Below are 72089 nucleotides of genomic sequence, written 5' to 3'. Positions count from 1 at the left end.
TAAGAAGCACAAGATCAGGACTTTAGATCAGTTATTTGTAGAGGTTATTGTGGCAAACAAAGAAAGGCATAGACAGTTGCAAAGGCTGGCATGTCAGTTGCTTATAACACTAATGAGTTGTTTACAATTGTAAGCTGGAAGAGGTGGCAACAACTGCAGCAAACTTATCTTTTTGCACAGTTGTACTAGCTGGAAAAATTGGGTGGTAGTATCCATATATTACAATTAGCTCCAGGCATTGGAAGTTTTTATTTTGTATATTTGCACAATTGATAGTGATGCAGAATAGGCACCAAGGTTACTTGCATTGTTTATTATGTATTTTTGGGGCAGAAAAGGACAGTAGACAGAAAATCCAGCTGAGATGACAACAGCTTCGGTCTCTTTCCCCATCAGCTGGATGTCACCCCATGGCTCATTTACCATTACCCAGTCAACACATTCATTCTTGTTTTGAGGATGAGAGGCAGGGCCTTCTAGTCTAGGTGATACCAATATGCTTATCCTGACTACGGGGCTTAATCTGCTCATTTATTATTTGGAGAAGGGCAAGAATGAGGCAGTTGTGAGAGTGCCAGTCTGTGGGATCCTGTGGTCTCTCCCTCATTCCCTTGGAGCCTTATTCCCTTGGTAGCTCATTTGAGCTCCAATAATACTGCTTCCAGTGGGAGCATGTGTGCTACTGCACATGACTTCCCTGGCTAAGTGGCATGAAACTATGCAGCATGTGCTGAGTAGGCTCAAGCTCCATGGGTGCAACAACCAGTGCTTCCTCTGGGTGTCACCAAAGTAAAAGGCTGGATCTACATCCTCCTCTGGGATGAGTGAGCTGGCATCAACTACTCACATCCTTTCTCCCTGTCCAAGTCCTTGAGCGCATGTCCAGCTAATCAAATATGGTTCAATTGGGTCGCAGTCAGGGCTTCCTCCCTCTATGCTACAGGTCTAGGTCAAAAGCCTCAGTTTGTTGCTTAAACTGGGCTATGGGCCTAACTTAAAATGTAGAAGAAAGTTTGATCATAAAATAGCCAACAAACCAGTTGAGGAAAAAAACAATTAAATACAATTAGTTGGAAGAGAAAACAATGTAGATAGTGAAATAGGCACCATCAGTGGCGTAATGAAATAAACTTCTTACATAGTTCATAGGTAAGGGAGCAGAGATCAGAGCAAAATAATTCCCTTTATATCAGCTTGAGTTAACACTAGGGTGAGATTAGTTGAGAGACTGTATCACTAACTTGTATAGCTGATGACAGTACACCATGCATAAAGTTATACATATTATGAATTAGGCAGTCAGATTTATTGACAGAGATGGGCATTTTACATATGGACCACACAATGATATGCTGATAAAAGAATACTGATAAATCAGTAATGTTTTTGTATCTGAATACATAAATGAATGCTCAACAATTATGGATGTTAATTTATGGACTATAAATACTATGAAGCTAATTATCTTGGAAAGGATACAATGGAAAATGTTTGCAGTAAAGACAACGAACTTGAAGCTTGTGTGATTATTGAGTTTGCACGTCTAGGAAGTCATGAAAAAAGAAGGAAAAATAACTAATGTAAGTATAACATGTTTTGACAAGCAAAATTAACTATTTAAAATAAGTTTAACCAAGCCACTAGAGGGAATACTAGCTCATTATTTCAAGTAAAAATGTAGAAAATTGTGAAGAATTTTTGTCAGATTTTTATTTTATTTTTACAGATAACTATCTTATTTCGGAATATAAAATTATTTCCAAAACAGATATCAAGAGTAACACTACCTAGATGGAATCTAATATTGTAACTTATAGCATGATAAACTACATAAAATTACACAGACATTTGCTTATTTCTACTTTCATATCTGCTGTATAAACAAAACTTGAATATATCTTAGTTGATTTGTTATTTCTAGTTATGCTAAATTAATGCCAGGTGAAGAAGAAAATGTTATTATGTATGGTATACAGCTATGCAAATTGACTTTACTGCAACTGATAAAATGGTTCATATTTGGCAGAATTCCAAACAAAAGCTCTTTAATTTAAATTCTGAAATTATGTGACACAGTAACATGATTTACGATACCAGTAAAATCAAGGATGTTCTAATTACTTCAACAGAGTGACTTACTTTAGTCTGTGATAGTTTAAACTGACTTCCTACTGCAGTCTCTGTAAATCATCAGCTATTGAAGTAGGTGCTGATGTTACTGTTTTAGTGAGCATGCATTTACTTCGCCACATTTCTGCAACTTATTGTAGCTGCTTTGTCATTATTAGACATGGATGACAGGCATTAACTAATTTTGGTAGTACTCAGATTAGAAGCAGGTTGGGCCACTTTGGAGTAGTATCTTATAGTTTGTCATATATTTAAGCAATAACCGATGACATGGTGTGGTATATTGAAGATTTACCCATGGTTGGCATGGTTTAATCATGAGGGCGAAGCCCGAGTGAAATAAAGCCAACCGTGGGTAAATTTCAATATACCACAACCACGGAGTCAGTTATTGCTATTATACAATGCTATACTTACTTTTCTTAAATAATGTTTTTGTATAATGGCGCATTACTGTTCTCTCGATGGCAGTGGTATACTGCTTCCTTGTGCTGATGCACTGCACATGCATATAGGACTTGCGTTCCTACGCATACCCAGTACATTATTGCTTTGAAACAGAAGCAACAGAGAAAAGAAAGTCTCTGTTGCTCCGTTTTTTCTTTTTATTTATTTATTTAAAAAAAAGGTTTTGGACACTTTATACCAACAGAAAAAAGTCTGGGCGACCGGACCTTTTTCCGTTGGTATATTGTGGCACTTACAACTGGCCAGCATGCACATTTTGGAATATTAATGGGGAGGGGGGTCATTGTATAATTATATATTTTGTTGTTCTCCAAGAAAACAACTCCTACACTGACATTTTCATTTTTTTTCAAAATAGTAATCATGAAAAAAGGTATGGCTTGAACATTTTCCTTATCTAATATGACAACTGTTCCACTCAGTTTGTAACATTTATTTTTAGACAAGGAAGTTTCAATGTTTGTGCAGTGTACTTGTTAGAAAATAGATTGTCTTTTAATTAGATGTTTACAGCTTTCAGTCTTGAGACTAAATGGAACTGTGTCTCTTAAAGCAGAGAAGGAGAGAGAGAGAGAGAGAGAGAGAGAGAGAGAGAGAAATAACAGATCAATGCATGCTCTTGACTGGAGACAATACATTTATTTAAAAGCAAAACAATGTGCAAAAGTTTTACTCTATGTATTCAAAGGAAACAGTACATTTGAATGTTTTGCTCTACATATTTAACAGGAGTTAATATGAGACTTGACTCTCAAATGTATTCAGACTGAATATGTAATTTTGAGTTGTGGATATGTTTCAAGCTTCAGATGAAAACATTGGAAATGACTGATGTAATGAAACCACATTTCTTTTTAATTAAGAATAACATCAAAATTAGTAGTGATTATTAATGTTTTCCCTAGATTTCTAATGTGACATTCTTATCATGCAGTCTTATCAGTGGAAATACTGAAATTCTTCAAGGTTCTATAATGAATAGAAAATCTACTTTTGGATGGTAAATAATTACTTCTAAAACATAACAGCTACTATATTTTTAAAACAGTTTAAGGAATGGTAGTACTAAAAGTATGAAGTTACATATAAAACCACCAGAGTTGCCAGACAAAACTTGGGAAATTAAACATTTATAAATTAAACAATTTCTGTATTTCCCCAAATTTTCTTTACATTCATTCTAGAGTCCTATTGTATGAATTATGATAGCATGTAAATCCATAAGAAAGATTGTGTGCTTACAGAATCACCTATTAATATAGAATTTTAAAAGAAGAATTTTATAGCTCTTACAGTACAGACTCAGATAATAATGTGAAAATCTGAAATACTAAGAAACAGACATATATGATCATTTGCTAAGATATATATTAAACTAAGCTGAGCTAGTAAAATGCACAGTGATATATAGAAAAGGCTCCCCTTTAGTTGTGGTTGGCTTCCCTAAGAAAAGATGAAGCACATAGAGCAAACCAAGGAAAGGATGGGACCAGGGTAGGGTAAGGCCTAACTGCAAAACATGTGCAAATTTAAGAGATTATTGATATTTTGTCAACATCATCTTAAATTTGTATATATGCATGTCATCAGTTTAGGGAAATTGTTATCTTGAGGGTCTGTATGGTAAACATTGGCTTGTGGGTTTTTTGTGAGAGAAATAATCTGTGGTGTGTATTGTGATGGTGGATTGTTTATTACGTGGGACAAAGAAAATAAAGGAGCCCTAATCTTCATTTCAGGAGTTGATAAAGAAAGATTACATATAATCTGCCATTGAATATTTTGACGGATATACATTGAGGTTCATACTTCATCAGTGTCATTGATGGAGACTGATGATGGATTTTTTTTATATTTCTGGAAACAAACTGAAAACAAGGTAATTGCTTTTCTTTATTACCACCATTGTACATGGTGAGATTGCATACCATTTATATATGTTGGATTAATATGTAGGGCATGTTGACACAGTAGAAGGATGAAAAGGAAATGATATATTAAAATACGAATAAAAATGCAGATGTGGCTTCTGCATGCAGTTACAAATGTTCATCTTAAGGATCCAGCCTGCAAATTGTTCTTCATATTGATCACTGCTGCAGTAGCTTAAGATATATGGGTTTTATCCTGCATAGAACGTAACAGCCAATCAGTTCCCAAAGCTTCAGGGCACCTTCCAAACACCCAAACAATTAGTCAGCTTGAAGTGAGAGGACTAAAAAGACATTTTTGGGTGGCAAGCCCTTCAGAGCTTTCCTACCACCAAGAAGAGCATTCCTCTGCAGGCTTTCAATGTTCAATGGTTGGCTAAGCCTGTTTCGCTGCTGGGAAGATACATTTTCTTCTGGGGAAAAAAAACTTCCACATTTCCTTTTTTGTTGTTCAAACAATCTTTTGTGAAAATAACTATTTTAAGATAAAAAAGTAATTTCCTTGACTGTTTCATGTCTTTTACGTACATTCAAAAGGGAGTGCACTTTTATACTTTTGTGGTAAAAAGTTGTTAAAAGTTGTTTAAAACTACTTTTTCTGTGGAAAAAAATGTGTTTATTTTATTTTAATTTTTGGGAGTGTGGAAAGTTGTTAAAGGACATTTTACTATGATTTTTGTGAAAAACAATTACTTGTTTTGCTATTTTGCTGTTTTACTGACTATTGCTGCTAAGCTTTCCCAGGAAAAAAGCATCTTTTTCATCTTGACCATGGAACAATCTACCAGTCCCTTAGTCAGACCTTCTTCCAGCCACAAAAATAAAAAGTTAACTAAGCAGTCTTTGCCATCACAGCGGGCTGGTAATTTGCCAGAGCTGTAGGTAGATGACTCTGCTGTGACCAAAGCTAGGTCTGTAGATCACTCTTTTTTTTTTCTTTGGATCCCTCTGGTGTTGTCCATACCACCGCCATGGACCAGGGGTAGCCACGCCCACTTCAGCTTTTGGATTCCCCTCAGTGGGCAAGGGAGAGTCACTCTTGTGGGTCTTGGGAGAAGGGGCAGGGAATGTCCCTTGATTAGCCAGAATGTTGTACTCATCCCTAGGGGATTCTTGCTGGCAATAATAGGTCTGTTTACTATAATTTCCTGTCAAAAGGATGCAGAAAACTAAATGTTTAGCTTCTCCTGTGTCATTTTCTCTAGACAGGAGTAATTTTTTGGGTTTGACGCAAGGGGTTGTGCAGTTTATTTACTCTTCTTGTAAGGTGGTTTCTGGTAAAAGAAAAAGGGATTCCTCATTGCCTGAAGAGGTTCAAGATTTGGAATATATCAAGGAATGTGAAGGGAAAGATGTAGTCTTTTCTCCTCAGGTTTCTAATTCATATTTTTAGGAAAGTGTGGTATCTGAAAGTTCCTGTGAGTTATTCTCTTTCTGTGAGACAATTTTCCATAAATAATCATGGTTTTCACTTGGAGAACACATGTTTTGCGATCCCTTAGACAATATAATGATTTGTTGCAACTGGAATTTCCAGAACCTTCACCCATCCCTCCAGTGCTGTCAACATTAGAAAATGTGTTTGTCAGTATATGACTTCCCTAACAGCCAACCTGCTGTCCCTAAGAAAGCATACAGAGTGCGCAAAGTTCCTCAGTCTTTCAAGTTTTCATACACTAATCTCAGACTGGACCCAGCAGCTATAGTTTTAGATCCAGTGTTGTTTATTTTTGTCCAATTCAACCATGTGTTGTTGGATCCAATCAGATCTAACCTTGCCACCGACTCTGAACCTCTTCAGTTCCAGGGTTCTAACTCCACCCTTACCCTCTACTCCACCTCAGTACCCTAGATCTTGTTTGCCACCTAAGAATTAAGTTGTGTCGATGAGGGCTTGTATCCTTTTTAGCAGATATCGCTGTTTATATTTCACTCTTCCCTCTGCCAAGATACTTTTCTGTTCAGTTTTAGGTGTCTACTTAAGATTAGAGTTTGATTAGAAGTTTGAGTTAGCTTAGTTAGTTGTTAGACTTGTGGTTGCAAACTTCAGTGTGTGTTCCTTTTTCATAGTTGTAGAACTCTAAAGTATTTTACAGTACTCTACAGGATTTTTATATAGTAATTAGGATAGTGTATTATATATAGATATTTATAATTGCTTAGTGTGAGCGTGTTAGTTCGGTAATAGTAGACATTATGGCTGATGGCCAAGGATTTAAAAAGTGCTCCAAACGTGGACATACGCTCTCCCCAGGATCCACATTTGCTTTGTGTTTATTGTTTGGGTGCTGCCCATCTTGACACTCTGTGTCAGGTTTGTGCTTCATTTAGCTCCAGGGCTCTCCAGATCAGCCAGGTGAGAGAAACTTATTATCAAGGGTCTTCTCCCTTCTCAGACAGAGCCTGTAGTATCTTCCTCTTCATCTGCAGCTTTCTCTCAAGTGAAGGAGGAAAACAGGGCAAAAGGCAAGCAGAAAGAAAAGAAGAAAGAGAAAGAGAAGGAAAAGATGAGAGAGAGGGAAAATGAGACTTCAGAAAGGTCTAGGAAGCATTCCACAGATCTGACATTGTTGTCTGGGTTGGATGCCAAAGTTCCTTTATGGTTGGTTCCTACAGTCTCTTAGATCTGTCCATCATCTTCTCAATCCTGGTTCACCCTACACGTGGTGAGTCCAAGACTGCACTCACCCATCCTCCAGGAGCATAGGTACTTGAAACCATGTTTGGTGGCTTCTTCTACTCAGTCATCCAGAAGCCTGACAGAGCAAGATGTTGACAGGATGATGAAGAAGTTTCTTAGAATGCACATCCTCCTTGGGTTTCTCTCAGTACCATCTTCTGGCAATGTGCTGAGTCTTGGACCAACTACCTCTCCTCTTCCTTCTTTAATCTAGGTCTGCCCCCTGGACCTATCTGTCTTGGATCCAGTCTGTCCCAGCGCACCTTTGTTGGAGCCAAAAGTCTGAGTTACTTCAAATCTGACAGGCTTCAGTTTTCTGTTTACTCTGATGTGTTTGGATCCAGAAGAGACTCAGAGCTGCAGCTTTGGGGCTGGGGCTCGAGGGGATGGGTTGACATCAACGTTGTCAGAGCTGTTCATTCCTCTCTGTGCTTCAGCAATCAATAGATCTAGTCAGATCAATTTCAAGGTCTGACCACTCAGTTCTGAGGGCTTTCCTTCTGAAGATAAGAGGAAACTTGTGGAGTCAATGTCATCCTTGGCCTTTCAAGGCTTTTTAGAAGGTCCTTTCAGTGCTGAGAAAGAAGGCGCCTCCACTCAGTTAAATTCCATCAAAATCCCGGCAGAAACTGGCTTCTACTTCTCGTCTCCCTGTCAGATATGAATAGTCAGTCCCACAGTCTTACCATGCTACACACTACATTAGCTCCCAGTCTACTTTGAAACCTTTTGATCCCCCACTGGAATTGGTTCATAAGAAACAGACATGCAAGCGGAAGCACGCAGACTTTTACAAGTATTTTACTGAAGACACAGACTTTGATGAAGGTGAGGGCTCCTCTAGAACCCTTTCAGAAGATTTCACCTTCAGTGAGATCCTCAAATTAATGAAGTGGAGGGGGCTGGTCCACTGCTAACCCTTCTCCAGATGATTCTTTGTTCCTGGAAACCTTTGGCCCCGGCTCAACCTTGTTCTGGGTGGTACCACCCATTAACACATTTGTTGCTCTTATGACTAAATGAACATGGAAGAACCTATTCCAAAGAATTAGTGTAATACTGTGACCATGAAACAGTGGTAGACCACTTTGCAATTAAGCCGTGATAAAGGACAACTTATTATTCCAGGGATAAAAATCCAAAGGGGGATATTCCGGGGTGACTCTTTATCATTGCTGCTATTCTGCCTTGCCCTTAATCCATTAAGCTGTCTACTTAACAGCTTAGGTCATGGCTATAATTTGCCTCCTAGAAAACAACAAATTGCAAAGACTTCTCATCTTCTCTTTGTCGATAATTTGAAACTGTATAGCTCATCAGATGAGGAACTGAAAGCACAACTGCAAGTTGTCAAAACTTTTTCAGATGATAGAAGAATGTCATTTGGTCTTGATAAATGTGCAAAAGCAACCTTTAAAGCAGGAAAACTGCAGGACCAAGAAAACATCAGTTTGGTAAAAAATGTGATATAAAAGAACTTGAACAAGAGGGAGTTCATAAAAATTTGGGAACTGATGAAGGATCAACAATAAAACATGAACAAATGCAAATAAAACTTAGTAAGGAGTACTTCACAAGACTTAAATTAATCCTGAAAACAGCGTTGACATCTAGAAACAAAATACAAGCTATAAACCAATTTGGTCTTCCTGCCCTAACTTACAGTTTTGGAGTGATTGACTGGCCCCAAAATGTGCTGGATAGATTAGATAGGAAAACAAGAAGGATGCTTCATGCTCACCAAATGATTTATAAAAATCAATGCATACCAATATTATATATTCCCTGTTCTGCAGGAGGGATGGGTCTCCTTGAAACTGATTACATGTATAGATCTGCAATCGTGGGACTGCACACATATCTGCTGACCTCACAAGACCTAAATGTAGTGAAATTTTTGAAACATGAGGAGAATAAATCTAAGATGACTTCCCTGCTTAGGCTAGCAGAAGCAGATCAGTGTCAAGCAGGAATGGAAATCAGATCAGAAGTAGATAAAAATCAGGCACCAACTGAATGTGCCAAAAAGCAAACTAAAGAATATAACTAAAGAATATAAGGTGAAGGACCAGATGAGAAGGCAAGAAATGTGGAAAAAGCATAAATATAGTTGCAAATATCGAAAACTTCTGGAAGAACCTCATGTTGATCAGGAATGAATGCTGGAATGGTTAAGGAGAGGTGAATTTAAACCAAGAGATGAAAGGTTAATATTGGTGGCCCAAGATATTCCATTGAACATGTGGGAGTAACAGACAAATGTAGGTTTTGTAAAACAGAATTGGAAACAGTTGCACACCTTGATGCTGTTTGCAACATACTAATGGTAGAAGGACTGTATACTGAAAGGCATAATACTGTGGTGAGACTGCTGCACTGGGGATTGTGCAAATGTTATGGTATTGAAGTGGCTGAAAAACACTGGAAATATGAGTCACAAAGAATCATAGAAAATGATGAAGTCTACATCACATGGGATCACCCATTACCAAAAGGTAGATGCTAGAAAACCAGATATAGTGGTCCAGGAAAAGAAGACAAAAGTAGCATTGATCATTGAAATCACCACACCCAGTGACTACAGTGTCCTGTGTACAGAGAGATACAAAGTCATAAAATATCAGAATTTGCAAGCAGAAACAAGAGCAATGTGGAAGGAAGATACCCAGATAGTTCTAATAGTAGTAGGAACAACGGGTCTTGCAAAAAAAGAGTCTAGAATCCTATTTAAATATGCTACTAATACATGTAACTCCATACGAATTGCAGAAGGAGTCATTACTGGGCACATTGCGGGTGCTGCAAAGAGTAGTTTTGGTTGACATCAAAGAAACAATACTAATTTCATGAACTTTACTTGTACTTTGACTTAGGAATGGGGTCCATTCCTGTCATTGTATTAGAAACCCAAAAGATTTGGATAAATTAAAAAAAGGAGAAAACAAAAGAAACAAAAGAAAGAATATAAGGTGAAAGACCAGATGAGAAGGCAAGAAATGTGGAAAATGCATAAACATAGTTGGAAATATAGAAAACTTCTGGAAGAACCTCATGTTGATCAGGAACGATAGCAGGAATGGTTAAGATGAGGCGAATTCAAACCAAGAGATGAAAGGTTAATATTAGCAGCCCAAGATAGTGGACTATGTACATATTAGTTCACAAAGTCCATTGAACATGTGAGAGAAACAGACAAATGTAGATTTTGTAAAACAGAATTGGAAACAATTGCACACTTCATTGCTGGTTAGGCATAATAATTTGGGAAGACTCGTGCACTGGGGACTATGTAAACATTATGGTACTAAAGTGGCTGTAAAACACTGGAAGCATGAGCCACAAAGCATCATAGAAAATTAGGTCTATATCACATTGGCTCACCAATTACCAACAGTTCAAAAGATAGATGCTAGAAAACTGGATATAGTGGTCCATGAAAAGAAGACAAAAGTAGCATTGATCATTGAAATCGCTACACCCAGTGACTACTGTGTCTTGCATACAGAGAGAAGCAAAGCCATAAAATATCAGGATTTGCAGGCAGAAACAAGAGCAATGTGGACAAAAGATACCCAGGCAGTTCCAATAGTAGTAGAAGCAATGGGTTTTATTAAAAAAGAATCTACAATTGTATTTAGCTATGTTACCAATACATGTAACCCTGTACAAATTGCAGTTACTATTGGGCACATTGTGAATGCTGAGAAGAGCACTTCTGGCTGACATCAAAGATTGAAATGATACTAATTTCATGAATTTTAATCGTACTTTGACTTAGGAATTAGGTCCATTCCCATCATGGTATTAGAAACCCAAAAGATTTGAAGAAATTAAAGAAGGAAGACGCCTGACAGGATTTTGGCAGCACCAAAAGAGAAAAAGCATTGGAGCAAAGGTCCACCAATGGATGCAATGGTGATAGCAGCAGCCACAAAAAAGGAACTATCAAAGGAAAGTTCCTTGTTCCATCCAGGAAGTATAGGACAATGGACCAGTTTGGTAACTAGATGTATGCTTCAGTGACTTTGCACTTAAAGCAATTAAAGCACTGAATTATTTAACCCATGTCACCAGATTTCAGAGAGACCTTACCAAGGATATTTCCAAGTCTCTCTCAGGTAAACTGCCTGCAGATGTTCAGAAGACTGTTGACTCCCACCTTTCTCCCCTTCAGTCTATCAAAGTAGACATATAACTGTTTTCTAACACAGCTGATGGCATGGCCAGAGCACTGTGAACTGGCATCACCATCTGCTGTCACACCTGGATGATTCTTTGTGATTTTGCAGAAAGCTTTAAGACATCTGTCATTAATACCCCTTTCATGATTGCCACTCTGTTTGAACCAAAAGTCAAAGGTATGCTAACCAAGAGTCAAACTCTCTTTCTGCAATGGGAATCTATTTTTTGACCACTCAGAGTACCTATTTTAGGAATTAGTGGGCTGGAAAGAAGATGTGGCGCTATAAATCACAAGACTCTTTTCAGGACAGTACTGGTGATAGATCTTCTTGTTGCAGAGCAGTAGGCAACAACAATGGACATCACCCTAGAGGCAGAGGTGGACCACATATCCAGGGTCCATTTATTAAAAAGCCCTTTCAGTACCCCTGAAAATTTGCCTGACTGTTGCAGTCTGGAGGCAGTTGTGGGACACTTGCATTTGCACCCACAAGCCTGGCAAAACATAACTACAGATTCTTGAGTGCTCTGCCAAATGGTCCTGAAGACCAATTAGAGTCTACAGTCAACTCAAGGTTCTTTTTGGTACACAAGAAAATGGGATATCAGACCCATCTTGGACCTGAGTCACTTAAACCAATATGTCACATAAGCAAAATCCCAGATGGTCACAATTCAGTTCATTTTGCCTCTTACGAGGAAGGATAATTGGATGTGATCTATACATCTCAAGGATGCTTATTATCACGTCAAGACAGAGAAGCATTCTAGGATATGCCTTCATTTTTGGCTCGGGGCAATCATCAGTTCAGAACCCTGACATTCGGTCTCACCACAGGTGTTCATCATTATGATGGCAGTGGTGGCAGCATATCCTCACGTGCTAGGGATCCATGTCTCCCTGTACCTCAGTGCTTTCCCACACTGCTCTTAGAGAGCATATTCATCCAGAAAGCAAAAATGTGCAAAGCCAGAGTGATCCTCTTTGCTCCCTTCTGGCCATGACGATCATGGTTTCCTTTCCTGTGGCGGCTGCTAGTACATCCTGTATGGATGCTGTATTATTGTCCAAACCTATTAACACACCTATCTGGACTGCCTCCTGTGACCCAGAAATCCATGAAGTTAACCTCTTGGTTCCTCCAGTTCTAACCTTAGCCAGAGATGCCAGGCTTCCTTCTTCAGTTGTTCAGATCATATCAGCATCTCAAAAGCAATCCACTAAGATCTATCATAGCAAATGGAAGACATTCTCCATCTAGGCTATATCAAGAGCTTTAGATCCCCTTTTCTGCCCCTACTCCTTCCATTTTAGAATTCTTGTCTGAACTTTTCCACAGTAGTTCCAGTTATTCCTCCATCAAAGTGGAAACAGCAGCGATCTCAAGTTTCCACAGAGGGCAGAATGACATCTCTATAGCTTCCTTAATTGTCTCTAAGGCCTTTTGGAAGGGAATATTTCTCCTACAACCACCTATCGGAGATCCAGTATCTACCTGGGATATTGCCATCATGCTACAGGCATTGACTCAACCACCCTTTGAGTGGTCAGTATCAGCTGATTTGAAGTTTCTCTCTTGGAAGGCAGTTTTTCTTGTGGTGGTTAAGTCAGCTAGGCAAATTTTGGAGATGCAACCTGTTTTCTGCAAGCCTCCCTATCTAGTCTTTCACAAAGACAAAGTTTACTTGAGAATTAATGCACCCCCCCCCCAAGGTGGCATTTGAGACTAATTTAAACCAGTCAATAAATCTACCAGTCTTTTTTTTCCCAACATTCTCAAGCTGAATACATTTTACATATGCTGGATGGTCATCATCAGCTTAGGTTCTATCGTCATAAGACCAAGTAATTCAGAAACTCTGATTAATTTGTTTGTTGCTTTCTCAAAATTTAAGTTGGACAAAGCAGTTGGTAAGGTAACTCTTTCAAGATGAATATCAGACTGCATTTCTTTCATTTACAATAAAAAGTGCTTGCCTCTATAATCTATACCTAAGGCTCATTCCACAAGGGGAATGGCCATGTCAACAGCCTTTTCCAGTAGACTTTGTGTTGATGACATTTGTGCTGCAGCTACTTGGTCAACAGTTCACACTTTTGTATCTTATTACAAGCTAGATATACATTCCAGATCACATACTTCCTTTGGTTCCACCATTCTCAGGAACATCTCCTGCAGAGGTTATAAAAAGATGTGATTGGAGATGTAAGCTGATTCAGAGAATCTATGTTATCCTTCTTTCTTTATAAATTTTCCAAGAGATTCTTTGCTCCATCATCCAATTTTGACAAGAAACAAACAGAATGCTGTTAAGAAAGCATTTAAAAAGAAATTACAGGGGAGTTGGTTCCAGAAAGAAAGCAGGAACCACCTGAACAAAGGAGAATTAAGCAAGGCAGAATGATTATAGAAGGGACCTTAACCCCCTCCACTGTGGCAGTTCCTCACCCCTTCTAGAAAGTCTGAATCTCCATTTCTCTATTTGAAAACAGATTATTTCGGACAAATGGGTCCTGCATTTGATTCAGCTAGGATACAAATGGCAGTGGGAGGAAATTCCTCCTTTCTAGGAATTGCTCTTCATCCACCATGCCAAACATTTCTCTTTCTTCCTTTCCTGCATCATACGCTGCTGACTCGGGGGGGGGGGTAATAGAAGCTGTTACCCCCCAAGTTGGGGAAATGATTTTACTCAAGAATATTTTTAGTTCCAAGAAAGAAAATCTCTGGAGAACAGTTCTAGATCTTTCTTTCCTGAATCAGTTTGTGATAGTGCCAACATTCAATATGCTTTCACATCACAACCTGTTACCTCTCCTTCCTCATTTGAGTTTTCTAGTAGCATTAGGTTTAAAAGATGCATATCATGACATTCATACTTATCCAGATTTTGGGTGTTTCTTAAGGTTTTGTTTGTCTGGAACACATTATCAGTTCTCTGCCTTATCCTTTGGGCTATCCACTGCTATGTGAGTGTTCAAAATGTGTCCAGATTCCTGTCATAGCCTATTGCAGGCTATAAGGTATCCACATTTTTCCATATTTAGATAACTTGATTATCTTTGAAGTGTCTTTTTGAAAGTGTCTGGTATCTCTCACCTGGGTAACAGATTTCCTACACAGCTGCGATTCAAAGAAACATCCAAGTCAGTTTTGGCTCCATTACACAGTATTGTTTTTCTGGGATGGCTGTTAGACACCTCAGTACAAAGCGCTTTTCTTTCACAGGAAAAAATAGATCTGTAATTAGATCTATTCTGGGGGGGGGGGGGTCCACTCAGACTTCTGTCATAGTGAGGGAATACCTCAGGATTTGATTTTGTGTCTCATGGCTTCCATGAGTTTCATGATACCTCTTGTAAGACTTCACATGAGAAAGATACAATGGTATCTGAAATCTTTGTACTACCAACATCAGTTCCCATCGACTTTTCAAATCCCAGGCCTGAAATTTGTGAAAAGAAAAATCACTTGGTGGAGATAACAAATTTTCTATGCGCCTAGGTCTCCCATTCTCCTGTCCTGCTGCAAAGAAATGAGTCACAACAGATACCTCAGATTTTGCTTGTGCAGTGTCAATGAGAATAAAAGTACAAAGTCTCTGGGATAAAAAAGACAGATCAAAACATGTAAATGTAAAGGAGATGCTAGCTCTTATAAAGGCTCTCAACTCTCTGAATCACCTACATCCCCCAGGATCGCTTTAAGTAGCTTGACAAAGGTTTGTCAACCATTTCAACATGTCTTATCATGGTTCCTCCCTCTTTCAATGCATTCTTGTGTAAAAATGTCTTTGAAAGGGATGCTACATATGAAGCTTTCCTACAGTGTTGTAATATATAAACAAGCAAGTGAGAATCAGATCTTACCCCCTATTTAGACTAGCAATTTTAACATAGGATATAGCTTTACAGCACAATCTCACTCTACAGGCATCATATATTCCATCAGAGAAGAGAACTTAATGGAAGACAAGTGTAATGGGGCCAAGGCAAACCCTCATGAATAGAAACTTAATCATTGGGTCTTCTAAAATTTTGATCCAGCTGTGATGAATTCTTCATATTTTTGCCTCCTCTCTAAAGAATAAACTGCAAAATTCTGTTCCAGGACTCAGTACAAGATGGCATGGGAGACAGATGCTTTTTTCTTTTCATTGCACAGGAATGATCCTTTATGCTTTTCCACCCTTTTCACTGATTTTCAGTGTACTCCTGAAGATTCAGAATGATTCCCCAAAGATCATTATGGTGACTCTCTTCTGGCCCAGGCAACAATGGTTCTCCCTTCTTTTGGAACTGGCCAGGGTCAATTGCCACAAGCTTCCTCAGACAGGATTTACTCACAAGTGATAAGGGATGTTCGATACATCCAGACCTCAAACAACTACAGCTGACAGCATGGCTAGCAGGTCTTAATACCTTTTAGACACCTATTTTCTGAAGATATGCAGCAAATGCTAATTGAGGCAAGAAAGCTTGCTACTAGAAAATCATATGTCAACCACAAACACCACACCTCAAACAATACCAACACCTACACAACGCACCTCCACATATGTGGAGGCCCTCAACAAAAACATACCCAAACAAAAGAGATCTCAGAGGCAAAAACATACTCAAACTCCACTTCCCACCACACCACACACCACACATAGTCCACACACTTGTGTCTCACAGCCACTAAGGCCTAAACATAAACCCAACATATTAGTCATAAGAGACTCCACTGTGAGACACACAGATGTGCCCCTCACCAGGCTGGATAAGAATAAAGTTACGGTTAGTTGTTTGTCAGGTGCCAGAATCTGCCATATCATCCACGCACTTAAGTCACTCAACAGGTACTGTTATGACTCTGTCATAGTCCATGGTGGCATGAATGACTTGAGACGTACCTTCCTGGACTATATGAAGAGACACATGATCAAGCTCACTGAATATGTGTCCCAGGCAGGTATGTTCTTAGCCTTAAGCAGCATTCACCCAGAATGATGCCTCAATACAAACAGAAAATGGTTGACTTTAACAATTGTCTTAGTTTCTGCTGTCATTCCAAGGGAATCCAGTACCTGACAACCTGGGATGACATGACTGACACACCATGATGCTTTGCCAGAGATGGCCTGCATCTGCCTCCCTTGAGCTTCAGGCTCCTAGCAAAGGCTCTTGCCTTCCCCATAGTGCCTTTTTAGGCAATGCCATGAGGTCAAAACTGCCAACATAAAAAAATTTCATCAAAATGTAAATTAAAGGTCATGCTGCTAAATGCTAGGAATCTAAACATGAAACTGCACTCATTGCAAGCATTCTTAACATTGGAAGATGCTGACATCTGTGCAGTCACAGAAACCTGATTCAAAGCTGTGGAACACCACAGCCATACCAGGTTACTCATCCTGCCATACATTCAGACCCCAAACCATGAGCAGCAAAGCAAAAGGAGGTGGAGTTGCAATATATATAAAAGACATACACACCTCCAGGGTAGTCAAACAGTATGAGCCACAGGAAACACTCCAGGTGCAGTTAACAACTGACAAGACCCCTATTCAAATCATAACTAGTTATAGGCCTCCAACCTTGACTCAAGATGCCCACTCCACCTATCTGGACCTCTTCGAATTTATCAAGATTCAACCCTTTACCCTGATCCTGGGCGACTTTAACTATCCAACCATAGACTGGAAGAAATACTTATGCTAAAACACAAATGCCCAGTGATTCCTTAATTTCGTCAATGCAAATGCCTTGGACCAGTTGGTCAACACCCCCAAAGGAAGTGAAAATAGCCTGGACTTGGTATTAACCAACATGAGTAACCACTGCAGCATCCCTACAGTGTCATCATCCCTGGTAAGATCTGACCACAAAGCGGTCACTTTCAAAGTCACCTTCTCCCCCAACCCCCCCCCCCCCACAGCTACGGTCAAACAAAAAAACTTCTCCAAAGCTGATTACAACCTCCTGAGGGAAGGTACAAACAACTTCACAGCCCCATCCCCCTCCATAGGAACTGGCACATATGTCCAAACCTACACCAAAGTACTACATGAGCATTTATATAGCTGCACGGAATCAGGAATATCCAACAGGATGAAATCATCCTCCTCAAGGAAGAGTAAACCTGTCTGTTAGAGATCCGCAATAAATAAACTCTATAATAAAAGGAAATAATTGCTGTCCACGACCAAGAAAGAGAGGGGGACTAATTGGAAGCAGTCTCTCCTTAGCCTGAACAAGCAAATAAGAGCACTAGTGAAATCCTCCAAAACAAACTTCGAGTCCAAACTGACCACATCTACTAAAGACAGTGATAAGGCCTTCTTCATATATGTCCACAGTCTTAAAGGAAGCACCCAGATCTGCTCAGAACTGGTGGTCAAGGACACCACATACACAACTGCTGTAGATATAGCCAACCTGCTGGCAGACAGGTTCAGTGAAAATGTTATCCCTTTGTCCTCCCCATCAGGAAATCAGGACATCCCTAGTACCTGACCCCTCCCCTTATCTGTAGGGAGCAAGTCATCACTGCCCTCTCAAAGGGAAAAAATACAGACTCCATGGGACCCGATAACATCCTAGGCTACATCCTACAAGAACTCAGGCAGGAACTTGCAGCACCATTAGGCACCCTATTCAACCAAAGCCTGAGTACCAGCTTCATCCCAGCTGAGTGGAGGACAGCCATTGTCATCCCTTTGCACAAAGATGGAGCATCCACTGATCCAGGAAATTATAGACCCATCAGCCTAACTAACCTGATGTGTAAGGCCATGGAGCAGATTATCTTGGACCTCATTGACAAGGACATTGGCAACCTCCAAACACTCGATCCCAGACAGTTTGATTCATCAAGGGAGGTCATGCCATGGTCGACTTCTTTGAGACAGTCACCAAAGCCATGGATGAGGGGAACATGGTGCACACTGCCTACCTTGTCCTGGCCAAAGCCTTGAATACTATTCTCCACTCAGGTATAATAGATAAACTCTCTCAACTAGGCATCAATCCATATGTTACCAGATGGGCAGCAAACTGGCTCACTGACAAAGCCCACCTAGTCAAAATAGATGAAGATACCTCAAGCGGTAGACACATAATGAGTGGTGTACCCCAGGGATCTGTAATTGAGGCCTCTGTTGTCTGGGATATACTTTTCTGAGGTGCAGGCCAAAATCAATGGGCTATGGCTGATCAGATTTGCAGATGACTGCAAGCTGGGTGCTGTCATCGATTCCCTAGTGATGTGGACATCCTGCAAGAGGGTCTCACCCAAACAAATGATTGGTGCCAGAAACATGGCCTTAAACTGAATGCCATCAAAATGCATCATCATATCCTTTGGGGAGAGTGACATCCCCACAAATTATCACATTAATAATAAGGTCCTAAGCACGCATTCAGTCGTGAGGGACTTGGGCATCCAGGTTGATAGCAAACTGACTCTTGACCCCCATATTGCCTCCATTGTACGGAAAGCTTTCTACATGGCCCACCTCATTAGTAAGGGTATCTTATCCAGGGACAAGGTGGTCATAACATCCCTATATTCTTCCCTTATAAGACCCATTATTGAGTACAATGCCACTTTCAGCATGTATCTCACGAAGGACATGCAGCAGCGGGAGAGATCACAGAGGTTTCTCACCAGGAGAATCCAGAGCCACAAACATCTACCCTACACTGGTAGGCTAAAGGCCCTGTCCCTCTACTCAATCTCCTACAGACTCCTCAGAGATGATCTCTGTCTGGCATACAAAGCAATCTCAGACTCTGCTTTAATGGGACTGTTGTATACCCGCAAGTCAAGCTCCACTTAAGTAATCCACACACGTAACCTTAACCTGGTCTGTGACATCAATAGGACTTGTTTGTGGGACAGATTTGTGTCCCAGAGACTCCCCTTTTGTGGAATAGACTCCCTCTCCACATCAAGCAGAGTACCTCGTTAACCCTTTTTAAGCGTAACCTGTATAACTGGATGGGGAACAGAAAATAGACCTCTGCTACTCCACCTGTTTTTCTGCTGGACAGTGGCATAGGGCACTGACTTGTTGGAACATGAGCTAAATTCCTGGCTAGGTTTGTAAGGGTCTCAGGGCCAATAGCCTAATAACTTCCTATGATCCTATAAGCAATGAAAAAGGTTCTGTCTTTTGTGCCAAAAAAAAAAAAAGAAACCAACCAATACTCATTCAGGGCTGGAGTTTCTCTAGTTTTACCATATTTGTGTGAGTTACTATCCAATTCATTCAGGGTTTATTTGTCGAACATATCAACATGTCTTCCCATGGTTCCCCCTTCTTTCAATGTTACTAAACTGCCTCTCCTGAGGCAGTGTAGCAACTGCTTCATGTACTTTGACAACCTCTACTAATAATTCACTCAAGTACAGAGTGCAAGATATATATATATATATATATATATATATATATATATATATATATATATATATATATATACACACACACCAAGAATCTTGAATCCCTGCTATCAAGCACTTGAAACAGTAAGACTGAAGAGGTTGTCAACTCACCCACCACTACTCATACACATAGTACGCATTCAAGACATAAATCATCATACTCAGAAGTTCTCTCAAAAACTTACCGAAACATCAGAGACCTTCAAAACACAAGACTGCTACAACTAAAACAGTTCCCAGAGCACCCAAAAGCAACACCACTGTCTCACCTACTAAGCCCTCAAGGCATAACACTCATAAACCAAATTTTCTTGTCATTGGAGACTTCATAGTAAGACATACGGATGTCCCACTCACCAGATTAGATAAGGAGAAAGTCATGGTCAGCTGCCTGTTCGGTGCCAGGATTTGGCAGATCATGCATGCACTCAGGTCTCTTGGCAACAATTACCATTATGACTCTGTCATAGCTCATGTTGGAGTGAACAGCCTGAGACATATCTCACTGGACTATATGAAGAGAGACATGATTGAGCTATCTGAGTATGTGTCCCAGGCAGGTATGTCCCTAGCCTTGAGCAGCATATTGTTCTCACCTAGAATGATGCCATATTATAAACAAAAAATTATCAGTTTCAATAATTGCCTTAGTTTTTGGTGTCATTCAAAGGGGATCCAGTTTCTGTCAGACTGGGATAACATGGTCAACAAACCTCGCTGCTTTGCCAGAGTGAGTTTGCACCTGGCACCACTAGGCTTTTGGCTGCTGGCAAAGGCTGTTGCTTCCCTCATAGCGCCTTTTTTAGGCAAGGTCTCAAAAACAAAATTGCAGATGTGAAAATTGCTAATCATAACAAAATAAGGGTTATGCTGCTACATGCTAGGAGCCTAAACCAAAAACTGCACATCCTGGAAGCTCTCCTATCACTGGAGGAGGTAGATGTCTGTGCAGGCACAGAAACCTGGTTCAAGGCCTCAGAGAACACCCTGGTCTTGCAAGGCTACAATGCCTTCCACACCTTCAGACTGCAAAATGAATGTGTGAAAACCAAAAGAGGCAGTGTTTCTATCAAAAAAAAGGCAAAAAATAAAAAAAAAAAATTAAAATCCAAAAAAAAAAAAAAAAGAAAGGAAATGAAAAAAAAAAATATTTTAAGGGATAAGCTCCGTACTGCAGACCAGAGGGACAAAAAGGTCGGCTCATCGTGAAAATGCGCAAAAGTGGGGACCAATTATCATGCCATATGCTCCTCCGACTGTCTCGGTTTCGGGGGGACTCCGCAGATGCTCAGGGGACTTCGCCCCGGGGGACAGGATCGCGGGAGCAGCACGGGGTGAGCATGTATGGATCAGGATGGAATTGGACTGTTGTGGACGCTGGAGGATGTGAAGGGATGCGGAGGATTATTGGATCATTAGCCAGCGATGTAGGTATGTGATCTTGTGTATAGGGTTTATTGCCTTTACTGGTTGTATTTTTCTTGAGTTTTTGTGTATGGTGCTTGTGGTGTGTGTGTGGTGGTTGTGTGGCTGTGTTTGTGTACTGTATATGTGTGTGTTTTAGTGAGTAAGGTTTGTGTGTGTGTGTGTGGCTCTGTACCCTGGTATGGTGGTGTGTGTGGCCTGGATTTCCCGGAGTGACCCTGTGTAAATGTGTGTGTAAACTTGATCCTGTACCCACCCTCTCATATTTCAAAAGATCAGGATTTTAATAATGCTGGTGGTTTGTAATTGTTGATCTTGAGTTTGTTTTGTGTGGTAGTAGTAGCTGGTTTCTGATTTTTTTGTGTCTTTTTAGGTGCCTTTGCTTGCTAATCATGTGTGGGGTCTGTGCTTGGGCTGCTTTTCTTTTTTGGGTGTAGTGCTCTCATGTGTTTGTGTGGGCTGCATTTTCTCCCCCTGATTCTTTCCTGGAAATGTGGGCAATATTTTTTGTGCCTTCCTGTGTTATTGGTTTGTTGATGTTTAATTCGACTGTTAATGAGAAAAAAACTTAAGAATTTCTGATAGGCATTATCTGAATGTTTAATTCCTGGTTTATCTGATTGTTGCTGTCCTGATTAAGGTGCAGCCATTTTATTGTTTGTTTGGGGTTGCTTTTGGTATGGGTGGTGTCTGTTTGTGTTGTGTGCTGTGTGCTTGTGCATTTGTCTCTTTGCTCAAGTAGTGTTTTGTTTGATCTGTTTGGTTAAATGCTTTAAAGATGTTTTCTTTCTGTCTGCAATTTTACTCTGTTGTGAATTTCTTTTGCATTTTTTTGAATTTGAGATTTCTATTGTTTGTTAAATTAATGTTGCAGTGGTTGGCATTTTGAATGGTCCCCAGCAAGGTTTCTGGCATTCTGGGTTCTTGTTTGGCTGGGGTGAAGTGGGTGTTTCATCTTCATTCTGTGTGTGTGTGCCTGTGTGCCTCTTCTTGCATTTTACCTGGTGCTGTGTGCTGTTGGGTGGCTTGCCTGCCCTGCCTGGTCTCTCCTTGTTGTGTTTGTTCTGTCCAAGAGTAAATTTGACCATTTTTTGAATTTCAGACTCTTAATTTTGTTAATGTTTAATTTCTTGCAGATTTTGTTGGTTTTTGTGTGTGTTGTTAACGTTCAGCTCTTTTTTTTTGGTTTTGTCTTGGTTGGGGTGGCTTCTGTGTGCAGATTCTGTGGGTGTGTGGTGTTGGTGTGCTCTTGCCTGCCATTTTTCTGGTGTGTGTCTGAGTGGTTAAAAGCCTGTGAATTGCTTGAATTCTCCTGTTTGTGTTGAGAAATTTAAAAATTGTAACTTCAGGTTTCACACTTCAGCAGTTCTAATTTTAATGACATTTGAGGGTGGTGGTTTTGGTGCCTTGGTTGTAAATTTATTGGTTTTTTGGTTTTGTTCTCCTTTAGTGGTGTCGGTTCCTTGCATTTTCTTGCCCTGTTCTTTTGTATGTGCTGTCTGTTGCCCTGCCATTGCCCTGGGATCAAAGATGGTTTTGTGTTGTTGTCTCTTGCCTTGTCTCTTTGTGTTTTTTGCTCTGGTGCCAAATTATTTAATGTTTGAAAATTTTGAAAAATTGTTTGGCATCTGTTTGATTGTTTTCAGGTTTCTGAGATCAGTGATAGTATTGTTTGATTCACAGGACTTCATTGTCTTTTTCTGGTTTGATTTGTGGTTGTGGATCTGCTCTGATCTCCTCCTGCTTTTGTGTGCTTAGGTTTCTGTGCCCACGCCATTTGCATCTCGTGGTGTCTTGCATTTTCTCCTCCTCTCATTTCTGTAAATTTGCTGTTCTTGTTCTTAAAAATTTTTTTTTGCATGTGATTTGAAATTCAGATTTTTCTGAAATTAATTATTCTTTGTTTTAGTTTGTTTGATTGCAGTTGGTTTGATTTCTTGCCATTCAGGTTTCTGTTTGTTTTGTGTGTTGGGTTTGTTCTGTTTGTGGTTGGTTTGGTTCCTCCTCCATGTGTTGTGTGTTTCTGGTGTGTTTGCATTTTGTGTTTTTGTGGGTGTGGAAATTGCCCTTAATCCTACTAAGCCGTGCTTTGTGTTTCTATTGAAATTGCATTTTGGTATTTCAATTTCCGCATTTGAATTTTTAATTCATATTGGTTTCAGTGTTATTTTGTGAAAGTATTTGGCCCTTGATGGTCAGACTTCAGGTTTTTGATTGGTGATTCTTGGTTGGTTTCTGGTTGTGCGTCTGTATTGTTGTTCTGATGCTTGAGTTGTGGTGTGCATCTCTTCTTTGTGTACCATTTTTTGCTTCTGTGTGGATTCTGTTGTAATGGGATCTGCTCTGATGTAGAAAATTTTTCTCATCTGAAAATTGAAATTGTTTTGAATTTCTTAGTAATCTTCTTAGTTTTTCTTTTTAATAGTTTAGAATTTTTTCTTAATTGAATTTTTTTATAAGATGAATATTTTAAATTTAGTATATTTTTTTTTTTTTTATTCCCCATTATTATTTGCTTTATGGTAATTTTTTTTTTGTGCTCTGGCCTAGGGCTGTATTTGACAATATTGGCTATGGGCCAGGTACTTTGTGGCTGCATGTGGACTATAAAATGGTGGACTGAATTGGATATATATGGACTGTAGAATTGTGCATATTTATGTATATGTGTGCACTAATAAATTGTGCATATGAATACTGGGATGTTTAATTGTTGAATGTAACTTATTATTTAATAACAATGGGATGTGTGGTGTTGTAGAACTTTTTATGTGAAATGGTTTGATCTGATAAATGTTTTTAACTGGGCAGTTTTTAGATTTTGGTTCATTTGTTACTGGAAAATTGCTTACTGGAAAAACTTCAATTAAAAAACATACCCTCTTCTAATTTAAGTGTACTGTATACAAGTGTACTGTATTGTACAAGTAATATAAGAAGGTGTAAATACACATAGTGTATCATAAGTATTAGGCCTATGATAAAATGAAAAACAGCCCAAATTTAAAAACATTCCAAAAATTAATCTTTATAATGAATGTGCAAAATGTATTTTCTTTGAATTTGTTTCTAAATGAATGTGAATTTTTTCTTTGCTTTGTGTTTAAGAATGCTTTTTTAGTTCATTACAAAATGTTAAAAATGCTACTCTCAAAATAAGACTGCATAAAAGTAAAAAAAAAAACTTCAAAGCAGTATGTAGGTAACAATGCAAGTAAAGTAATATAAATGAAGTGTATGGAGTAAAATGTATGTGAAATGGTTAATATGCAGCCATTGGAGCCACAGAGGCTCCAGGGTCAGGAATGGGGCTACAAAACTCAGTTCCAACCAGCCAAGAATGAATAGATTTTTGTTTTAATTTAGAATTTTGCTGTTCATTTTTTTTTCTTATTTTTTATTTTTCAATGATTTGCCATTCATTAAATATAAAATTTTTTAATTTTTAAACTAAAAATAAGAAGTTAATAACAAATAATTTTCCATAAGTAACTAAATCAGTTCTATCCAACTTTATAACCTTTCACATTTAAAATTTGTTCAAATTTATACAATCAATATAATATATTTGGTTATTGTTCAGATTACTGCATACATTTTAATTGGCTGGTTGATATATTGCAAATACAAAATTTCAAGAGAATAACAGCATTAGATTCTCTCCTAAATATGTTATTCAAACTTGAATCAATTTTGGCTCAAAAATCCAATTCTCCCTCAAAAACATGGATGGTTTAGTTTTAAGAAAAAACTGTAATAATCATGTAATTAATTAAGAAAACAATGAATGTAGATTCTTGCTTTTTATTTCTTTTGCAAGGTAGCAGTACTAATTGTAAAAATATCAGGTAGCTTTACTAATATTAAAGTGAAGCTTGTGTTCAGTTTTAATTTTTATTTCACATTTTTTTTTTATTTTTTTAAATTGTTTTTGTTTAAATTAGTGACAAAAAATTTGGTAAGAAAAATTAGAAAGATGACATTTATTTTTGTTTCAGATTTCTACCCTTCAGATTCAGAAAAATACAGACAAAGAATTATATTATCTTCTATCTCTTATTATTATTAGAGCTAAGTTTATTAGAGCAATATTTTTGCCTTTTTGTCACTGTTCTGTGTTGTATTTGTTTGTTGTGATTTGTGCCTTGAAGTTGAGAGATCTTGACAAATGTGTGTCAGGGCCATACAGTCAAGAGAGAGAGATTTCAAATGAGAAGTTGCTTGCACCTTCCTCCCCATGACCCCACTGACTCTGATGTGTCCAAGCAGAAGGTAGTTGTATCTACTCTTGGATGGGAGGACACACACTGCATAAGGACAGTGGCTTTTCATCTGTCTTTGATTGATTTTGCTGAATGGTTTTGTCCTGTTTTTTGTTTTATTTCATATTTTTATTATTATGAGTTATGCTATATGCTCTGTGTGTTCAAAGCTGTAGTTTAAAATGCAATGCTTAAAAAGACAACTCAATAAGCGTCTGACAGAGTAAGATGCAATTAAGCATTAATTTAAAAAATTGAAAAAGAAAACCTTTCTGTTGTTGCCATGCAGTTGCCATGCAGAGAATACTTGACTAGATAGAATATAGATAGGGGTGGTATTGGACAGAAAAAAAAGCTCATTACACTTGCTGGAGACTTGGGACTTCCAGTCATCTCTACAGGCTTCTGGAACAAAACTAAACCAAATGCCAATCATCTCATGTGCAGTAATCCTTTAAGCAATGTATCTTGAGCTTGTTCTCTGTTTTTTGCTTTTTTTTTTTTTTTTTTTTTTTGTTTTTATTTGAAACGCTGTCGTTGTCAGGGTCTTTTTGGATAAGAAACATTTTACAAGTGGGGGGGGGCACATAGATTTTTTTTTCTTTCTACTTGTTTGCTTACTACTTTAGCTGAATATAATATTATAATTACTGCAGTGCAAGGAGAAGTAGTTTGAGTTGGAGTGCTTCTGGTTTTCTTATACTTGATTTTGACCATTCCAGTAATGTGTATTATAAAAAGTAATTTTTTTTTTCATGCCTCACAACCTTCTATCTATATTAGAGGTAAATTCACCTCCTGACTAATTAGACAGGATAACTCCATGGAGTTACTCCAAGTTCATATTTCTGTGGTAAGGCTCCAATTCAATTCATACAGTGGATATAAAAGGTTTACACACCCCTGTTGAAATGCCAGGTTTTTGTGATATAAAATAAATGAGACCACAATAAATCATTTCAAAACTTTTCCCAGCTTTAATGTGACCTATAACCTGTACAATTCAATTGAAAAACAAACAAATCTGTTGGGGGAAAAAAATAAAAAGCATACAATACGCTGGTTGCATGTGTGCACACCCTTAAACTAATACTTTGTTGTCTGTACACACCCTTAAACTAATACTTCATAGGTTCATAGGTAGGTACTAGCCTATTGGCCCTAGGGCCTATATAAGCCTAGCCAAAAAGGTACCCTGGCTTTCACCACCCAAGAAAATTATTTTCCTGTGCCCCTGTCAGGCAGAGCCACAGAAGTGATCCCCGGGGTGAATTTCCCATTTCCCATTCAATCATCAAGATATTTCTTGAAGAGTGATAATGAGGAGCTCTGTTTGACATAGATAGGTAGTCTGTTCCAGAGTATGGGAAGTCTCTGGGACAGGAATCTGTCCCTCCAGCATGTTCTGTTTATTGTGGTGACAAGGTTTAGGTCCATAGAGTGTGTAGCTCGGAGGGATTGGGATTTCTTTAAGTGGAGCATGTCCAACAGCTCTGGGTTTGACATAGCTTTGTATGTTAGGCAGAGATCACCTCTGAGTAGGCGATATGCAAAGGAGTAAAGCTGGAGTTTTTTGAGACGGTCTGTGTAGGGCATCTGCTTGAGGCCAGTAATTCTCTTTGTGAGATATTTTTGCAGCCTTTCCAGTTGTTGTAGCTTCTTGTGAGGTACATACCAAAATGGGCGTTGTACTCTATAATGGGTCTAATGAGTGATGAGTAGAGGGGGACAATGACCTCTTTTTTTCTGGATGAGAAACCTTTTTTGATGAGGTGTGCCACGTAGAAGGCTTTCCTGACCACTGTGGTGATGTTATTATCAAAGGAGAGACTACTGTCCATATGTGTCCCAAGGTCTCATCACACTTTCGATGTTAAGTAGACTACCGCCTATGTGGTAGTTCATGGGTACAGAGTTTTTACCAAAGGGGATGACAATGCACTTTTTGGCATTGAGCTTGAGGCCATGGCTTTGACACCAGGCATCTGTCTCAGTGAGGCCCTTTTGTAGGATGTCCACATTGTTAGGAGTTTTGATTATGGCTCTTAGTTTGCAGTCATCTGCGAACTTAGTTAGCCAAAGGCCTTCTGTGTTAGCCTGTACTTCAGAGAAGTAGATACCAAACAGGAGAGGGCCCAGGATTGAACCCTGTGGTACTCCAATTGTCAATGGTCTGATGTCAGATTTGGAGTCTGCTACTTTCACAGTGTGGGTTCAGTCAGTAAGCCAGTTGGAAACCCATCTTGTGACATAGGGATTTATATCTAGTTTAGTGAGTTTATCTATAATTCCAGAGTGGGGGATTGTGTCGAAAGCCTTGGCGAGATCTAGATAGGCTGTGAGAACCACCTTACCCTCATCTATGGCTTTGGTGACTGCTTCAAAGAAGTCTATCAGGTTTAGGAGACATGATTTGCCTTTTACAAATCTGAACTGTGTGGGACCCAGAGTTTGGAGATTACCAATGTCTTTGTTGAAGCACCTTTTGATTTAATTACAGCATTCAGTCTTCTTGAGTAGGAGTCAGGGTTGCCAGATTTCCAGCCCCCCAGGTAGGGACAGAAAAGAAAAAGAAGGTCTCTCACGGCTAGTGAAGACCAAAAAAAAAAAAGGTCTTTAATGCGGAACCCAGTTCCACATTAAAGAACACTAGCTCTGCACTACACGGAGCAGCTTCTCGTGTTTAATGCATTGCAAGTGAAGACCAAAAAAAAAAAAGGTCGTGGCTCTGCACTAAACACGGAGCTTCTCGTGTGTAATGCATTGCAGTTCCGCATTCAACACAAGTAGCTCCGTGTTTACCGATTTTTGATTGTCCCGTATACCGGCATATGGGCCAATCAAAAATCGCTAAACACGGAGCTTCTCGTGTTTAATGCGGAACACAAAAAGCTCCGTGTTTAGCAATTTTTGATTGGCCCGTATGCCAGGTATACGGGACAATCAAAAAAAAAAAAAAAAACACAAAGTAAGCGGAGGCTGGCCGGGATTTAAACCAGCAGGGTGGGACTCGGGATTAGGCTACTGATCTCAGGACAGTCCCGCCCAAATAGGGACGTCTGGCAACCCTGGTAGGAGTCTATCAGCATGGCACATCTTGACTTGGCAATATTTGCCCACTCTTCCTGGCAGAAGCATTCCAAATCTGTCAGATTGTGAGGGCATCTTTTGTGCACAGCCCTCTTCAGGTCATCCCATAGATTTTCTATTGGATTTAGGTCTAGGCTCTGGCTGGGCCATTCCAAAACTTTAATTTTCTTCTGGTGAAGTCATTCTTTTGTTGATTTGGATGCATACTTGGGGTCATTGTTGTGCTGAAAGGTGAAATTCCTTTTCATCTTCAGCTTTCTAGCAGACACTTGAAGGTTTTGGGCCAAAAGTGACTGGTATTTGGAAATGTTTATGATTCCCTCCACCTGGACTAAAGCCTCAGTTCCAGCTGATGAAAAGCAAGCCAAAGCATGATACCGCCAACATCATGCTACACCATGGGGATGGTGTTCTTTTGGTGATGTGAAGTATCATTTTTGCGCCAAGCATAGCTTTTGGAATTGTGGCCAAAAAGTTCAACCTTGGTCTCATCAGACTAGAACACATTTTCCCACATGCTTTTGGGATACGTATTGTTTTGCAAAATTTAGTCTGGCCTGGATATTTTTCTGTATAAGAAAAGCCTTCCGTCTTGCAACCCTACCCCATAGTCCAGACATATGGAGAATACGGAAGATTGTTGTCACATGTAGTACACAACCAGTACTTGCCAGAAAATCCTGAAGCTCCTTCAGTGTTGCTGTAGGTCTCTTGGCAGCCTCCCTGACCAGTTTTTGTCTTGTCTTTTCATCAATTGTGAAGGGATATCCAGTTCTTTGCAACGTCACTGTTGTCCCATATTTTCTCCACTTTTTGATGACTGTTTTCACTGTGTCCCATGGTATATCCAATGCTGTGGACATTTTTTTGTACCCTTCTCCTGACTGATACCTTTCAACAATGAGATCCCTTTGATGCTTTCTAAGCTGTCTGTGAACCATGACTTTGCTGTAGCAGGCAATTGAGTAATTGTCAGGAAAATCCTACTAGGACAGCTAGATCTGGTTCTCACTAACATGATAAACAAATGCACCACTGCAACTGCAGGACACTCATTAGTTAAATCTGATGACATATCAGTCACTTTTGAGCTGGCACTAACACCAGAACTCACAAAGGGTAAAGACAGACTGAAACACTTCACCAAGTCAAACTATACCCTCCTAGGGGAAGGTAAAAATGCATTCCAAGCCCCATCCCAAGTTGGAAGTGATAATTACACCAAAGCTTACACTAAAGCCCCGGGCAATCACTTGTATAAATGTATAGACTCAGCTGTTCCAGACAGAATCAAAGCCAGAGTCTCAAGTAAAAACAAGTGCCCTGGTAGACATCAATCATCAACAAATTTTACAATAAATGCAAAAAGTTTCTGTCTAAGAAAACTAAGGTAAGGCCCCATCAATGGAAAAACCCTCTCCTCAGCCTCAACAGGCAAATAAGATGACAAGCCATACCCTCTAAGACTTGTTGTTGTCTTTCGGCTTTTCCCGGTTAGGGGTCGCCACAGCGGAACTCCGGTCCGCTAATGATTGGCAGTAGATTTTCACGAAGCTGAGGTGCCAGCTCGACGTTCAACCTCCAACTAATGCTCGTCCATTTACGCATGTCTTTCGAACGCCCATGCAACTGCAGGGAGGACATGCAGACTCCACACAGAAGGCACTCCCTGCACTCCAGCCAGGAATCGAATGGGAGAACCTCTTACTTTGAGAAAAAGTTAGCAAACCAAGCTAAGGATAACCATAAGGCCATTTTATATCTATGTGCGCAGTCTAAAAGGTAGGACCCAAGCATGTGCCAAAGTAGTGACTAACAGTATCACACACACATTGATCTCACAGAGATAGCAAACCCACTGGCAGATAGATTTGGAATACATTTCACTCCCTTATCCCCTCCAACCTTATCCCCATCCCCCCATCCTACATATCTGAAGAGCAGGCCAGTAAAGCCTTGTCTAAGGCAAAAAACACAGTCTCTATGGGACCAGATGGCATCCCAGGCTGTCTTCTAAACAAGCTAAAACATGAACTAGCATCACCATTAAGTACCCTAGTCAATCACAGCCAAACCACAGATTATGTTCCTGTGGAATGGAGCAACAGACCTGGAGGAATTATAGACCCATATGTCTGATCAGCCTCATCTGTAAGGCCATGGAACATATCATCATGGACCTCATATATATATATATATATATATATATATATATATATATATATATATATATATATATATATATATATATATATATATATATATATATATAAGACATAGGTGACCTCCAAACCCTGGATCTGACCCAATTCACCTTCATCAATGGCAGATCCTCCTGTTAAACCTGGTGGATTTCTTCAAAAATGTGACCAGGGCTATTGACGAGGACAAATCTGTGGACACAGCATACCTTGACTTGACCAAGGCCTTCAACACAATCCCACACTCAGGCATTACTGATAAACTTAGAAAACTGAATGTAAACTCCTTTGTTGTAAGATGGGTTGTCAGCTGACTCACAAACTGGTTACACACTATCAAAGTGGGTGAGTCCACATCAACCAGCAGACCTGCCACCAGTGGGGTTCCACAAGTGTTAGTGCTGGGCCCCCTTCTGTATGGTATATACTTCTCAGAAGTTCAGGCCAAAACTAAGGGGCTGTGGCTGACCAAGTTTGTGGATATCTGCAAACTGGGTGCAAATATCGAATCCCAAAATGATATCAGTATACTTCAGGAGGATCTTACCCAGACAAATGAGCGGTGTCTTAGTCACTGTCTCAAACTAAATGCAAAGAAATGCATCATCATTCCCTTTGGTAAAAACAATGTCCCTTCACACTATCAAATTAACACCAATACTCTATGCACCTATAAAGTGGTAAGGAATCTGGGATCACAAGTAGACTGCAACCTTAACTTTGATCACCATGTGTCTACTGTAGTAAGTAAGGCTTTCTACATAGCACACTTGATTAACAAAGACATCACCACTAGAGCAAAGGAGGTTATAATCCCTCTATACTCACCACTAATCAGGCCCATAATTGAGTATAATGCCCCTTTTGGCATGTACCGTACAAAACACCTGCAGCAATTGGAGAGACCACAGAGGTTTCTATCAAAGAAGATCAAGGGACTCCAATACATGTCTTACACAGACCGACTAAAGTCCCTATCACTGTACTCAGTATTGCATAGACTTCTTAGGAGAGACTTATGTCTAGTTAACAGAGCAATCTCTGACCCTAACCTAATGAAGTTGCTGTGCATCTGTAAATCAAATGGGATTAGAGCTATCTGTATCAGGGACCTAAATATAGCCTGCGACTTGAATAGGATGTACTGGAGGGACAGATTTGTCTCCCAGCGACTGCCACATCTTTGGAATAGGCTGCCAATTCATGTGAAGCAGAGCACCTCTATGACACCGGACGAGTGGATGGGGCACCATAAATTGTTACTGGGGGATAGCGCCTAGGATCACGTTCATGTTGTCGAACTTTTACAAGTTCGAACGTCATATGGTCGAAACCATATGTTCGAACTTGTAAAACTTTGAACATTTCAACAGAGATCTCCGTAAGGGAAACTTTCCCTTTCCTGCAATGTAGTGTGATCTTGGAGTTGGTATGTTTAAGTAGTGGGGGGTGTGGGGGGTGCAGGGGGGCTTACCCCTCTGCTTACAACCTTCAGGTAAGGTTTTTTCTTTTTTTTTTTTTTTTTTATGTTTTCGAACTTTTAAAGTTAGAACATATGGTGTGGACCATATGGTGTTCGAACTTTTAAATGTTTGATAACGTGATATAGACCCTAGCGCCCACAAGCCCCCTGGACATGGGCAGTCATTACTAAATACAATCCTGGGTATCGACTAGAGTATCATTGGAATTACATTGGGATGAAACAGCTAAGCTTGAAGTAATCTATGGGTCAATAGCCTAGTAACCTCCTTTGATCCTATGAGCATACGATCATGTAAAAATGTTTTTCAAAGGGATGCTACATATGAAGCCTCCCTGAAAATCAGTGGCTCCTCCTTGGCACCTTATTTTTGTGTTAGATAAGCTAATATTTGCTCTATTTGAACTAGCTCATCTGCCTGATCTGAGGTTCTTAACATGGAAAATAGTTTTGCTGATTGCTCTGACCTCTGCAAGAAGAGTGGCTGACTTGCAAGCTCTTATAATGGGTCAATCTTATCTCATCTTTTAGAGACAAGTTTCTTTGAGAACTAATCTTTCTTTTATGGAGCCTGTATATGCACTTGTGTACATAAGATTTTTTTTTAATCTTTGTTAAATGTATAAATCTGTACATTTCACTGTAACTTGTATTTGTAAATGTGGACATTTCTCTGTTTTATGTGGAGCTTTTCTCCCTAGGCCTATGGTGAAAAAGGACTTGTGTCCAGTTGGACTTTCCCAGTAAACAAATATAAAATAAATAAAAAATAAATTTTATGTCTGAGGTGATACCTAAGTTTAATTTAAGAAAAAGTATCCATAAAATGAGGGGAAAGGATACTTTATACCTTGGATGTCTGCAGGGATCTCAGGCACTATTTTGACAGAATTTTTCAGAACTTCTGCTCAGTTATTCATTTCCTGTGAAGGTAAGAAGGAGGGAGTCAAGCAACCTTTGTCAAAACAGACTATATCCAAATGGATGTCTCTGGCTATTCCTTTTGTTATTCCCAATGCAACAAAAACTATTCAAGGCAGGGTCAAGACTCACTCTTCCAGGGCTTTAAATTTATCTATGGCTTTTTGGAAAGGGTTGGACTGTAGAAGTATTCTAGAAGCAGCAACTTAGTCCTCTGTGCATACTTTTACAAAGCACTATAAACCAGATTCCTTCTCCAGGTGTAGGACAGACTTTGCTAGGTCACTTCTTCAGTAGCTTCTGGATCCTTCCACCTCCATGTTACTCTGAGGTGTGGTAATCTACCCATATAGCTTAGGTTACTGCAGCAGTGATCAATATGAAGAATATAGTACAGAAGTGTAAGTAAATTTTCCGTAATAGTAGATGTCTGAATGATTACTGCTGCCACTCCCTCCAGCCATCCCCCTTGTTTGGAAATGTTTTTTTTTTTAATCTGGGCTTAGCCTCTGTCTTTCAGTAGGCAGGAAAGCCCTGACGCACGTGTCACCCAATCCTGTCATTTTTGTATAGCTAATGGTTTGGTTATGTGGAAGGTACCCTGAAGCTTTGGAAGCTGGCTGGCTGATATATCCTATATAAGATATAACCCATATTTTTTTATTTATTTTTTTTTTATTTTACATTTGTTGACCGGGCTAGTCTAACTGGATATATGTCCATTTTCAGTAGAGGCCCGGGGAGAAAAGCTCCAGGAAAACCTACAAAATTAATAGTGGATATAACATAAAACAGTTTTACACAGCAGTAATTATAATATAAAACCTTAGCTAAAGAAATTGCTAAAAAATGTAAATATATATATATATATATATATATATATATATATATATATATATATATATATATTTTTTTTTTTTAGAAGATGAGCTACTCATACTAATTATAGGATAAACAAATCTTAGAAGGGTAGTATACTAGAGAAGTTATAGTATAATTGTAAACATTAAATTTCTATGCAAGACTAAAGGCTATAGAAGCATTTTAAGAAGGTTATAATAGATGAAGGTAGAAGATTAGAGTCAAAAGAAATGTTAGTCAGGGTTAGTACAGGAGCATAACCAGTGGTTATTGAAATAAAGCTTTAGATTTCTTTTAAAAAGTGGGAGAGAGGTCTGAGTTGTAAGGTCAGGTGGTAGTTGATTCCATACTTTTCCGACAGAGTTAGAGAACAAGGAGTCGCCTGCTAAGTTTTTAGATTTAGTAGTATTCATAAGCATTTTGTTTGAGGAGCGTAGATTTTTGAGATTGTTATATGGTATAATGAAGCTGGAGAGTATGGGAGTGTTGCTGGGTTGATAAAGGGTCTTATGTGTTATTGTAAGTTGATGAAATTGAATTTGATTCAGTAATTCTAACCAGCCTAGTTGTTTCAGATTTAGACCGTGATGAGTTCTAAAAGGAGAGCCTGTAGTGAACCTGGCAATGTTATTATAGGATATAGCTAGTTTGTTAAGGTTATTTTTTGAGAGGTTAGTGTAAATGGGAGAGGCATAAAGAAGGGTTGAGAATAAGTGAGTTCTAGCTATAGCAGTCCTAGCAACTGGTGTAAGAAAGGGTTTTATTCTGTAGAGGGATCCTAATTTTCTGTTAACTGATTTTACTGTGGTATTTATGTGGGTATCAAAGTTGAGATTATTGTAAGTTGTAATTCCTAATAGTTTAGTGGTTGGGTCAGGAGAAATAAGGGTGCCATTATTTGATGTGAGAGTGGTGTAAAGGGGTAGACTTTTGGGTTGGTGTAAAGAGTAAAAGTTTAGTTTTTTGGGGTTTACTAGGAGGCAGTGGTTAGAGAACCAGTGTTCTACTGTACTGAAAGCTTTTTGTGTAAGAGACTGGAGTTTGGCCTGGGAGGTGGCTGAACAGACTATAGTAGAGTTGTCTGCATATTGAATGCATGTGGTGAGTGGAATGGCTAAGTGGAGGTCATTGATATAAATGGAAAACAAGAGAGGGCCTAATATGGCGCCCTGTGGGACACCTAGTGAGATAGGAAGGTGATTAGATGGTTTATTTTGCCAGAGTACAGCCTGCTGTCTGTTTTCAAGGTAGGATGTGAACCATTTCATAGATAGTGGGTCAAGTGATAGGGACTTCAGAATATGTAGAAGGATTTGGTGATTAACCATGTCAAAAGCTTTCGATAAATCGGCAAAGACTGCGGAGGAAATAATATTTTTGTTACGGTTTTCGTTGATACAGTTTCTGAAGGAAAGCAAGGCAGTAGTGGTACTGTGAAAAGGTCTAAATCCATGTTGACAGTTAGCTAGTAGGTTGTGATGGAAAAGATGTTTGTGGACGCAATTTTCCATTATTTTTGCAAGTGGGGAGAGTATAGCTATTGGATGAAAGTTGGACATGTCATTGGAGCTACCACCTTTATGTTGTGGGATGATATGAGAAATTTTCCAGATGGATGGGATAATACCTTCATTTATGGTTCTATTTATCAGTGTGGAGATGGGATAAGCTATGGCTTTAGCTGCTTTTTGCAGGAATTCAGCTGGGAGTTTGTCAGCTGAGGGGGTAGTTGGTTTTAGCTTTTGGAGTAAGGAGCAGATATAAGATGTAGACACTGGTTCTAAATTAAATGCTGGGGTGGTTTGGTAGTGGGAGTTTGCAGTTTAGAGGTATCAGGGGATAGGTGGCTAGCCAAAGTTTGGATAGTATTGGTAAAGAAAGAATTAAAGGCATTAGCTGTTTCTGTTAAATTTTCAGGGTTAGAGCCTGAAGGGTTGGGGGTAATAGCTTCACCTGGATAAAGAAGTTTGTTAATACTAGTCCAAAACTTTTGTGGTTCCTTGAGGGAGGATTGTTGTAGCTGGAGATAGTGGTTCCTTTTGTCTAGTAGGATGGCTTTTTTTGTATTATTTCTTTGTTGTTTATAGGCTAGGTGATCTGTAGAATTCTTAGTAGTTCGCCATTTTGCCCAGGATTTATTTCTGTGAAGGATTAGTTGCCTAGTTTTGTTTGAGAGCCAAGGTGCAGGTTTAGCTTTATTTCTAGTACAACGTATTGGGGCGTGATGGTCCAGGATTGTTAGGAATGTGGAGTTAAAGTATTCAACTGCTTTATTTATAGGGAGGGATCTTAATGGTGACCAATTACATTGCTTAAGTTCTGTTTGGAACAGCTCAGGGTTAAAATGCTTTTTGGTGCGAACTGTTCTAAAAGTGTTTGGGAAAGTTTGGTTGGTTTTATGTCTGATTATGTATATTAGCAGGTAGTCACTAAGGTCATCTGGGAGAGTTCCTGTTGTGCAAGTTTGGAGAGGACTGTTAGTAAGAATCCAATCCAAGGTGCTTTCTTTATTGTTAAGTCTATTAATTCTGGTGGGGGAGTTAATAGCTTGTGAGAAACCATAAAGGTTAATATGGTTGGTAGGGTTTGTACTGCTACATGAATTCCAATCAATATTAAAGTCTCCTAGGACTATGGTTTCCTGTGGGAGATTAGAAGAGAGAAAATTTAGGATATGTTCAAGTATACAGATGTTGTTACCTAGGGGAACATACACGCAAATTATGTTTATGGCTTTATGTCTGTTAAGCTGGAATTTGGAGATAATTGTTTCAGCACTGTTGTTTAAAGATAGGTTAAGATTTACAGTGCTAAGTTGTGTGTGTGCTTTATAGAGAATTACTACTCCTCTTCCTTTTTTTGATTTGTGATCTAGCCGAATGATACTGTATCCTGGAGGGGTGATTTCATTATCTTTTATTGTGGGTTTTAACCATGTTTCTGATAAGCAATGGATATCAAATTGGTGGACATCTAGAAGGGCATGAACTTGAGGGATTTTATTGCATATGCTACGTATGTTAAGATGAGCAATGGAGAGTGAATTAGGTAGATTGATCAGAGGTAAAGTGATAGTTTTGCCTTGGGAACAGTTTGTAGTGGCAGTGATGGATGTTGGGCCAGGATTTGGATGAATGTCCCCTTCTGTTAAGGAGTGGAGAAATATAAAGTACTTAGGTTGGAGAGGCTTACAGTAATAGTTAAATGTTTGTTTAGTTTTTAGGTTGCTATATTTGATGTGTACTAGTCTGTGAAATTTAGCTAGTAGGTAGCTGGGTTTAGAAATGCCAGTTAGGAAGTTGGGAAATTTTGTTAGTGTAGGTGTTAAAGTGTGTTTGGAAGGGATGAGGAGGGTATAGTGGAATCGTTGTTCAAAGGATGTCAGGAGATAGGTAGTAGTTAGAGCTGGTATGAGAGAGATCAGTATTAATAGTCGTAATTGGAAGGGCATAATTGGGTAGAACTTAATATTATTAGAGAGGTAAGAGTTTACAGTTGGAGGGAGGTTTTATAGGGTATGTTAGGAGGTGAGCCAGTAGGAGGTACTTGTTATATAGCTTAGGGTACTGCAACAGTGATCATTGGTACATCTACTGTTATGGTAAGCTTACTTAAACAACTGTACTCTCCCTAAGCTCATCATTTTCAGCAGCTAAACATCTGTAGGTACAAACATACCTTTCAACTGTCCAGATTTTTGAGAATGTCCAGATTTTTTCCTCAAATTTTTGATCTTTTCCCCATAACATTTGCAGCTTTCTGGCAAATTATTCAGGTTTTGATCACAAAATAATAGTAAATAATGTGAGATGTTTGAGTTTCAGACTTCATATCATTCAGAAAATACATAATAATTCAAAACTTGTTATTCTAGCAAATTTCTAAATTTATAGGAGCAATTTTTTAAATTTGTCCCTATGTTTGGGTGTCTGTCCCCCAATTATTTCTATCTTTGTCCAGATTTCTTGAGCTGAGAGGTTAAGAGGTAGGGGGACAAATGGATATTATCTTCTTCTGTGGCCACTAGGGAAGGATGGCGAAGTGGTGCAGTGGTATCATTGTTGCTTCACAGCAAGAGATTCGCTGGTGTGCCTACTGTGTAGAGTCTGCATATCCTCCCTGTGTTTATGTGGGTTTTCTCTGGGTACTCCAGTTTCCTCCAACATTAAAAACATATGTCTGAAGTGTTTCTCCCTGGGCCTCTGCTGAAAATTGGCTTTGTTCCAAGTCAGACTTTCCTGGAAATGCACTGGGAATCCTGCTTAGTTCTGTCTTGCTGTTTGAATTGAACAGCTGCTCTGCAGAGTTTTACAAGTTTTTTTTTTTTATCATTCCCAAGTCTTGCCTTTTGGCACTGTTAATTGCACATTTTCTCTTTATTCTCTTTTTATCTTAGACAATACAATGTTATAGTTGTATGTTTTTATTCATAGTATTCTAAGGAAATACATGCCAGTTAGTGTTATTTTGGGTCTGTTAGATTCCTCTAATACATTTTTATCTTTTGTGCCTTTATTTGGTTAGCAAAGAAGTACTGCATAGAGAACTGTGAACATTGTGTTAAATTTAGTTTCCTTTATTCAGGAAGAGGGCAAGAGTTAAATGGAATAAGTTGATCCTTCTAGCAGGAGGACAAGGTGTTTTAGGATTATTTAATTTGAAGGGATAGTTTAGAGCTACATAGTTAAGGCTCATATACATAATACAAGCAGAGGTTATAATTCAAAATGGAAAGGGATGAAGATGAAGAAGAGGGAAGTTCAAGAAATAAAGAGAGAGAGTGGGATTTTGGATGCAGATCTTTAAGGAGAATAACAACAACAATACATAATGCTATATTCAAAAAACAGCAGAATGTATTCTAAGAACTAAGCCAACATGAGAACGGAGAAAGGAGAAATGCAAATTGGGATGACTGCAAATAGGGATACAGAAAATAGGCAAGAGGAGAGTAGAATTTACAGGGGGAGAGTGGCAAAGGAACCAAAGTATTGGGAGCAAATAATCAGGGGGGAAAGGTAACAGAGTTGGATGAGGCCAAGAAGACATTTGGACTGCAGGCTAGAGACTGCCTTCCCTATCAAGAATTTATTTAAGAGTATAGGCACAGAGAAAGGGATATGGGAATCTTAAATGAAATACCAATTCTGGTAGAGTTTTTAGTTGAATCTAGAACAGAGGCTTCTGTTAAAAAGGGATAATTAAAGGGCTTATAAAGTATTGCAAGATAACCATAAGAATCAATCAGAAGAAGTTAGAAAAGACTGGGAAGAGATACTGGAAAAGCAATTTACAGGAGAACAATGGGTATGTATCACTTCCAAGTATGCATATTAGTCCAAAAGATTTAAGATCTTTGCTTAGAAATGTTTGCATAGGCATTTTATATCCCAAGCAGACTTCAAAGAATTTTTTTCTCAGATAGCAAAGGTTGGGGGTGTGATGAGGAAGAAAGGGATAAATGGAAACATATGTTTTGGCAGATTTTAAAAATCCCCTACATAGTACTTTGTCAGAAATATTGGGTGAGCAATTGGCTGTAAGTAAGGAAATTATTCTTTTGAGCTGGGCACGGATCTGGATTGCCTAGATATAGCAAGGCCTTATTAAGTTTAATTCTGTTGGATGCCAAAAAAGCAATTACTAGAAAATGAAAAAGTCTAAACCAACCATATTTGCAATATTAAATATAAAAGAACTGGAAGAAGGATCTTTAGAAAAGGGAAGGAGAAAATTACATGAAAATAAATAAAAAAATTGAGAGCAATACACTTAGAATAATGTATTATTAGGAGTGAGGTTTAAGGGAAGGCAGGAATTCAACAATTTAAGTAATGCTGGGCTGGTGATAGTTAAAAATAAATGAACTGTATATGATGTATAATGTATGTAAATGGAAAAAAATGTTAATATGGTTTGTTTTTTCTGTTAATGTATGTTTGCCTATATCTTAAATGATAAATTAACAAAGGTGTTTTTAAGAGACTTTACATGCATTTTTCAGCATAAGAAGTTAACTGCTTTTACTTGTTTTTGTTTTTTAGCTGGACGTCTGTCCATCGGTCAGAAATCTAAGTAATAACATTCAAGAAAAAATATTTCTGAAAAAAAAAAAAAAAACAACCGGGGGATTCAATAAACACTACAGGAACTCTGCAACCTCTGCCATCCTCAACTCAGTGCCAGAACCAACAGAGGGGAATCCATCACAGTGGAGACAAAGGTATGTGCAGTCCTTGGAATCTTAGCTACAGGTATCTTTCATAAACCAAAGGGGGACATGCTGGGGGTGTTACAGGCATCAGCATCCAGGATCCTCCACCAGTTCACGAATGCTATGCTGCAACATGCCAGTGGCCACATATATTTTCCCTGTAGTTATGAGGAGAGGGCCAGAAATATGCAGGAGTTCTACTGTGTAACACACTATCCTGAAATACTGGGTGCCATAGATTGCACAGATATAGAAATGAAGGCACCACCTGCCGAACAGTGTAGGATCTACTTAAACAGAAAGGGCTACCACTCTATCAGCTGCCAAGTTGTGTGTAATGCCAAGAGAATCATCTTGAACGTGTGTGCGGGCAACTCTGGCAGTTACCATGACTCACATATCTGGCACACCTTCTGTCTGTACCAGATGTTTGCTAGGGGGGATATTCCACAGGGTCATCTACTGGGGGATGCAGGCTATGCACTGGAATCATGGCTGATGATACCCATCAGAAATGCATGCACACCCATGGAAGAATGCCATAATGAGGTACATGCTCAAACCAGAAATATCATAGAGTGTGTGTTTGAGCTGCTGAAGTCATGGTTTCGGTGCCTAGAAACATCTGGGGGACCCTTGCAATTCATTCCATGAACATATACAGAAATATTCAAAGTATGTGCCATACTACACAACATAATCCTGAGGAAATAGCTTCAGCAGGATCAGCAAAGGGAAGGGGCACACATCCCACCACCAATGCCGAGGTCACCACAGCCACAGGCAGATGAGGAGTCAGAGGGGGAACCACCAACTGCTGTGGATATGGGGAGATGTAGGGATGCTCAGTATGCCCTTACATTGGCTAAGAGACAACACATAGCACACTCACTCTCCACCTAGGAGCCTAAAACCTTCCTCCTACTCACATACATATAGTAACATTGATGTCAGGCAACTCACACAACTGTTACCTACCTAAGTATTGTCTGTGTACTTCTTGCATCAGACAGAGTCAGACCTGAACTAAAACTGTGGCAACTACTGCCTTTACAAGGTAAGTCCTGAACCTGGAATATATTGTTTAATAATATGTATGTGTGGCATATCCATGTATTTCATTACTTGGTGCAGTAAGCAAGTAAACTGAGGGAGATTTGTACAGAAATTATCTTAACATGTGACAGCAGAGACTTATTTGATTTATATGTGTCCATTACTAAGTAGTAGGCCTCAGGCATCAAAGATTCACACAGTCATACCTCTCCAAAGTACTGATGATCACTGCATGCCCTCAGTTTTGCACCATATATTTGTACTGGAAAATCATTAAAGAGGAAAGTTAGAAAGTAATGATACACACTGCAGTTTCTGACTTCACAACCCTCACAAGATCATTTGCTATAGAGCTGGAAAATGTTAATGCTATCAACTGTCTAACTTTCCAAGGTCAATATAAGTCAAAGGTACAATTACCAGTTCAACACCACAAATGCAGATATACTAATCAGTGAGTTATCTATGCACCCTGAGCATCAGACACAAAGCTTATGTATCCCTAAATCCAAAAGATAGAAAACAGGGATATGGCACAGTTATCATAACTTGCACAGGGTTCATGCCTGTGCCTCCATGATGACCCTAAACATATGTTGAGTGACACGGGAAGAGACACCTGCACCAGGTGGAGGAGAGATAGCAGGCCCCCTCCGAGCACCCCTGTCAACCCTTATTCATAGCATTACCCCCACACATTGGCTACAGCCAGAGTCAAAATGCACTGAAGCCACAGTAGCCACACTTCCCTGATCATTGGCCTTGCCCTTTACCTGTCCAGTATTTGAGGGCTCACTGGAATGGGTAGATGTAGGCATACTGGCTGTGTCCAATGGAATTGCAGGGGATGGCTGTATGTCAACCTCAGTGTCGGTTCAACCTCTGCATCCCCTGACTGTGCCTCAGTTTGGCCACCATCATCATCAGAGTCTGCTGATACATTGACATCAGGTGGCAGAGGGCCCACACTCCCACTGTCATGATCACCTGTGATGAAAAGCAACAGACACAGGAAAAAATTAATACCTACACTACTATAGTTCAATACATGCTAACAAAGTAACAGTGCTGTCACTACTCCAGGCAGTACAGCAATACATACAACAGGCCTGACATCAAAAGCATACACTAAAATGTCTTTAAATTGCTCAGCAGTACTGACATAACAATGTGTGGCTTAACATATGCAGATGAGATTCTCCTCTGCAATCCAGATGGTCCTGGAAGAAGTTAAGCAAGAGGTAAAGGTAACATCATCAAAGGTAACAGTAACACGGGGGGTAATACTTCCACCTTTATATGTCCATTAACTATACTTTCAACAAGACTGTGGCTGTCAACTCCAGCCTAAGCAAATAACTGCATAGGTTCATAGGTTGGTACTAGGCTATCAGCCCTAGGGCCTATACAAGCCTAGCCATAACAATTTCCTGGCTATTTCTTCCCACATTATTTACTTTCCTGGACCCCTGTCTAGCAGGGTGACTGACGTGATCCCTGGGGTGAATTTCCTTTCTCCCATCCAATCATCAAGGTTCCTCTTGAAGAGGTTCAAAGAGGCACTCTGCTTGACATGTATGGGCAATCTATTTCAGAGTCTGGGGAGTCTCTGGGTCAGGAACCTATCCCTCCAGCATGTTTTGTTTATTGTGATGACAAGGTTTAGATCCCTGGAGCGTGTAGCTCTGAGGGATTGGGATTTCTTTAAGTGTAGCATGTCCAACAGCTCTGGGTTTGACATGGCCTTGTATGTTAAGCAGAGATCGCCTCTGAGTAGACGATATGCGACAGAGTATAGCTGGAGTTTTTAAGGCGGTCAGCGAGGGGCATCTGCTTTAGGCCTGTGATTCTTTTAGTGAGGTATTTCTGAGGCCTTTCCAGTTGTTGCAGATGTCTTGAGAGGTACATACCAAATGGGCATTGTACTCTATAATGGGCCTAATGAAGGGATGAGTACAGTGGGACAATGACTACCATTTCTCTGGATGAAAAGCCCTTGGTGATGTGTGCCACATAGAAGGATTTTCTGACTGTTGTGGCGATGTGGTTATCGAAGGTGAGACCACTGTCCACTTGTGTCCTTAAGTCTCTTATCACACTTTCTGTGTTTAGTGTACTGCCACCTATATGGTAATTCATGGATACATGTTTTTCCCAAAGGGGATAACAATACATTTCTTGGCATTGAGCTTGAGCCCATGGCTCTGGCACCAAGCATCTGTTTCTGTAAGACCCTTTTGTAGAGTATCCACATCATTTGGGATTCAATAATGGCTCCCAGTTTGCAGTCATCTGCAAACTTTGTTAGCCAGAGTCCCTTAGTGTTGACCTGTACTTCAGAGAAGTAGATGCCAAACAAGAGCGGCCCCAGGACTGAACCCTGAGGTACTCCACTTGTCACTTGTCTGGAGCTGGATTTGGAGTCGGCTACTTTTACAGTGTGGGTTCTATCAGTAAGCCATTTAGCAACCCATTGGGTGACATAGGGATTAATGCCCAACTTAGTAAGTTTATCTATGATTCCAGAGTGGGGGATGGTGTCAAAGGCCTTGGCAAGGTCTAGATAGGCTGTGTGGACCACCTTACCCTTGTCCATGGCTCTGGAGACTGATTCAAAGAAGTCAATCAGGTTCAGGAGACAAGATCGGCCCTTCACAAACCCAAACTGGGTGGGGTCCAGTGTTTGACGGTTGCCAATGTCTTTGTTTATAATTTCCATGATATTACGCTCCATGGCCTTGCAGATAAGGCTTGTCAGACTGATGGGATGGTAGTTTCTGGGATCCAAGGTGGATCCCCCCTTGTGGATTGGGATAACTGTAGCCCTGCGCCACTCAGTGGGCACGAAACCTGAGGTGAGGCTATGATTAAACATGACACTTAGGTGAGGTGCCAGTTCATACTGTAGTTCATGTAGTACACAGCCCGGGATGTCATCTGGTCCCATGGATGCTGTATTCTTGGCTTTAGAAAGTGCGTTTTGTACCTGTGTGGCCGTTATTACTGGAATTTGGCAATCTTCCGGTATTGAGATGGGCCATTTAGGGGGTGAGAGGGTGGTGAAGTTGGCACTGAATCGATCTGCCAGGATATTGGCAATATCCTTCAGATCAGTATATTTAATGCCATTCTGTTTTAGTTCAGAGCAGATCTGAGCATTGCCATTTAGATTCTTGACATAGTTATAGAATGCTTTGTGGTTGTCTTTGCAGCAGTCTTCAATCCCACCCCCCCCAAAAAAAATACATGTGACACAGAAGTAACTTATTGACTTTAATTGTATTACTATACAACAGTATTGAACTGCTGAGATACCAAAGCATACCTGGAAGCTGCTCCTAGGACGTGCTTCCTGTCTCTGAAACTCTTGCTCCAACATCTGGAACATGCTGTACTGTGCTCTCCTGGGAGTTGTCTGAATCCCTGATATTGGCCAGGAACTCTTCATTGGGTGTTAGTGGTGGTCCTGCCCCAGTAACCATTTGGTCATGGCCCACTGCATCTTCTCTTATCCATGCAGATGTGATCATGTCAGTGGGCCTGTGGTGCACCTATTTGCATGTCCTGCCATGACCACCCATGGCATTCATATTATCAACTATCTGGTGCCAAATCTGCATCCTACATAGGTTCATAGGTTGGTACTAGACTATCGGCCCTAGGGCCTATGCAAGCCTAGCCATAACAATTCCCTGGATATTTCTTCCCATAATATTTACTTCCCTGGACCCCTGTCTAGCAGGGTGACTGATGTAATCCCCGGGGTGCATTTCATATCTCCCATCCAATCATCAAGGTTAATTTTGAAGAGGGCCAAGGAGGTGCTCTGCTTGACATGTATGGGCATTCTATTCCAGAGTATGGGGAGTCTCTGGGTCAGGAACCTATCCCTCCAGCATGTTTTGTTTATTGTGATGACAAGATTTAGATCTCTAGTGCGTGTGGCTCTTGTATGTTAAGCAGAGATCGTCTCTGAGTAGATGATATGCCACAGAGTATAACTGGAGTTTTTTTAGATGGTCATGATAGTGCATCTGCTTTAGGCCTGTGATTCTTTTAGTGAGGTATTTCTGTGGCCTTTCCAGCGGTTGCAGATGTTTTGTGAGGTACCTACCAAATGGGGTGTTGTACTCTATAATGGGTCTAATGAGAGATGAATACAGTGGGAGAATGACCTCCTGTTTTCTGGATGAAAAGCCCTTAGTGATGAGGTGTGCCACATAGAAGGATTTCCTGACTGTTTTGGCGATGTGGTTATCGAAGGTGAGACTACTGTCCACCTGTGTCCCTAAGTCTCTCATCACACTTTTGGTGTTTAGTGTACTGCCACCTATGTGGTAATTCATGGGTACATGGTTTTTCCCAAAGGGGATAACTATACATTTCTTGGTATTAAGCTTGAGCCCATGGCTCTGGCACCAAGCATCTATTTCTGCCATGCCATGTTACATGCCATATCTCCTTGTCCCCTTTCCAGCAGAAAAGCATCATGTTGCCTAAAGCCATCCACTATCACCTGGTTCTCAGCATTGGTGAAGGGGGGGGGTCTGCAAGGACTGACATGCCTGGGTGGCATACTCCTAGGTGTCCTAAAAGACAACAGAAGGATAATACACATATGTATTGCATAACTACAAAATAATTGTTTCTAGATAAAACAGAAAAGGCAGTCATTCAGTATTACCCCCTGGAGAAACATTCAACAGTCTACAGATGTGAAATGCAAACAACATGTCGGGTGCAAAACAGGGAGAGTAGCAACAGCAACATATCCTTGTTTGTGCCAGAACAGTAACTTACCTTTGCTGGCCCCCACAAAAGAACAGTCTATCCTTGTTTGTGCCATAACAATAACTCACTTTTGCTTCCCCCAAAAGAACAGGAAAATGATGCATTTTGCTAACAAACTATCAAAATGCTAAATGTGCTATCAAAGGAACTGTCCCTGAAACATTTGTACATATTTATCACACATCATCCTAGTTTCATGTATTGGCAATCATGTATACCTCTGAAATGGCTTGACAAACATGCTCGTGTCATCAGTACACTTCTAACTAATGCATACAGACAAAAGTGTAAAAGCCTTTGCTTCAGATTTTTCTTAAATACATTCCAGCATGTGCAGCATGTAGCTGACAAAATGGAAGCATGTCTTCTGAAGTTCAGTACTCCTCTGTACAGATATATCCTGAAGAAATAGCGCATGTGCAGTCTTCCCCACATAAACAAGTCTCCTCACCACCAGTTTGCCTAGCTACATGGTTGCCTTTTTATATGGTGTAGATTCAGAGCTGTTAACATGGTGAAGATGCAGATGGTGTGAATTCATTAGAATTGCTGAATCCTAAATAGTTTGATCCATGTAGGAGATGTAAACATAGTATAGGCACTCCCTCAGTGTTTGTTCTTAATGGATTGCAACTGTGAATGATTACTGGTCAAGAGAAGGAAAACACAACAGTGCTGCAGGCTTCTTTACTTCCACTGGGTATGTCAGGTTAGATCTACAAAGTGTTAGATGTAATGCTGGAAATGTAAGTAAGCATCTCACAATTCATAGGTTGCATTCCTTAGCATCCAACCTGCCCTTCATTTGTTGGCAATTGCATATGCTATTATTTCCATTTAATATCCTCACACATTTTAAGGCCATTTATATAGAATGGCTTACACACATTGCATATCTCAGATAACTGAAGAATGACCAACAAACACAGAAATGTAAGACAGAGCTGTATATCTGCAAGGAATGATCATGACAGGTTGTGTGATCACTAGGTGCACTACATCCAAAAGTAATAAATGTACAAATAACAGTTGTATGATTTGATATCACTGTACATGCTTTTACAGTTGGTTGTGTACAGACTGAGTTCAGTTCTTTGCTGCAAAGCTGTTTGTGTGGCAAGAAGGGATAAGACACCCATCCTGTGTTCTGAAGGTGCATTGGAGTGAGAGTTCAAATTCAGATCTATGTAGACATATCTCATTTGACCCATCATTTTCTTTTGTGTATGTCATACATTGATTTTCCTCATTTCAACTAATTGCCCATTTTTTCCTCTTTTTTTCCTTTTCTGTCTTTGTCTAATTTTTTTTTGAGGCCAGTATTTGCACAATATGGCCAGTAATGCAATCATGGGAATGGAGGAAATGAATGGTGGGTTTGGCTGTGCTTGTCTCATTTGCGCAAAGCATGGCAGTGCACAAAATGGATAACTGGACCACCCAGGAAGCAGACGGGACCCAGCTAAAAATAGAAACTGAATACATTCAATTAATATTATTGGGCATCTCACAAACCTGCTAAGCAGTGTGACTTGGAGGTTAACAGCGAGACGTTAAGAATGACTGGTAAAATAGGAAATGTCATGTAACTAGTCCTGTGGCAGGATGCACTCCTGAGCAATGCATTTGTGCAATGGTACGTGGAATGCAGCAGTGCCAAACAGTGTATGCACTCCAGTAGACATGATAACTTTAATTGACAGGAAAGCATCAGTCTCCATTGCTCTAGATCTATGGCAGACATGGTAGGTGTTTGCGGGGAAGTGCCAGGTTTAGGTCACAGAGGTGGGGTGTCCAGGAGTCCAGGATATTCATTGGACTCCTAGTTAAGAACCACAGCCAGAGGCTACTGTAGGGGACTATTCTGGCTCCCAGTACAAGTCTGAGGCTTGGGCTAGTTTAGCCTGGGCTGTATCCAGTGCCACAGGTATCCTGTACACTGAAGAGCAATGTAGGCATCATTTCAATGACCTACAGAGGTGGAGGAGGGATACACTTAACTGTTGGATTGAGGAATTTAGGACTGTGCACATCCCACACCTGTGTAAGTATCAACTACAGAGAGTACTTGTAAGACTTACAAAGTTAAATATAGGTAAGACTGGTATGCATAATGGTGTTCTGTTCTTTTCTATTTTTCCACAGCTACCAGTGATTGGGACTGTAATGTCAGAGCCCATGGGGCTAGATTAGTGATAATGAGGGAAGCATGTGCTATGTATGCAGCAGAAGAGTAGTGTTACTGTAGCATTAAAGGTTAAAGATAGCTTGCTTGGTATTTTATACAGTTGTACCAAATTGAGTATGCATATCCCAACTGTAAAAGCAAATATGCATGCATTATTAGTTTGTAGCACAAACCAATTGTAAGAATCCAATATTAGACTTTAGTCAGAGGTTGTGGGGTCAAATATCACACTTCACAACTATACAGTGCTGTTGTTTCTTCAATAATATTTTCATTAAATTGAAACCTCTATACCAGTAGCACAAATGCCCTGCTGTAAACTGTAATATATATAACTGGAACATACATATATCCAATATATGCACATTTCAAGGATTACTTTCAGCAATCTGTAGTATAGTGTGTATCTGTTAGGAGGTATACTTAAATGTAAAAGTTAAGATGATGGAGTTAAATAATTGTATTAATGCATTGCATGTCACATATGACGGTGCTAATTTTATCCCCTTTTTCTCTCACCCCAGCCCTTATCTCTCTTTTTTATTTTATTTTTACTATATTTTATATTGTTTATTAAAATAATTTTTATGTATTTTATTTTATGATTATTTATTTTTATTGTATTTTTTATTTTATTTTATGTTATCATAAAAATGTATTTGTACTTTGTTTTATTTATTTTTTTAATTTTTTTAATTTAATTTTTTTATTTTGTTGTTTTATTTTTATTATGTGTTGTCAAAATGTGTCCATGTCATCCATGTATACCACATCACTAAATGCTCCACAGCAGAGTGGGGAAGGCCAGCCTCACTGGATCTGCATGCCACCCCTCGACCAGCTCTAGCACCAATGCCTGGCATTTCTGGGAGCCAAACTGGCAACACTAATTCTGCTGCCGCTGCACTATCTGCACCCTCAGATAGTCCTGCCTTGGAGGCAGATCCAGTGGTACCCTCTGGGAGCAGTGGCGGAGATGGTGATTTCATCACCTGCACCAAGTTGTCAGGGATTGTGTGTATGGTAGTGCACAGCACCATTGGTACATACCTAAGCCAGCTGGAGAGGCTGCTCTCCCTCATTTTGTGTAGTACAAGGAGGAGGAGGAGACACTTCAGCCACCAGTGGAGTGAGGTGATAGTGATGACAGTCCAGTGGGTGAGGACTTGATTCTCACTGTCTCCCAGCTTGATGACCATGGGCCCTGGATGCCCCCACCCTCACCCCAGTAGTCTCCCAACCTTTTGTGTCCATCACCATTCCTGTCTCTTGTCCTGTTTGTCTTGTCTGTCTGCAATTGCTTCCTCACCTACTGAACTTACCTGATCCAGACATACCTTTGTCCCTTCCCCAACTTTCCTCTCTCTCTCTAAAAAAAAAAATAAATGGGCACCTGTCTCACAAAAAAAAAAAAAAATCATCCCAGACATAGCTCTCCATTTTACACACGCCTTCTTGACACACTTGATTCATTTCAGTTGGCTATACATTATGACTGTGTTGTGGTCACCCCTCTCTCTAGAGGTGACAGTCCAAATTTAGTTAATATTTTGCACATATGTTCACTTTACACTGGTAAAGAAATGGATTGATATGGTTCTTTCCTCCCTCCCTCCTGCACATTCCTGCTCGTGCTTTCCCTTTCTTCTTCTCCCTGCTTGCTCCTCATTTCACCATGTTCCTATCTACTTCATTTCACCACTTTAATCTGGTCAAAAAATAGAATCACACACAACACACATAAGTTGCTGCAAAAGCAATAGATCCCTTCACTTTTTGGGCTCCATGTTTGCATGAAGATGTGCATCGTGCATCAATGTGCAACAATGGTGAATGGTGGAAAACAGCTGTGGTTAACCCCATGCAATGTCGCTTAACACCCTTGCTCTGTGCCAACACACAACAGATTTACTATAAGCAATTCATGTCACTGCAATATCACTCTGTAAAGGATTTCAAAGTATTAAATACACCTGGATTTGAACCCAGTAGCATCTGGTCCCAAACAATAATGTATCAATGCATTAACACATGCTGCCACAGAGTCTGTCAAGCAGCAGGTATGTTTCATAGAGTCAATAATAACTGTCATACTTTAGCAATGTAGTTCACTTTTGCACACTGCTTAGCAACATGCAAACAGGTGTATCATGCATGTGCATATACTTTGCTAACCATTGTGCAAACCCCCTGCCCGCTGTGCTATGGAAAACTAAATATTATTATATATTACTGCTGTTTACTGTCCATTTATTGTCTATGACATGACATTACATATGGAAAAATTACAAACTGAAGGCCCTATCTCACAGTATGTCACATATTTGGAATATAGCCATGCGTTGTCACCCCACCAAGCACTGCAACCTTGGTGTGTCAGTAATTTTTCCACACATATATCAACCAGACTACAAAATATAATATCAAATGTTCTGTGATATGCAATGCACATCAATCTGGTAACATGCAGAACTACAACTATTCACCCATATGCCTAAAAAGCCTTATCTGCAAGCCTAGGGAATGATTCAGTATGGACTATACCCACAGGGACATAGCTGAGCTTCAACACACTTGACTTGGCCCATTTTGTTTTTGTCAAGGGTAGATCTTGTTTATTGAATCTTGTGGACTTCTTTGATACTGACCCCAGAGACCTGGATGAGGGATAACAGGACATAACACCTATGTTGAGTTATCCAAGGCCTTTGACACTATCCCCCATTTGTGTCTCACAGCAAAGATCTCCAAAGTGTGATTAAACCATACAGTAATAGATGGATAGCCAACTGGCTCACCAACAGAACACACCCCTCAAAGTTGGGGAATGCACCTCCACCACCAGACACTTACCATTAGAATACCACAAGGATCTGTGTTGGGCCATCAACTGTTTCTAAACTACTTCCCTGAAGAGCAGGCAATGGTAGATGTCCTGTGGTTTACCAGAATTGCAGATGAGTGGCAACTGGATGCATACATATGGAGTCCCAGAGTGATGGCAACATATTACAGAAGGGACTGATGCACAAAAAATGATTGGTGGCAAACTCAAACAATGAACCTTAAAGCATACAGTGCCTCATTGTACCCTTTGCCAATGAAGTACCCCTGCTAATTATGATATACATAGCATTCACCTAAGCTCAAACATAGTGTTTTAAGACTTGGGAACAGATGTTGATAGCAATCTAGACTTTCATCACTATGTATTTATAGTGGTGATACCCATTTTCTGCATTCCACACATCTTGCATATGGACATCACATCCAAGACTGGGTGGTCATACCTCTGTTGTATGCTACCCTTATCCAACCACTAATAAAGTACAATGCTTCCTTTTGTCTGTACTTCAAAAGATGCCTGCAGCAATTGGAGAATACACAGGTTTGTGCCTGGCAGAATCCAGGGCCTCCATACTTGACATACACGGAAAGATTGACAGACCTGTCACTGTACACAGTATCATGTAGGCTACTGAGAGGTGACCTATGCCTGGCCTACAGAGCATTTTCAGACAATGCCCTACTGGAAATGATGGACATCTGCAAATCATATGGGACAAGAATACCTTTCCCAGCATTCTCAATCTAGCCTGTGACATAAACAGAACATGCAAGGGACACAGATATATACCCCAGCAACTTAAACTCTTCTGTAATAGGCTCCCACTGTGTGAAGCAGTGCTCCACAATGACCCTGTTCAAGTGCGACCTTGATAACTGGTTGGGTGATTGTAAAGTCACCTCTGGGGTGGCACCTATGTTCATCATGGACAGGGCCAGCTGGTGCTGCTCACAACATCGGTCTGCTAACAACAAACATCTAACTATGCTCAATAAGGGTACTTTTGTTTTTACATTGCTAGGCTTCTAAATGCCCTTGGGCCATTAGGCTAGTAGCCTCCTTTGAAGCTATGAAGTGATGAACTTATGCAGGCCTCCCAACATCTTGTCTCCTGCATGGCATGCTGATGTCATCTACTATAAGTTCAGCTACACTCTTTTTAAAGTTAGAGTTGTGGTGTGGTGCTTGCATAAGGTAATAGTCTCTGTAGCCTGTGTTCAGCAGCATGTAATAGCACAGACATTGTTTATTTGGCTACATGTAAATGATGTTCAGGTTTTTATGTTGGAAAATCTATGAGGAAGTTAGGAGAATGTATAATAGAACATCGTTCAGATATAAAAAAACAAAAAAATAATCCTTGTTTTCCCGCCTTCCTCGACTAGTTTAGACCAGTTTACAGGCATTGCTGTATTCTGGGCTGTGGTGTAGTTCCTGTGTTGTCCATTACCTTACTTGGATAGAAGGAAGTTTCTTTGCTCACCAGTGGGAGTGGGGAGCCTTGAGCAGCCTACCTGTCCTTGGGGGAAGTGACCTCAGCACAAGAAGCTGTAGTAATTGGTTGTTTGGGACCATTCCTAGCTCTTTTGTAGTTCACTGTTTAAAATCCGCCTCTGGGCATTTTTTTCTGGCTATACTGCTCAGACAAGCTCCACGTGGATTTGCAGAGTGGTCCTAGCAGCAAGGAACTCAAAAAGCGACTATCTTCTGGATTTAAGTATCTTTGCTTTTTTTTCACTTGAAATAGCTTCTGTAGCTTACCTTGAACTAGCCTGAACTGTTTTTATCTGATTGCTGCATTATTTTAAAATCTGCACTTAAAGTTACATTTTAGTCGAATTTGATCGAAAGTTTGCTTGTTTGTTTGTTTAATTTAACTGTGGAGGCTGTCCACTAAAGTGTGCTAGCCTGTGTAACTAATTTATCACTGTCTCTGCATTTTCTGTGTGTTTCTACCAAACAAACAAAAAAATAATCCTTGTTTTCCCGCCTTCCTCGACTAGTTTAGACCAGTTTACAGGCATTGGTATTCTAGGCTGTGGTGTAGTTCCTGTGTTGTCCATTACCTTACTTGGATAGAAGGAAGTTTCTTTGCTCACCAGTGGGAGTGGGGAGCCTTGAGCAGCCTACCTGTCCTTGGGGGAAGTGACCTCAGCACAAGAAGCTGTAGTAATTGGTTGTTTGGGGCCATTCCTAGCTCTTTTGTAGTTCACTGTTTAAAATCCGCGTTTGCACGGCTTTGCGCGGTCGTGCACATAGCGCAGCGCCGGTTAAACAAGGTTAAACTTTTTCTGGCTCTGCCAAGTCTGCTCTTCAAACTTTCCCTTAAGGAAGCTCTACTCTTAGTATAACCAGACTACTCACTGTATTATAAGCCTAGCACTTGTTCTCAATACTTCTCTACTAAGTAAGCATTCTCGTACTAAGTAAAGCACTACATCTACTTACCACCCCTGTGAATACCCACTTCCCTTAAAGGTATACCACTCCCTTATACTGTTCTAGCATGTCAAGTGGTAGATTACTGGTGTCGTCTCCAGTTCAGCTGGTCAATCTGGGCATCTTGAGACAATGCTGCAATTGTCTCATGTACACAGACAACCCTCTCCTCCTCCCAACAAACACAAATACATGTGAGAGATGCAACTATACAGCCAAACTGGAGGCTGAACTCTCTCAACCTAGGGCTGGCATGACCAGACAGGAGGAGATGGCAACCACACACACAACAATCCCAGTCCCACATAGATCTACCACAACTGCAAACCAAACACATAAAAACACAAAGACATACTCAGAGGCTCTAATAAAAAACTTACCAAAACAACAGAGGCTCCCAAAGCAGACATCCAAAAATCCACCACCTCAAAACAAAACACATGCAACACATACTTCAATAAATCAGTGTGTCGACCAATCGCAGCCCTTAAGGCCAAACACCTTGCCTGATACACTAGTAATAGGTGACTCCATAGTCAGACACACTGATGTCCCACTGACCAGGCTGAACAAGGAGAAGGTGACTGTGAGCTGTCTATCGGGGCTAGGATCCGCCACATAACACACGCACTCAGGTCACTCCAAAGCAAGTACAAATATGACTCCGTCATTGTCCATGCTGGTGTGAATGACCTGAGACGAACCTCCCTGGACTACATGAAAAGAGACATAGAGGAGCTCTCGATTATGTAGCCCAGGCTGGTATGACCCTGACCCTGAGCAGCATCTTGCCCTCACAAAGAATGATACCACAATACAAAGACAAGATGATCAGCTTTAACAATTGGCTCGAGTACTGGTGTCATTCTAAGGGGATCCAATGTCTGTCTGCCTGGGATGATATGTTGGACAAGCCACGCTGCTTCACAAGGGATGGCTTACACCTGTCACCACTGGGCTTCTGGATATTGGCTAAGGCTCTTGCCACCCCCATAGTGCCTTTTTTAGGCAAGGCTCAAAAGACAAACCCACCTCCTTAGAAAACAAAAATGGAAAAAAACTAAGGGTAATGCTGCTCAACGCCAGAAGTCTAAATCTCAAGATGCAGGCACTTGATGCACTCCTCAGCATGGAGAACATCGACATCTGTGCAGTAACTGAAACCTGGTTCAAGGCTCCTGAGAGCACCCCAGCGCTACCAGGCTATACCTCATATCATGCTTTTCGGCCCCAAAACCCGGGCCAAACCACAAAGGGAGGGGGAGTGTCCATATTCATAAAGGACACCCACACCTCCAGGTTAGTAGCAACACATGAAGCATCAGAGACCATACAGGTGCAACTAACCATAGGCAAAACTGCTATACAACTGGTAGCATGTTACAGACCACCCTGCCAATCTCAAGAACCCCACTCAGCCTTTCTGAAGACATTGGAGGATATGAATGTATCACAAAATACCATCATACTGGGAGACTTCAACTACTCAAACATAGATTGGGTACATTATTCTAGCCCTAATACCCTAGCCCAAAGGTTCCTGGAATTCATAAATTCAAATGCACTGGAACAACTAGTCACCTCTCCCACTAGGGGAGATAATATACTAGACCTGATCATCACAAACATGGGGACAAAATGCTCCACACCGGAAGTATACCCCTCACTAGTGAGATCTGACCACAAACTAATCACCCTGGATATACATATCCCACCTCCACCCCCAGCACAAAAGACCACGGTGAAAAACTTCTCAAAAGCAGACTTCACTCTTCTTAAGATGGAGATGGTATCCTTTAAGCCCACTGTGCTAGTGGATACCACATCCCGCAATGCCGAATCCTTCACAAATGCTTTCTATGGACATATCCAAGAATGCATGGATCATGCAATCCCAAACAAATCCAAGTCCCTCTCCACCAAATGTAAGCATCCTGTCTGGTGGACCTCAGCCATAAACAAATTGTATAACAAAAGAAGGAAGCTACTGCATGTCAGAGCGAAATCCCACGAAGGAAAGACATCTCTGATCAACATTAGCAGAAAACTACGTTCTCTCATAAAAACATCCAAAGCAAACTTTGAGAGAAAAATCGCTAAGGACACTAAAGATAACCACAAAGCCTTCTTCAGCTATGTTAGAAACCTGGGCGGAAACCCTCAGATATGCTCAGAGTTGGTTCACAACAACAAAAAATACACTGAACCCACAGATATTGCTAACATTCTGGCTGACAGGTTCAGTGCAAATTTCTTGCCTCCTTCACCCTCAAAAGAAGAAATACTTATCCCAGCTGAATGTAATCTCCCTGTCATCTCAGATGTCCAAGTGAGAACCACCCTAAACAAAGCTGACAACACAGCATCAATGGGACCTGATGGTATCCCGGGGTGCGTGTTACGTGAACTCCAAGAGGAGCTAAACCCACACATAAAAATGCTATTTAACCTTAGCCTTACTGCGGGATATGTACCTGTACACTGGCGTACAGCAACAGTGGTCCCACTCCACAAGGGGTGCCTCTACAGACCCTGGAAACTACCGCGCCATAAGCTTAACTAGCCTGGTCTGCAAAGCTATGGAAAGAATCATTATGGAACTCATAAACAGAGACATAGGGGACCTACAGACACTTGACCCCACCCAGTTCGGCTTTGTGAAGGGCAGATCCTGCCTTTTAAACCTGGTTGACTTTTTCGAAACAGTCACTAGAGCCATTGATGAGGGCAAAGCAGTCCATACAGCATACCTGGACTTGGCTAAGGTCTTCGACACAATACCCCACTCAGGCATCATAGATAAGCTAAACAGCTTAAAAGTAAACCCTTATGTCACTAGATGGGTTGCAAACTGGCTAAAGGACAGAACCCATAAAGTTAAAATCGCTGGAGCAATGTCAGACTCAAAGCCAGTCACAAGTGGTGTCCCACAGGGATCTGTCCTGGGACCCCTCTTGTTCGGCATTTATTTCTCAGATGTTAAAGCAAACATGGGAGGGCTGTGGCTGACAAAGTTCACAGATGACTGCAAACTAGGCGCCATAGTCGATACACCAGCAGACACACACATCCTACAAAAAGGCCTCACAGAAACGGACAACTGGTGCCGTAGTCACGGCCTTAAACTAAATGCCAAAAAATGTATAGTCATCCCTTTTGGAAAAAACAAAGTACCCACAAATTATCACATAGACAGAAACCCACTGAGTACGGAAAAAGTAATCAGAGACCTAGGGACCCAAGTAGACAGCGACCTCTCATTTGACACCCACGTTGCCAAAGTGGTTAGAAAAACATTCTACCTTGCACACCTCATCATGAAGGGATTCACATCCAGATCCAAGGATGTCATTGTACCCCTATATTCCTCACTCATCAGACCCATGATTGAGTACAATGCCCCATTTGGTATGTACCTCACCCGGCACTTGCAACAGCTGGAGAGACCACAAAAGTACCTCACCAAAAGGATCAAGGGTCTCCAACATATGTCTTATTCTGCCAGACTAAAGAAACTTCAGCTCTATTCAGTAGCATACCGCCTGCTCAGAGGTGATCTCTGCCTGATGTACAAGGCCATGTCCAATCAGGATTTGATGGACATGCTCCACCTCAAAAAATCCAAATCCATCAGGACCACGAGAGCTAAAGACTTAAACCTCGGCACAAGTATGAATAGGACATGCTGGAGGGATAGATTCATAACCCAGAGGCTTCCCATGCTTTGGAACAGGATCCCAGTTCATATTAGGCAGAGCTCCTCACTGACTCTCTTCAAGAGAAATCTTGATGAGTGGATGGGAGATCGAAAGTTTACCCCAGGGGTCACATCTGTGTCACTGCTAGACAGGGGCACAGTAAAGTAATTCTATTATATAAGGAGACCTTCATTGTGTCACTACTAGACAGAGGCACAGTATTCTAGATTTATTCTATACATTTTTGTACCATTTCATGGGGTGGCAAAAGCCACATCACTATGGCTAGGCTTACAAATGCCCCAGGGCAGATAGCCTAGTACTATACTATGAAACTATGAAACTATGAAATATATATGTCAACCAATGCACTTGCTAAAAATGTGCAGGAGAATGGCTTTGGGCATGATTTTGATTTCTGAGTTATTGACATCTTGCTTAATAATATAAGAGGTGGTGACATGAATAGTAGATTAAAACTTCTTGAATATAAATGGATTATTAGGCTGAAAGCTGATGTATGGCCAGGACTAAATACTACTTTGAGCTTAAAGCCAGTACTTAAATTAAAACAAATGAAGTCAAAATTATTTGATTTTAGGTAATTTTAAGTAATTATACTACTATTTCTTTATACATTTCTTTACATACATTTATATTTGTTTTCTATGCATGACTTTTATTACTAATTGTTAATGTTTTATGATAGGTTGGCTGCGTCATGTGACTTTTTAAAATTTACTGCTTAATGAGTGATTTATTTCTTGATTGTGTAATCACTGAAGAAGGGTTGTTGATCTGAAAGCATTGCTGTTCTTTTAAAGTTTTCATTAAATTGATGGTTGTATAGCATTTGCAGAGTCTGAGGATTGTGTTCTGATTTAGGCTTCTAAATACCCTAGGGCCATTAGGCTAGTAGCCTACTATGAACCTATGAAGAGATGAACCTATGCAGGCCTCCCAAAATCTGCTGATATCATCTACTATAAGTTCACCTGCACTCTTACAAAAGTTGAACTTGTGCCATGGCACTTGCATAAAGTACCATGTTCTGTAGTAAGCCTACTTAGATATATAGGGGTTCTGTTCTCACTTCAGTCAACTGGGTGTATGTGTGTATGTGAACTGCTGCTTGACATTACAGACAACATTTTATACCACCTTGTGGGACACTGTTATATTCACCTCAAAAGACACTGCTAAAGCTATAAAGTGTTGTCTGAGACACTTCAAGTCAGACTTGAGATATGGCATGTGTGTAAAGTACTGGGTTGTGTAGTCTATGTACTTAGGTAGAGGTTCTATTTTCACTGCAGTCAACTGTGTGTGTGTGTGTGTGTGTGTGTGTGTGTGTGTGTGTGTGTGTGTGTGTGTGTGTGTGTGTGTGAGCTGTTGCTTGACATTACAGAGAGCATTTTACACCACTATGTGAGACACTGTTATATTCTCCCCATACAAGGATGAACATCAAAATAATTCCACCTTTGTTGGGGGGCAGCACCTAATGCATGTATATATAGAGACATCCTGATTCTTCTCGATTGTGAGGTAGACCAACATGTCAGCATGGACCTGTTATACATGTAAATTAGTAATATTCCAGGTGTGTGCAACAGACCTGTGTGAGTTGTTAATGCTATATCAGGTCTGTTACATCTGATAGATGTCCTCAAAGAGAGCATCAAGGGCATACATGATGACAACAGTATCATACTGTGGAACTTGACCAGGTCAAGGCATTTGGCACAAACCCACACTGCGGTATTCACTCCACACTGTCATATGTGGCCATAAACAGCTATATCACCAAATGAGTAGACCAGTGTATTACATACATGGCATATTATTATGCTGACAGATTCAGTGAGCAGGTCTGTACATCAGGGCTGTCTGCTAGGCCTTTCCTGACCATTATGTAAGTGCTGGACATCACAGATGACATACACATGCTGTGTCCACACAGCTACCTAAAGGACTACAGAATGTTGGCAATCATTGACTCCAACTATGGTTTTTAGTATAATACTGATAGTGGCAACACATACCAAACACTGCTGCTGCAGGTATGACAACACCTGCATTGAGAAGACACATGGGGGATTTGTTGATTCAGGAAACAAACACACCATCCAAGTATAATGTGGACATCACACCCTATAATCAGACCACATAGGTATGTGACCCATGTGCTGAGGTAGATGGTAAGGGTACATCACCAGCATATGATCACAGTATTGAATATACTCTTGAATGTAACTCAAGTACTGGTTATGTGAGGGACATCCATATCAGAGGCTATAATAACTTCATGGTTCCCAGCCTTCGTCACACCAATAAATGTGGACAATGCACCCTTCTTCATGTACCTCAAGACACATCTTCCAGTGATGTGTAACAGAAGTATATCACTTTTGTCATAGTGAGCTGTCACACAGCTTATTGGCCATACCTAGCTATTCTTTCTGTGAAATATACATGACTGTCTGATGGTGTGGAACACCAATCAAGTTATTGCACCAGATACATGTGTGCTACACAGTTACATGAATAATGAACACACTACATACATAGGTGTTTGACAACATTAATGGCATGACAGTGTGGATTGTGCCATGCATATATATCCCATGCACATCAGGTAACTAGCCTGCATTGCCCATACTTTCACATACAGGTATAGCAGTGTCCCTCCTAACACCTCTGGCAGATGTTACAGTGCCAGGACAGTGTGTGTGTGGTTACCCTCATAGAATGTGGATGCATCACAGTTGTTCAAATGTTTGTGTGCAGACTCACCTGTTATCACTGTAAATCACATATGGTATTACAGAGGCATGGGATTACTGATGGTATTATTCTGATATTGTCCATGATTGTGGCTGTTTCTTGTAAAGCTTTACATTAACCTTTACCTGTGTCCACCTTGCTGCAGGCCTCTGCTGAGAGTACACTCATATTCTGGCATATCAGTTTGTGCAGCTTCACAGTATGCACCCTAGCCCAATTGTATGTCAGATCCCTGATTGATGTCCTCTGGGTTATTCATGTAAGGGTCCTTATCTCATACAGAAATCCTCTCCATTGTTATATCACCTTGTGTGGCAGTCACATAAAACACATTTTCCCTGTACAATCTTTAGTGTACCATATAGAGATGTGCTTGGTGCTGCTGCTACAACCATCTTCCATTTGCATGCCATCCTTTGCTGTACATTAAGAAGTTTCACCTGTCCTCTTTCCCTGTGTTCATTCCTACAATTCATGTGTGTATCCCTGTTCAATACACAGACTTTCCATGTCTTGTTACAGATCATTTACTTAGCTTCAGTACACAATGCCAAGAATGAGATATCACAGTATGCTGCACTGTAGGTATACTGTCCTGTACTGTGTTTGGACTATATACTTTGCATTCATGCCTCTCAACTGAACAGATGACCAGATGTGTTCCTAATCAAATTTTGGCTTTCTGCCATATCACTGGAATAATCTCAGGACTGATGTGAGACAATATTACACACATTTGAGTTTATACCTCTCAACTGTCCTGATTTGTATAAAATATCCAGTTTTTATCTCATATTTTTGATCTTTTCCTCATAACATTTGTGTTTTCTGGCAAATCATTGGCATGTCATTGTAGAGTGAAGTCAGAAACTGATGACTGACATTTGAGTTTAAATTTCATGCTCTTCAGAAAGTGCAGGCTACTGTACAACCTATTATTCTGTCAACTTTCTAAGTTTGGAAGAGCAGTATTAAACATCTGTCCCTATTTTTGAGCCTTTGTTCCCCAATTATTTATGGCTTTGTCCAGATTTCTTGCTCTAACAGGTTTAGAGGTATGTTTGAGTTTCATTCTAGCACATTTCTATGTGACATCTATGTCAAATATCTCCCTATTTCTGGTTAAATTTCCCCACATTATGTTGACCTTTGTGTACATGTGTTGCACTAAGACTGACAGCTATCCGTGAAGCCCTGGTAATCATTGTGGCATTTTGTGCAAATCCACAGACTGTAAATGCTCTGCTTGAAACAGAATTGATGTCTGCATTTGTTTACATGGTTTCTTGGCCAGCAACACTGTTGCCAGTCACGAAACCTAGCACACTGCCACGCAAAGATATAAACTCCATGTAGGCTTTGCGTGGAGCCTACAGAGTTTATATAAAGTCCCAGGGAACTTCTTTTCTTTAACTTAAAAATAGTAAAACTTAAGAAATCAATTTCATTTTTGCCACAATGACAGGCAATAGTGATTAAAAAGCTTGTTATGCCAAGGGAGAGTGTTATTCCTGCAAATGATGGTTAAGTCTAATCCCTCACTCTGCAGGATGATATTCACTTTAATTGTGTTCTCCTCAGCAATGCATTAATTTGACACTGGTTATAAGAAAGGGAACAGCGCAGGCTGAGGCTAAATTGATGCATGAAATGGAATTGTAAATGGCATCAGATGCTAAAACTTTCTGGGTAACACAGCAATCCTGTGTATCTGTGTCAGGATCTGAAATTGCAAATCTTCCAACTTTGGATTTGGAGATCCATTTTGTTTTGCCTCTCCTTTAGTGGGTGATTTCTTACCTATTGTTGCAGTGATATTCAGGGTCCATCTGACAGTTGTAGAGGCACCTGTATATAAACTGGCTGTTAAACATATCAGGTACCTGCCTGATACCTGAAATCATAACTCTTATACTTCTTGGAATCAGATATCTGTCACATGGTTGTTCAGTGTTACCAACTACACATAATGATTATTTTAAATTTGCCTCTGAGTATTTTGTTTTATTTCTAAAGACCACTCAAGCTTCAGCAGCCCATTTAAGTCTTCTTCCTTATTGCTTATACCTCAAAAGAGAAAAAAGCTACCCAACTACTCCACTACCTTTATACAGCTCAGAGAGCAATAACCAACCGTATTGTGACCAAATTACTCATTTACAAGGACAGCATATTGATTCTTTAAAAGACAAACATCTATATTCTTTTTTGTTTTTGTCTGTAGAAGATGTCTTCACTGCTGATACCCTAATATAATGAAAGAACATTTAAGTGGATTTTTGGTGAAATTTCTTGGCCTTTTAAAAAGATTTATTGAGGTTTAGAAGCTTGAAATAACTAAACCTTTGGCATTTCATACCACCATTTTTTCTTTGAGAACTTCATTGTTTATGAACCCTTAGAACCTGACTTCTTGCCACCTCAATATGTCATGTCAGGAGGTTTAATAAATGTCAGATGTTATATAAATGCTATGAGGTCTATATTGTTATCTGAGAACTTTGTAGTTGAACTATTTATAATGTGACATGCATATCACCGAAACCAGCTCATTAGCTTTAAAACTAACACACACACACACACACACACACACACACACACACACACACACACACACACACACGCATGCATTATGTTATATTGAACATTTAAAGTTAAACTTAGTTATGGGGAATTTACATCAAAATGAAACAGTTCTGTATATTTAGCCACATTATAACTACAATTTTCCATCTTTAGATACATGTTTAACTTTAGAACAGTCCATATATATTTCCTGTTTCTTTTAAGGTGTTCCACATCTACAGAATTTAACACTGTTTACTCTGGACTTCTAATCTTCATTTTGGGATATTTCTTGCTGCACTACAGCCTCACTTGTAAATTTGACCTCAGTCAGTCTCTGATACATTTTACTGTCACACTTCCTACACTGATGCAACTTGCCAAAATCAATTTTTGATTTTCTTCTTCTGCTTAGTAACATAAGCAGCCATTGTGTCTGCAAAACCTGCTACTCTTGTAAACAATAAATGTCTCTTTCTGAGGAGAATGTATTTACTGTTTTTTCTTATGTACCAGTATGTTATATTTTTTCTTATTGAAAAAAATGTACTCCAGGATTCAATAATCTCTGTGCAGGCTTCGTGCAGAACCTACACGGAATTTGTATGTTTACATGATGGTGAGAGGTGAGAGGTAAAGTGCAATGCATATTAATGACACATGATGTGCCTAAGTTATGTTTAATATCTGGCAATAGTATTGCCAACCAAGAAACTGTGTAAGTGAACGTGGATACAATTCAGTTTAAAGTAGAGCACCTACAGTCTGCAGATTTGCACAGAAAAGCATAATGGCCATATATAGCTGTGAATCTGTTAGTGCAACATATCTCCACAAAGACCAACATAATACGGGGACTGTTGGCCAGAAATAGAGACATATTTGCCATAGATGTCACAAGGAAATGTAGTAGAATGAAACTCAAGCACACCTGTCATCCACTTAGAGCAAGATCTATGGACAAAGACATATGTAATGGGGGGGGGGGGGGACAAAGGCCCAAAATAGGGACAGATTTTTAATATTACACTTCCAAACTTAGAAAGTTGGTAGAATAATAACTTGTGCAGTAGCCTGCACTTTCTGAAGAGAATGAAGTTTGAAACTAAAATGTATGTCATTAGTTTCTGACTTTACTCCACAAGGACATGTCAAAGATTTTCCAGAAAACAAAAATGTTATGAGGAAAAGATCACAAATATTAGACGAAAACTGGAAATTATGCACAAATCTGGACAGTTGAGAGGCATGCATTCAAAAGTATGTAATATTGAATCACATCAGTCCAGAGATCATCCCAGTGATATGCAGGAAAGCCACAAATTTGATAAAGAAAACATCTGGACATCCTAGGAATATCTGGAGAGTTGACTTGTATGAATGTGAAGTATATGGTCAAAACACAGTACAGAACAGTGTACCTACAGTGCCGAGTATTGTGATATCCCATTCCTGGTATTCTGCACTAAAGCTCTGTTAATGATCTGTAACAGGACATGGACTGCCATGTAAAATAGTCACTCAGGGGAAGTGTGTATATTGAATAGGGACACACAGATGAATTGTAGGAATGAACACAGGGAAAGAGGACAGGTGAAACTCCCTCATGTACAACAGAGGATGGCATGTCAATGGAAGATGGTTGTAGCAGCAACATCAAGTATGTATATGTATGTGTGTGTGTGTATATATATATATATATATATATATATATATATATATATATATATATATATATATATATATATATATATATATATATATATATATATGGTACAGTACAGACTGTACAGTGAAAATGTGTTTTCTCTGACTGTCACAAAAGGTGACATAACAATGGGGAGGATGTCTATGTGAGATAAGCATTCTTACATGGATAATGCAGAGGACATCTATCAGGGATCTGATGTACAATTTGGGTAGGGTACTTATTGTGAAGCTGTGCGAACTGATAAGCCTGAATATTAGTGTATTCTCAGCAGAGGTTCCCAGCAAGGTGGCCACAGGTAAAGGATCATGGAAAATATTACAAGAAACAACCACAATCATGGACAATATCAGAATAATACCACCGCTAATCTCATGCATCTCGCATAACATATATGATGTGGATTGATAAGAGATGAGCCTGCACACACACACAATTGAACAACTATTATTACACATCTCTACTTTATGAGGGTAACTCTGCACATTGTCCTGTCACTGTAGTATCTGCAGGAGGTATTAAGAGGGACACTGCTATACCTGTTTGCGACAGTATGGGCAATAAAGGATAGTTGCCTTGTGTGCATGCGATATATAAATGGCACAATCCACACTGTCATAAATGATATATATGCCATTAATGTTGTCAAACACCTATGTATGTAGTGTGTGCATAAGAAGAACAGGCAGCACACATGCATCTGGTGTAACAACTTGATTGGTGTTCTGTACCATCATATAGTCATGTATATTCTGCAGAAAGAATACCTAGGTATGGCCAATAAGCTGTGTGACAGTTTACTGTGAAAAAGGTGGTACACTTCAGTTACACATCACTGGAATATGTGTAGGGAGGTACATGAAGACGGGTGCATTGTACACAGTTATTGGTGTGTTGGAAGGTATTATGGCCTCTGATGTACATGTCCTTTACATACCCAGTACTTCAGTTACATTCCAGGGAGTAGTCAGCTGGTGGATGTACCACTTACCATCTACCTCAGGACATGGGTCACATACCTATTGGTCTGATTATACGGTTTGATGTCCACATTATACTTGGGTGGTGTGTTTATTTCCTGATTCAACAAATCCATCCACGTTTATTGTCAATGCAGTTCTTGTCATGGCTATGGCAGCAGTTTTTGGTATGTGTTGATGCTATCTGCATTATATTAATATCACAGTTGGAGTCAAAGATTGCCCACAATCTGTAGTCCTTCAGGCAGCTGTTTGGACACAGCATGTGTATGTCATCTGTGATGTCCATCACTTAACTAATGGGCAGGAAAAGGCCTAGTAGACACCCATGATGTACTGACCTGATCATTGGACCTGACATACAGGTCACATCACACATTTCAACATAGTGAGATGCCATGTATGCCATATACTGGTCTACCCATTTGGTGATATAGCTGCTTATGGCTACACATGACAATGTTGATTGAATACCTCAGTGTGGATTTGTGTCAAATGCCTTGGCCTGGTCAAGTTCCACAAGATGATACTGTTCTCATCATGCTTTCCCTTGACCTATTCGAGGACATCTATGAGATGCAACAGACTCAATGCAGCATTAACAACTCACAGAGGTCTGTTGCACACACCTGGAATATTATTAGTGTACATTTAGAAGAGGTCCATGATGACATGTTGGTCTACTTCACAGTTGAGGAGAGCCAGGATGTCTCTATACATGCATGCAATAGGTGTTGTTCCCTCAACTCAGGTGGCTACATGCTGATGAACACCCTTTTATGGGAACAAAGGCCATGTGGAGAGTGTGCTGAACTGTGTATTCAACCATATCAGGAAGGAGTATGTGCTGAGTCATGCCATAGGTGATCTGTGATGTTGTCACAGCCCACTGATTCCGTGTGATAGGGCTGGATGAAAGTAAGACAGTGCATACTGCCTATTGTGATCTGGCCTAGGATTTTGACACAATCTCCCATGCAGGTATTATTGAGAAAACTTCCAAGCTGGGGACTAATCCTTATGTCAGTTGATGAGTAACCAATTAACTCACTGACAGAACACATGAAGTGAAAGTTGGTGAATCAACCTGTACCAATACAACTGTCACCACTGGCAAACCCCAGAGAACTGTGATTGTCCCTTCACAGTTCAAATTCTATTTCTTGACAGTTCAGGCTAAAGTATATGTCTTCTGACTTACCAAGTTTGCTGATTCTTGCATATTGTGAGCAATCACCAATGGTGATAACATAGTACAGGAGGAGTTAACACACATAACTTAATGGTGACAAAGGCAAACAATCTACAACTAAATGCAGAAATTTGTGTTTGTAAAGTTGTTAATTTGAAAAGTGGAATTCCATGTTAATCACAACATTGAAAACAGTCCTGCTATGCAGAAACTTAGTGATGCAAGCACTGGGAGCACATGTAGATAGTACTCTGAACTTTGACCACCAAGTGTCCATAGTGGTTTTGAAAGCCTATGTTGTGCACATCCTAAGTCATGCCACCATACTGAGATCTGAGGATTGTATTACAGCATTATAGTCAAACCTCATGACAACAATAATAGAATAGAATACTGTCTTTTTCATGTACCTCAGACACATGTAGCAGCTGGAGAGACCAAAGGGCTCTCTCAATAAGATAACACAGGGCCTATAAACCATGCCATGCCATGATGTATGTAGATAGATTAGAAAACATGTCACTGTAATCTTTATTGTACAGGATTCGGTGACTTCTTCCTGGCCTCCAGGCCAGCCTCTGACCCTGTTCTGGTGGGATTACTGCATTTCCAAAAGTCTGATATAGCTGATGACATCAGCAGTGTCTGTTGTGGAGAATATCAAAATGCCTCATATGCTTGTTTAAAATGCTCTATGTAATGTCAAGCAACATCTCACACACACACACACACACACACACACACACACACACACACACACGCACACTTGACTGCGGTGAGAATAGAACTCCTACCTAAGTACACAGGCTACAGAACACAGTCCTTTACCTAAGCACCACGGCACAAGTCTGACTTTTACAAGGCTGCAGGTGAACTTATAGTAGATGACATCAAAGGCCATGTGGGGGAGAAGTTGTTGGGTGGGCTGCATGAAATTGATATGTCAGCATCTATAAGAATAAAAATACTGTCAATCCTTGGTTTGGAGCAGTAACTGTGGGATACATGCTTCTGCTCTTCTGTGTAGAGACAAACACACCCAGTTGACTGCATTGAGAACAGAACCTCTATCTAAATACATAAACCCAATATTTTACACAAGCACCATGGCACACGTCTTTTATGTGGCTGCAGGTCAACTTATGGTGGATGACATCAGCAGTGCAAGTTGGAGAGAAGAAGTTGGGAGGCCTGCATGAAATGGATCTTTAGGCACGTGCAAATATCAAAATACTGTCAGTTCATGGGATTTGAGTGGTAACTGCAGGATACACACTTATATTCTTCTGACTAAGCACACACAGGTGACTGCAGTGAGAACAGAAACCCTACCTATCTAAACACACAGACTACAGAACTCAGTACTTTACACAAGCACCAAGGCACAAGTCTGACTTTTATATGGCTTCAGGCCAACTTGTAGTGGATGACAACAGCAGTGCATGTTGGAGCAAAGAAGGTGGGAGACCTGCAAGAAATGAATCTGTAGGCATGTGCAAGTATCAAAATACTTTCACTTCTAGGGATTGGAGTGTGTAACTGCAGGTTACACACTTCTGCTCTTCTGGCTAGACACACACTTAACCACTGTGAGAACAGAACCCCTACCTATCTAAATATACAGACTACAGAACTCAGTACTTTATGCAAGTACCATGGCACAAGTCTTTTACATGGCTGCAGACCAACTTATAGTGGATCACACCAGCAGTTCATGTTGGAGAGAAGATGTTGGGAGGCCTACATGAAATGGATGTGTAGGGATATGCAAACATCAAAATGCTGTCAACCCCTGGGACTGGAGTGATAACTGTAGGATACACACTTCTGCTCTTCTGGCTAGACACAGACACACATGCCCAGTTGACTGCAGTGAGAACAGAATCCCTACCTCTTCAAGTACACAGAGTGCAGAACACAGTATGTTACACAAGTGCCATGACACAAGTCTGACATTTATAAGACTGCAGATTAACTTATAGTAGATGACATCAACAGGCCATGTGGAAGACAAAATGTTGGGAGACCTGAATAGCCACATAGCTTCATATGTACATAGCAGGCTACTAACCCAATGGACCTACAGTGATTAGAAGCCTAGCTGTGTAAAAACACAAGTACCCTTATTGAGCATAGCTCAATGGTTGTTGTTAGCAGAGCAATTATGTGAGCAGCTGCAACTGGACCTGTCCATGAGCGGCATAGGTGCCATCCCAGAGGTGACTTTGCAATCACCCAACCAGTAGTCAAGGTTGAGCATGAACAGGGTGATTGAGGAACATGGATTCACATGCAGTGGGAGCCTATTGCATAGGATTATAAATCGCTGGGGGATAGATCTGTCTCTCCAGCATGTTTTGTTTATTTCATTGGCTAAGTTGAGAACCGTAGGGCAAGTTATTATTGTCCCATTTGATTTGCAGATGTGCAGCATTTCCAGCAGGGCAGGGTCTGTGACTGCTCTGTAGGGCAGGCATAGGTCACCAGTCAGCAGCCTGAATGATACTGAGTACACTGACAGATATTTCAGTCTTTCCATGTATGTCATGTTTGGAGACACTGGAGTCTCCCAGGCATGACCCTGTGTTTTCTCCAGTTGCTTCAGGTGTCTGGTAAGTTACAGACAGAAGGGGGCATTGTACTCAATTAGTAGTCTGATAAGGGTAGAGTACAGCAGAGGTATGACAACCCTGGTCTTGGATGTGATGTCCATATGTATGATGTGCACAATGCAGAATGTGTGTGTCACCACTATGGACACATAGGGATGAAAGTGTAGACTGCTATCAATGTATGTTCCCAAGTCTCACAACACTATGTCTGAGCTTAGAGGGGTGCTATGTAGATCATAATTAGCAGGGTTACTTCATTGCCAAAGGGGACAATAAGCCATTGTATGTTTTAAGGTTCAGTCCATGAGTTTAGCACCAATCATTTGAGTGTGGCAGCCCCTTCTGTAATATGCTACCATCACTGGGGGACACTATATTAGTGCATCCAGTTACCAGTCATTTGCAAAAATGGTAAACTACAGGCCATCTACCATTGCCTACATTTCAGGGAAGTAGTTTGCAAACAGTTGAGGGCCCAACACTGATCTTTGTGGTAGTCTGATGGTAACTGGCTACTGGTGGAGGTGCAGTCCCCAACTTTGAGTGTGTGTGTTATGTCAGCAAGCCAGTTGCCTATCCCTGTACTACTGTATGGCTTAATTCACACATGGGAGCTTTTCACTTTGATGTAGGTATGGGGGGGTAGTGTCAAAGGCCTTGGATATGTCAACATAGGCGGTATGTCCTGTTATCCTTCATCCAGGTCTATGAGGTCAGTATCTAAGAAATCCACAAGGTTTAGTAAGCAAGATCTACCCTTGACAAAAACAAAATTGGTAGGGTCAAGTGTGTTGAAGGTCACCTCTGTCCCTTTGGATATGTTTTATGCTGATTCCTTCACTCACCTTGCTGTTCAGTGTTTTTAGGCATATGGATTAATAGTTGTATTTCTGCATGTTACCAGAATAATGTGCATTGCATAACACACAACATTTGATATTAAAGTTTGTACTGTGGTTGACATATGTGTGAAAATGTACTGAGATACCAGCATTGCAGTGCTTGGGGGAGTGGCAATAGATGGATGCATTGTAAATGTGTGACATACTGTTAAGAGCCCTCAGTCTGTAATGTTTATACATGTAATTTCATGTCATACAGAGGGAATGAACAGTAAACAGCAGTAATGCAGTATAATATGTACATTTCCATAGCGAGGCGAACAGCAGGATTGCACAATGGTTACCAAAGTGCATACTCATGCAAGATAAACATGTTTGCATGGTGGTAAGCAGTGAACAAACGTGAGCTGCATTGTTAAAGTCTGACAGTTAGTATTGAGTCTATAAAATGCATCTGCTGTTTAATTGATTATGTGGCAGCATGTGTTAATGAATTGATACATTCCTTTTTAGGGCCAAATAGTACTGGGTTTGAATGCAGGTGTATCTAATACATTTAAATACATTGCTGCCATATCTAATACTTTTAAATACATGTAAATACATTGTCACCATTCCCACTTGCTGTGCGTTGGATGTGAGATGGGCTTCTTCATGCAAAAATGGCTTAAAGCAGTGAAATGGGTAGCTAGGATACTGGAGAAATGGGGAGCAAACAGGGGGAAGAAGAAAGGGAAAGCAGGGCATGCATGTGCAGGTGGGAGATAGGAAGGAACCATAGTTATTCATTTCTTTAACAGTGTAAAGTGAACATACATGAAAAATATTAACTGAATTTGGACTGTCACCTATAGAGTGAGGGGTGACCACAAAACAGTCATGTTGTATAGCCATTTGGACCAAATCAAGTGTGTCAAGAAGACACGTGTACAAAATGGAGAGGTATGTATGAGACAATTTTGTTTTTGTGGGACAGGTTCCCATTTTGGGGGGGGGAGAGATGAATGTTTGGGGAAGGGATGTAGGAATGTCTTGGTCAAGTAAGTTGGGTAGGTGATGAAGCAATTGTAGACAGACAATACAAATAAGACAAGAGACACGGTGATGGACACAAAACATTGGGGGGACACCATGAATGGGGTGAGGGTGGGGACATCCCAAACCCATGGTCATTTAGTTGGGTAACAGTGAGAATCAAGTCCTCACCCACTGGAGTGTTGTCACTGTCACCTCGGCCATCACTGGCTGAAGTGCTTGATGTCTTCTTCTCCTCCACCTGGTACTACATAACATGAGGGAGAGCAGGCTCTCCAGCTGGTGTAGACATGTACCAACAGTGTGGTGCACAACCCTATGCACCATCCCTATCAACTTGGTGTGGTGATAAAATCATCACATCTGCCACTACTCCTGGAGGGAACTAGTGGACTAGCCTCTGGAGCAGGATCATCTGAGGGGGCAGGTAGTGGAGGAGCAGCAGAGGTGGTGCTGCCTGATTGGCACCCAAAAGTGCTGGGTAATGGTGCTGGAGCTTGTGGAGGGTGGACATGTGGATCTTGTGGGGCAGGCCTACCCCTCTGTGCTGTGGGGCATTTAGTGATGTGGTACACATGGATGACATGGACACATTTTGATGACATCATAAAATTAAAAAAAAAATAAAAATAAAAATAAAAAATAAAAATTAATTTTACAATAAAATAAAATAATATAAAAATCAAATAAAAATGTTCATAAAATAAAATAAAAAATAATGACTCAAAATTATTTTATTATAAATAATAGAAAATAACAAAATAAAATAAAAAAGAGAGATAAGTGTTGGAGTGAGAGAAAAAGAGATAAGATTAACGCCTTCATATGTGACATACAATGCATTATTGCAATTATTTGACTCGATTATCTTAACTTTTATATTTAATATTACCACCTCCTAACAGACCCACACTATACTATAGATTGCAGCAAGCAATCCTTGATGTGTGCACATATTGCACATATGCATGTTCCAGTTAAAAAGATTACAGTTTACAGCAGGGCATTTGTGCCACTAGTATAGAAATTTAAATTTAAATATTATTGAGGAATTAACCGTATTGTATA

This window comes from Protopterus annectens, chromosome 5.part1 (assembly GCF_019279795.1).
Source record: "Protopterus annectens isolate FY-2018-M chromosome 5.part1, PAN1.0, whole genome shotgun sequence".
In the NCBI taxonomy this organism is placed as follows: domain Eukaryota; kingdom Metazoa; phylum Chordata; order Ceratodontiformes; family Protopteridae; genus Protopterus; species Protopterus annectens.
The sequence above is the reverse complement of the archived record's forward strand: the minus strand, read 5'-3'. Positions refer to the sequence as shown.